The sequence below is a fragment of the Salmo salar genome, chromosome 16 (assembly GCF_965601325.2).
Source record: "Salmo salar chromosome 16, fSalSal1, whole genome shotgun sequence".
NCBI classification, from domain to species: domain Eukaryota; kingdom Metazoa; phylum Chordata; class Actinopteri; order Salmoniformes; family Salmonidae; genus Salmo; species Salmo salar.
Window position 1 is genome coordinate 39,780,133 of NC_138306.1, and position 72,089 is coordinate 39,852,221.

Sequence of the window (72,089 nt, forward strand, 5' to 3'; positions counted from 1 at the left end):
GGGGTATAGAGTTCTTGTTTTGCAATAGCATTGCTCAACAATATGTCATAATATGATGCCATACGCTGGTTAAACGTTTTGTCAGTCCCCCTTAACTGCACCAGGCTTATTGAACTTCTATTTCAGTCTATGCTGATAGATGGTGACTCATTTACTAATCTCGTTTAACCCACAACTAAAATCTTGCATAAATGGTACCGTAGCTATGACCAAATGATGTTTATATAGTAGATAAGTCATCTCATGAACAGACTACTTTCAGCCCTAAAGCCGCTCAAGTGTCTCCTGGGTATAAGGGCGCACTGGATACTTGTTTGTAAGACCTCTTTATTGGTATAAAAGCAATGTACATTTAACAAAAACATAAATGCAACAAGTGTTGGTCCCATATTTCATGAGCTGAAATAAAAGATCCCATAAATTGTCCATACACCCAAAGCTTATTTCTCTCATTTTGTGCACATTTGTTTACATCCCTCTTAGTGAGCATTTTCTCCTTTACCAAGATAATCCATCCACCTGACAGATTTGGCATATCAAGAATTGTGTTAAATGGAATTATCATTACACAGTTGCACCTTGTGCTGGGGACAAAAGGCCACTAAAATGTGCAGTTTTGTCACTACACAATGCCACAAATGTCATGAGGGAGCATGCAATTGGCATGCTCACTGTAGGAATGTCTACCAGAGCTGTTGCCAGAGAATTTAATATGCATTTCTCTACCATAAGCCACCAACATCGTTTTAGAGAATTTGGCAGTACGTCCACCGGCCTCACAACCGCAGACCGCGTGTGGTCGAGCGGTTTGCTTATGTCAACGTTGTGAACTGAATGCCCCATGGTGGCGATAGGGTTATGGTATGGGCAGGCATAAGCTACGGACAATGAACATAATTGCATTTAATCGATTGCAATTTGAATGCACAGCGATACCGTGACGAAGTCCTGAGGCCCATTGTGAGGTGCTTTTTTTTAAGGTATCTTAAACCAACAGATGCATATCTGTATTCCCAGTCACGTGAAATCCATAGATTAGGGCCTAATGAATCCTCTCTGACGTTGTGCAATACAAAATGGCTGAAAGGGTGTGTCTCTGTCTGGGTCTAGGCATGGTTGTGACTTGGCTGGGGTCGATGTGTAAAATATCCCCGGCTCTTCCTGGGGCTGCTGACAATGTTTTTGTTTCAGTGTTTCATTCCAATAGGAGGGGTGTCACATTCTAGAGGGATTTGGGGAGTGCCTGGGTGAGGCTATGGGCACAGGGGTCTAGAAGTGTGTTAACCCCCTCCACTTACTAACACTTGTGTGATTCACTGTGTAAGTGGGGGCAAGCGCTCATCGAGCAAGCAGCATGTCCTTTCATGCTCCCACTAAAATAGTAGGCCTATGTACATTTAGATTTAGTCAATAAATAGGTTGGTAGAAAATTACTTTGCAACAGCGGTAAAAATATAACGTTGCCCCAACGTTGTTAATTTGCCAAGCCATTCATGTCCATTTGGCCAGTGATGTCATCATGTTGGGAGGGAGAGGGGACTTTGCGATGAGCGAACACTTTCATGTTTTTCTATGTCCTAGTAACCTTTTTATCCTGTGATGTATTATCATTACTGATCACGCACAGTCAATTCTACATGTTATTCACAGCGTATTACTACCATTATACTGCATGGTGGCCTGGTCCATTGGGAGAGCCTCTTCTAGGGCGTCAGGTGGCCTAGCAGTTAGAGCATTGGGTCAGTAACCGAAAGGTTGCTGGCTCGAATACCTGAGCCGACAAGGTGAAAAAATGTCAATGTGCCCTTGAGCAAGGCACTAACCATAATTTTCTCCATGGCCCTCGTACTACTATGGCTGACCCTGTAAAACAACAAATTTCACTGCACCAATCCAGTGTATGTTACAATAAAACACAGAGAGAGTACCAGTCAAAGGTTTGGACACCTACTCATTTCATCCCCCTTGACGTTTTTCCTATTTTGTTGCATTACAGCCTGTAATTTAAATAGATTTTAATTTGGATTTCATGTAATGGACATACACAAAATATTCCAAATTGGTGAAGTGAAATGAAAAAAATGACTTGTTCCAAAAATTCTAAAAAACAAACAATAGAAAAGTGGTGCGTGCAACCCCCCCCAAAAAAAAACAATTTTAATTCCAGGTTGTAAGGCAACAAAATAGGAAAAATGCCAAGAAGGTGAATACTTTCGCAAGCCACTGTACTGTTTTCTACATTGTAGAATAATAGTTTTGATGTCTTCACTATGAAGTAACACATGAAATCATGTAGTAACCCAAAAAGTGTTAAACAAATCATCATTTATTTTAGATTCTTCAAAGTAGCCACCTTTTGCCTTGAGGACAGCTTTGCACACTCTTATCATTCTCTCAACCAGATTCACCTGGATTGCTTTTCCAACAGTCTTGAAGGAGTTCCCACATATGCTGAGCACTTGTTGGCTGCTTTTCCTTCACTCTTCAGTCCAACTCATCCCAAGCTATCTCAGTTGGGTTGAGGTTGGGTGATTGTGGAGGCCAGGTCATCTGATGCAGAACTCCGTCACTCTCCTTCTTGATCCAATAGCCCTTACACAGCCTGGAGGTGTGTTGGGTCATTGTCCTGTTGAAAAACAAATGTTAGTCGCACTAAGCGCAAACCAGATGGGATGGCGTATCACTGCAGATTGCTGTGGTAGCCATGCTGGTTCAGTGTGCCTGAGTTCACTAGCCGTTTGTCTTAGTCATATATTTTGGCTGTGTGGAGCTTTCCTGTCCAGTTATATCCCTCTCCTCCAACTCTCCATCAGTCACTCCCATATGAGCTGTCCATTTTCCTCTGTATCAAGGTTACAGTACTAAGCTGTTCTGGTTGCTCTCTCTCTTTCCATAACACAGAGCACCACAAAGGAATGCATTTGTGTTACACACACCCAAGCTTGCGTCACACAAATACACAGGCACACACACACAGACATCTAGGACTCTCAAGAGAGTCAAGTGATGGCTCAGACATGTCAGTGTACTTTTAATAGCCTGGTAGGTCCAGACAAGTATAATGTGGTTATATGATTGGAAGTAACTTTTATTGGGGGTTAGTGCCAAAGGGAACGGATACCAGGGGGAACACCTTTTTGGGTATATTGTTTCATTTTTCTGGCTCATGAGTTATTTGGAACCTTTTGACAAGCAGTGAAGTTCAGTGGACTTTAAAACAGAATTTGCCCACAATGTGTGGTCTGTCACTCACGTCACCTCCTCCCCCTGGCTAACTTGGTGACCCTCCTCTCCCTGTGTGACTGAGTGCTCAGTGGTTCCCTAATCACATGCCTCTCTGCTGAAGCACTTGGAAAATATGTCATCGAGCTAGTTTCCACCAAGGCAGGCATAACTCCTTTAACACGCTTACACCAGCTCTGACAGGGCCCAGATTCCAGCTCTGTCCTCCTCACGCCTGCATGCAACCTCCATCCAACAACTTCCAGTCCAGGGCACAGTGGTGCTGGCACCAATGTCAGCTCCGGCGGCCTGTCGTGTGGCTGTGGCCCGGCACAGAGGAATACATTTTTACATTTTAGTCATTTTAGCAGACGCTCTTATCCAGAGCGACTTACAGTAGTGAATGCATACATTTCATACATTTTTTTTTTCCTGGCCCCCCGTGGGAATCGAACCCACAACCCTTGGCGTTGCAAACACCATGCTCTACCAACTGAGCTACAAGGAAGGCTGTTAATACAGTTATCACAGTTATCACGTGCTGATTGGTATAGGCTTAGAGACCACCACCAGCTTGTCCTTCAGAATGTATCCCTGTCAAAAGGGGGAATGTTCCATAGAGGATTCCCAATGATATCCATCTTTCCTCCTGCGTCAACCTCCTATTCCCCCCCCCCCCCCGACGTCAGCCCATTTAGGATTTTCCACCCTCATGGTCTTGAAAACCACATTCACTGCTTATCTCTGCATATTATGGCCTGTGCCCTAGCGACCTAATACGTCAGACCAAACAGGGCTACAGGGACAAATATGGTTCAATTTGCCCCTTTCCATTGCAGCTATCTGTTTGTCAGAGGACATATTGTATTTCAGTGGTTATGATTGTGTTCAGCCCCGGCCAGGGCGGTCAGGCATCCCCAAAATGCCGTCATTGGTCAGTGCCCCACGTGCGTTAGGAAAGGACGGAGGTCATTCCAGAACTCCCTACAAATAGATTCTCAGGGGATTTTTCCAAAATGCTATAAAAGATGGAAATGTGTGTTTGAAGTGGTACTTGGTACTGATCGTTCATTGACAGTCAAAGTAAATAATGTAGTGTTGCATCTATGAGAACATACTGTCAGGCCAGGAGTATTACATTATCCATTATTAGGTGTCTGACTCCCTTGCCAAGTATTTTCTTAAATAATTAATTTGGCTAATATTAGCCCTGCATGATAAACACATCCTTAACAAGCAGTTAATGTCAGATGTCAACTGGACGGTAAAAATAGACACATCTGACTAATTAACTCTGAAGTTTTTCTTGGCTGACTGGCTGTATCAAGTAACGTCAACAGAAATAATACACCAACCTGACTAAACATAGCCAGATAGCTATCTCGCTGGACTTAGGCTGCAGTATTAACCTTGACTAGGGTCTTTATTCCCCAGACTATTCTAGACAGTGTGAGGATTTTGTGCAACATCTGTTAATATAAATTATTCAGAGAATAATGCAATCCTAGAAATAAAACATTGAGAAGTGTCTTTGGTGTGGAGAATTCTCCCCTCACAAGTTTTATAGCTACGGGATGCTTTTCTCTGGCAGTGGGTAGTTAAGAAGTCGAGCCACAAATTCCTTTTCGGCTGCTTATGAACTCAAGTCTGTCCTTTTGATCTCTCAAGTCTCCCCTACATTAGTCATATGATATAATAGTGTAGATATAGACGGTCAGTTTGAAGTTGCTGCTCTGACTCACTCCTGGTTTCTCTAATGTAATCTCTCAGGAGTAAATGCTGTTACTGCATATGGATAACATCTTCAGTACATGCCTTCTCAGAAATCATCTATTGAGAGCAGTAAGTCATCAGTTTGTGCGATGTATATGTAACTGGGGAAGTTACGGGTGAGGAAAGATGGCTACATTTGATTTGCATCTATTTGTACAGTAGTACAGTCCCTTTGTGGAATTTACTGGCATATCCTGCTAATGTTAGACTATTCTCAAAACACCTGACTTCCCAGTCTGCAGTCTAGAGTGCAATGAACCCTCAGCTGTAGATTTACAGCCCACACTAGGCTGTTATCAAATCAAGTCAAATTTTATTTGTCACATACACACATTTAGCAGATGTTATTGCGGGTGTAGCAAAATGCTTGTGTTCCTAGCTCCAACAGTGCAGTAATATCTAACAGTTCACAACAACACACACATGTAAAATAATGAAATTAAGAAATATATAAGTATTAGGACGAGCAATGTCGGCATTGTGGCATTGACTAAAATACAGTAGAATAAGGTATATACATATGAAATGAGTAAAGCAGTATGTAAACATTATTAAAGTGACCAGTGATTCCAAGTCTATGTATATAGGATGGTAGCCGACTAGTGATGGCTATTTAACAGTCTGATGGCCTTGAGATAGAAGCTGTTTTTCAGTCTCTCGGTCCCAGCTTTGATGCACCTGTATTGGCCTCGCCTTCTGGATGATAGCAGGGTGAACAGGCAATGGCTCGGGTGGATGTTGTCCTTGATGATCTTTTTGGCCTTCCTGTGACATCGGGTGCTGTAGGTGTCCTGGAGGGCAGGTAGTTTGCCCCCGGTGATGCGTTGGGCAGACCGCACCACCCTCTGGAGAGCCCTGCGGTTGCGGGCGGTGCAGTTGCCGTACCAGGCAGTGATACAGCCCGACAGGATGCTCTCGATTATGCATCTGTAAAAGTTTGAGTGTTTTTGGTGACAAGCCAAATTTCTTCAGCCTCCTGAGGATGAAGAGGCGCTGCTGCACCTTCTTCACCACATTGTCTGTGTGGGTGGACCATTTCAGATCGTCAGTGATGTGTACGCCGAGGAACTTGAAGCTTTCCACCCTTTATCAGAGAAGGGGGAGAGAGAAAGGACCTGGCAGAGGGAGAGAGGAAAGTCAGGGAGGATGAGGGAGGCGGGGAGAAAGAGAGCCTGGGACCGAACCAGAAGGAGACAGGAATGAATGACGTCTCTCTCCAGTGACGATGGTGTGCTATTTGAAGCGTGTGATAGGGAGAAGGCCGCAGCCAGCGCGCTCTACTCCCCTGACGTCACAGATGAAATCAGGCTGCTCTGCTAGCCTTGGCTGGCTGGGCAGGCGGGGCCCTGTGACTGATAATGACCTTCTGTATCAATGATTAGATTACTGCAGCCAGGAGAGAGGAGAGGATACAGGGGAATTGTCAGTGTGCTGCAGGTCTGCAGCCAGTCGCTGCAGAGCAGAGCCCCTGCTCTGAGAGAGAACCATGAGAGGGGGAGATGCAGGGAAAGAGAGAGATTGCGAGGAGAAATGGAGTAAATAAAGACTGCATGAAGAGAGCGAGAGAAAAAAGGGGGAGGAGTGCCCGTCCAGTGCTGATTAAATTAGCCTAGCTAGTCCAACGCTAAGCCCAGGATAATCAAGGATTAGTGGCCAGGGGATTCTGCAGAGTCCAGGCATGTAGGTGTGGATGTGTTCATGCATGTGTGTGGGAGGAGGGTGAGTGGGTGGTTTCTCAACTTGTTTGGACCGAGATAGGAAATGGGTGTATCTTGTACTGATCATTGTGTACTGTACACAGTATATCTGTGCACAGTATCTGCATCAGCCCTGATACTGCCTAATTCAGCCCTGAACCTTAGTCACTGTTACTAGCCGGCTACCACCCAGTACTCTACCCTGCATCTTAGAGACTGCTGCCCTATGTACATAGTCATTGAACACTTTTCACTTTAATGTTTACATACTGTTTTACCCACTTTATATGTATATACTGTATTCTAGTCAAGGCTCATCCTGTATAACTACTGCTGTACACACCTTTTCTATTCATATACTGTCCATACTGTCTATATTCAGGACTCTGACATTGCTCGTTCTGATATTTCTTAATTTCTTTCTTTTAACTTTTTGGATTATGTATGTATTGTTTTGTATTGCTCGGCATTACTGCATTGTTCAAGCTAGAAATATAAGCATTTTGCTGCACCTGCAAATGTGTGTACCTGTACACTTCGATTTGACCTATTATATGTACTTTGCTCCTTTAGAAAACACAGGAACAGCAACATGGCAGTGTCTATTATGTCAATGACCGCTGGCTGGAAAGGTGTGGTAAAACTAATGGGATTTATATTCATAAGGCCAGTCTCAAAGAAGTCACTAAGACTTAACAGAAGAAATGAGTGATGTACCAGAAGTTCATTCCTCAGTGCCAAGGTGTCCCATGTTCTACTCTGCCGGGCACTTCCCATTCCATGAACTGACGTTTAACCTTTTTCCAGTCCACACTATGTCCCTATGACACACTGCATCTGGCTGCCAAACAAGCATATAAACAAATTGAGTTAACACCCTCCCGGCGTGACCAATTTCACCGCTATAAAGGTTCTTATCGAGCTCGGGTGGGCGGGGAGTCTTTTTGTGGTGCCTTTCAATGTGACAACACCACTGCCATAAAAGGCAGCAATTATCAGGTCCACTTTGTGGGGGTGTTAAGTTTACGACGTTTGGATCTGGCTGTGCTCTGTAAGAGTGGCTGCTGGGATGGAGGGGTGATGTCCGGCTGAGGAGCCAGTCAGGGTGTCCAACTGTCTGCCTTCCGAACTGGGATGTGCTGTGAAATAAGATAAATTATTATGGCTCAGGACATGATCTGAAAACAACACCACCAGCTTTGAGTCATTTCTTGGTGTTTGTCCAATGATGTAGCAGCAGTACACTACATACTGAACCAAATAGTTAGAATTCAAGTCAGAATTCTTAGTCATGGATGGTGAGGTAATTGATGTTTTGATAGCCATCATTGACAGTGCTGCCTGGAGGGCCAAGCTCATAGCTCCACACTTCTCTTCCTGATTGACACAGACCTGCCTATAGACACTGGTCCAGGTGTAAGAGCTAGTCATGTTACTCAACAGTTGAATTACCTATTATTGACAAATGGTTTCTTTGATTACACAGTAGACAATGTACATTTATCCTGTTATAACTGACACTTAGGAATGTGTTGACCAAGACTGTGATCGTGTGATGACACCTCAAATGTTGTTCAGTGGCAGTTGAAAGACAGAAGAACAGTGTGCCAAGATACACCATAACTGCCATATGTTGTATGGAGTAAATGTCAGCCTGATGGTGAAATGCTTGGACTATATCCATCAAGAGGCTACCAGGTTTCTGGTTCAAAGTTAAACTCACTAGTGCGAGAGTATATATGAATTGTTTTGTTGTTGTATGGATTTTTAGTGTACAGTACACATACATTTTTAAAACATGACAAATGGGGTTGATTACTTATTCTGGAAACTGTGTTTGACTTACTAGTCTAACCATTTATAATGTGAACATTGAATAACCTAGTTGGCACGTTTGACAATTTTTCAATCGCATGTTCTGCGCTGTCGTCTGGAAAACCACTGATGTGTCATCAATCGTCTGTGACTGAGCTGTGAACCACTTCAGTTGAAAGGAGTTCCTCCTGGTGCAGGTATGGGATCATAGCCCTGACTGTACCCCAGCCCAGCCCTCCAGCCCTACTACTGTACTTCCCAGGCTCTCTCTTCAAACAGGCCTGGGGGTCAGATAACTGGTTCTAGTGGTGAGTGGGAGCTTTCCTGTAGGTAAATTCCATGTATTCTAAGAGGTTTGATGATCTGCCATGGGCTATATGATCTGAATACCAATATTCTGCCCTCCAGTATACAGGTGCACCTATGACATACTTGAATAACTCAAGTTCAGACTCATCTCTAAACTCTCAGGTTGGTTAACTTCCCACATCGTAAATCTATAAGGCTCACTCATCTGTGTCTGTGTATCCACTTACTGTCTTTATATACAGTGTCATTAGGCTGTGGCAGGTGTGTCCCACTGCCTTGCCGTGTGATTCAGGAGGATATCATCGCTTGAGATTAACAAGCCGTGAACCGCTTAAATCCGGCTTGTGTCTTTCACCGAAGCCGAGGGCGGTCCACTGGTGACTTTGATGGACTGGAATGCCGTTCACCCACACACATATGCCCACACAGGCCCCCCCCCCCCCACACACACACAGACACACACAGACACACGTTCACAGTGTCACACTCCCACAAACATACTCACTGTCACAAACATCTGATATCAAATGTGAAATGTTTACAACCCACCCACACCACTCTCATGCTCCCTTGTCAATAAACTCTTTCCTGTCCAGAAGTATGTGAGAAGTTGCTGTGTATACTGTATATGGTAACTCTGTTAGTATGCTCTACGACCCCCACAAGTGTCACGGGACTCATTTAAAGGTAACCCATACAAATGAATGGAAGTGTGAAGGTAGTTTTGTGCCAACAACAAAAAATATCACTTCACATATCTTTGGAAGATACCTAAAGGGGTCCTAAAATTCTAGCTAAATGATGTATGGTATGACCTTCTTTAAACAATTCCATATGCCAGCTTAGAACCACCCTCACCCAACGGATTAAACTTTTAAGAAATAAGCAAAGGGCGATGGTAGAATGTGTCACTCCCTCTAAAACAAATGCCCGCTTCTCAGCCAAGAATGTTTTTTGCCCCCTGAGGAGAACAGGCTGTTATGAAACCCTTTTTTTGTCCTGTAAACACTGGACAACCAACATATGTATCAGTGCCAGGAAGCTGAGTCATGTGTGTGTGTGCACGGGTGGGTGTGTGCAATCATGAGGTAGCCTATAGCCTCAGCTTCAATAGGAGCAGTGTTTAACCATATTGTGTGTGTGGTGCTCAGTGCCATAAATGTATTCTCTTACACTACATATATAAAAGTATGTGGACACCCCTTCAAATTAGTGGATTTGGCTATTTCAGCCACACCTGTTGCTGACAGTTGTTTAAAATCGAGGACACAGCCATACAATCTCCATAGACAAACATTGGCAGTAGAATGGCCTTGCTGAAGAGCTCAGTGACTTTCGTGGCACCGTCATAGGATGCCACCTTTCCAACAAGTCAGTTTGTCAACTTTCTGCCCTGCTAGAGCTTCCCCTGTCAACTGTAAGTGCTGTTATTGTGAAGTGGAAACATCTAGGAGCAACAACGGCTCATCTGCGAAGTGGTAGGCCACACAAGCTCACAGAACGGGACAGCCGAGTGCTGAAGTGCGTAGCGCGTAAACATTGTCTGTCCTCAGTTGCTATATTGACTACCGAGTTCCAAACTGCCTCTGGAAGCAACGTCAGAACAATAACTGTTCGCCGGGAGCTACATGAAATGGGTTTCCATGGCCAAGCAGCCGCACACAAGCCTAAGATCACCATGCCCAATGCCAAGCGTCGGCTGGAGTGGTGTAAAGCTCACCGCCATTGTACTTCAGAGCAGTGGCAACGCTTTCTCTGCAGTGAGCTCTACGGACGAATCTGGTTTTGGCGAATGCAGACGAACGCTACCTACCCAAATGCATAGTGCCAACTGTAAAGTTTGATGGAGGAGGACTAATGGTATGGGGCTGTTTTTCATGGTTCGGGCTAGGCCCCTTAATTCCAGTGAAGGTAAATCTTAATGCTACAGCATACAATGGCATTCTAGATTATCCTGTGCTTCCAACTTTGTGGCAACAGTTTGGGGAAGGCCCTTTCCTGTTTCAGCATGACAATGCCCCCTTGCACAAAACGAGGTCCATATAGAAGTGTCTTGCGATATCGATGGGGGAGAACTTGACTGGCCTGCACAGTGCCCTGAACTCAACCCCATCGAACACCTTTGGGATGTATTTAAACACAGACTGACTGCGAACCAGGCCTAATCGCCCAACATCAGTGCCCGACCTCACTAATGCTCTTGTGGCTGAATGGAAGCAAGTCCCCGCAGTAATGTTCCAACTTCTAGTGGAAAGCCTTCCCAGAAGAGTGGAAGCTGTTATAGCAGCAAAGGGCAGACCAACTCCATATTAATACCCATGATTTTGGAATGAGATGTTCAATGAGCAGGTGTCCACATACTTTTGGTCATGTAGTGCATCTCTCAGACTCCTCCAGCAGTGTGGTGCTGGTCTCTCATCCCCCCTCTCTCATCGCTTCTCTCTTTTTCTCTCACCCCCCAACTCCCTCTCTCTGGTCCTGGGAGAAGCTGACTCATCATGCTGTGATGTTTGGGACTGTGACTCGTTTAGAGGCGTCTCTGCAACGTCTCTGCCTGTGGGTATGGGTTCATCATTGAAACACTTCAACCTCACTTGCATCAACAAGACTGTGTCCCCTGTCTTCAAGGAAATAAGGGGCATCGGGTTTATCAAATCATTGTGTTTCAAACTATATTGGCATCTTTGTAAAGTGTGCGACCGTGCTGACACACGACACAAATGAATATAACTACTTATGATGTAACATTACAATCTACATAGCAATTTACTGTATCACATCTACTTGTGGACTTCAGGTAAGGGTTTACTGATAGGTTTGCACACAAACTGACATGTACAATACTTGGTCTTAGCCTATCACATGAACAATGAATCACTTGTATTAATGTGTAATAACTGTCAAGGTATGATTCCTGGCATAGGATTGCCATTGTTTGAGGAGCAACCTGGAAGTCATCAACTGCAGAACTGGTCTCTTGCCAAATAAACCTTTATTTATATTCAGGTAGGCTGTATCCATGCATTGTGTTGTCCTGCACTGGTTGCCAAGTGATGTTTTTTCTGTTTTTTTTCTGTTGTCAGTGGAAGGTTACACCCCTCCTGAAATCGCTCCTTTTGTTAAGGTCGTAACTCAGTTGAATATGATTTATGTTTTTGTTCTTCGGGATAAAAGTCCTTACCCTTGTTTAGACTACAATAGATGCGCAATCACAGACACTAAAAATCCCGTGCATGATTTAAAGCTTTGCCCAAGCACATTTCCAAAGGTGGAGAACGAATTAGGCAGCAGATCTTGGAAACGAACTCTCATGTGAGGAAGAATTCCGTGGCTACCTTAAATGGCATCCTGACGCAGCAAGAACCGTAGTCTACTCTCCACCCATAACTGAGAGGGCTCGTTTAAAAGGTGTCTCGCCTCCCGAATTGCACTTGTAATACGAAAGACACTGGTGGGTAAACGTCATACAGGCATTTTAGGACAATTGGAACTCAAGCAGTGAGCAAGAGGAGTACAGAGCTGTCATTACTACTACAGTCGAGACGCACACATTTGTCTGCGAATTTACTGTCACAGTGGATAGGATAGTCTACTGACCTATGTGGATATAGCCTACTTCAGTCTTTCTCATAGTTTGGGAAGATTTACATGCCAAAGCTGGGGAAACGTGTTGGAAAAACCCAAGCTTTATCGCAAAGCTTTAAAGTTCTCGCCACAATAATTGGTAAGTTACATTCAAACGTTGGACTCATGTCAAACCTAAGAGTAGTCTTAGTGAATATTTGATAACTATGTACATTGATGATTCTAAAGTTTTAATAGCCTACCTTTGAATAAAGGTTAGAAATTTGCGTGGGTTAGATTTGGACATGTAACTCTTATCTTTGTTATGTTTCTAAAAGGCCACCTGGGGCACCTATTTGATAGCGGACATTGATACATTGTCTCACCGTTTGTTTTGGTTACATGCATTGCATTCAAATGGAGTTCTGCCAACTTCTAAGAGTTTCTAAATTATGCATCTACATGTAGCCAATTGACTTAATAATGAAATTGATATTGGCAATGGAATTGGTGTTATCTGCAGACAGTGAATGTGGTGGTTTGTATTGACCTATAGGACAGCTGATGACAGCTCGCATCCATATGTTATGCAATTATAAGCCGACCACACAGCCTAGCCCACCGCCTAGCCTACCTCCTATATAGATGCGAAGTGCAGAGTCTGTGATATTATATCATTATCCAGACTGACCTTACAGTCAGCTGCAGCTGTACTCAGAGGGAAATTGCCGGTAGACTAGCCTACTATTCATTCGAAATGTGTTATAAACACCTTCAACAACAAATAGACAAGTTAAGGCTCCCCAAGTGCCTCCATTGACCACTGGATGGCGAGCGAGTATCTTGTTTTTATCAAGCTCCTAGAGTAAACTCTGTTAACATTTGCTCTACATAGAATACATATTTCGCACTTTACTATGTAGGCTACGATTTTTACAGTAGTTAAAGCGGCCCGTTTTAAACTTTTCTCTTAAAGCTATGTAGTAGCCCATGACTCGGTCAAAGTTAGCTTTTTCAGGATCGGCTTTAAACTGGGGTTGGAGAATACTCTTATCTTAAGTAACCTGATGTCTGTGATATTTAGGAGTTGACAAGTAGGGTATGTGAGTTTATGTTGCAGAAGAAATAGTATGTGCATTCAGAGAAGTCAGTGGATAAACATGGGGATAGTTTCACAGCAGTTGGCAATGCGCAATTACGCACAGAATGTGCTGTCGAAGTGAGTAGTCAATATTGCCTCTTTTTCTTGTAAAGCTGATTTGATTGTAGGAATTGCATGATGTAGGAACCGAACCCTGTATATCTCCAGTGTACATTCTATCCCGAGAACATCTCAAAGAGCTGATGAAGAACCGCACTTCCTGAAGGGAATACCCCATCTAATGCGTAATTTGCATACTGTGCGCGATTACTTTAATGGTTTTGGATGCAGCCAGATGAAGGAAGGAGATGACGTCAGCACTGTACTATTAGTAATGACGACGATACCCAACGTGTGTAACCTGAAGTTGCGCAACAATGTATAGTACATTTCGTGACATACTTATAGGAAATGGACAATGTGGCAATTTAAGTGCATTGTGCAACCTACGTGCATTGTTGCCATTGTAGCCTGCATAACCTAGAATAAAACATAGTCCTAAATTGAAAGGCCTACCCACATACATTATCTATGTAAGAATATGAGGTAGGATGTTTTCATTACAGCAGTCTTCGGTATTGGATTTGAAATTCCACCACATATAGAGCTATCTTCTGTGACTAATATATTATGAATGGCTAAAGTTGCCTGAGTGCTGGAACGATCCTATTGCTTGACGCGCCAAGGCCTGGCCCCCTTCAAGCCGATTGGTTATTTGTGACAAAATGGTGTGGGAGAGAAAATGGGAGGCCTCTGTTCGCCACGTGGGTGTAAATCTACTTTTGCCATTGGCTTAGATCAACAGCGTCTTCGAGAACTTCTCTTGTGATTGGGTAGAATGTCTGCGGACTGTGAGAGTATTTTTTTTATCGTTGTGGAAGTGAGCTACTTTGAGACAATGTTCATTGTCGATTTTTCATTCGAGCTGCTGTGGTCATGGGTGCACAGTGGATAGCTATACAGTATTAATCTAACGAGGCTTTTGCATTCTGTAGGTCTTGTATTTGGCTTCAAGGCAGCTTTCAGTCCCATGCATTTAAAACAATAATAAGGACAGAAAGCTATAGCCTGTGTTGCGCATTTTCTCTCAGAAAGGCAATAGTTATTTTCGTAGTTGATTGTCCGTGGCATATTCCCTGTGAAACAAATACTTGTATTGCTGCTTGGCATTCATTCACTTCTGAAGCGTTTAAAAACCTGGGACATTTGGAGTAGTCGTTGGAACCTCTCTTGAGCAAGTTGCATACACAAGAAAAGCGCTATAAAGCCTTTCTCTATATGAGAAAGGGAATATTCTCATGGTCGTATCAGAAGAGCGAGGACTCGGGTTTATTCAACCTCTCGGCATACAGAGAAAGAAAGGCACCAAGAGAGAGAGAGAGCCTCTTTCTCTCTTTTGAATGCAAGCAGTTTCTCTCTCTGACAACAAGGGACAGTGCGTAAAGGGTCGGCTCTTTCTCTCCAACCCCGTTCAACTTGCATTGTCTCCCCCCTGACAACAGGCTATCGAATGGACCAACATCCTAGCGCCCGGAGCTGCACCAGCCGCGGGGCTCCGTCCTGCGAGGCCGTACCGAGTGAACCCTCCATGAATTTGTATATCCATTCCACAACCGGCACACGCTTCGAGCTCGCTCTTCCCCTGGAGGAGACGGTGGAAGGACTGAAGAGAAGACTTTCTCAGAGACTCAAAGTACCAAAAGAAAGACTCGCCCTTCTACATAAAGAAACGTGAGTAGACTACATCTATAAACGTCAGTATATCTGCATACATATGTATGTATGTATGTATGTATGTATGTATACATGATATAGTATTTGCTATGTTCAAATCTCTGATGTATACAGGAATATTTTGCATTTATTTAAACGGTAGAACATTGTGGAGATCAAGAATTGCATAGGTTGGGTATCAGCACTATATTCAAGGGAAGACGATATTGGCCAGTGCTACCAGTATTGGAATTAGGCATGGAAACGCAAACGGGTCAGTCACGGTTTGGACTAGTAGCCTATTGATGAGGAACTTGTGGGGCATACTTGTATTGATTCCTTCAGCGTTCATTATAAATACCATTACTGATTAAATATATTTGACAAGTTATTAATAGCTAAGATTTATGCATTTGCTGAATGAAATGCATACGAGCAATGGTGCATGTTTACTTAATTTATATAGCTACCGTCTGACCGTTGTATTTGATATTAAATAAATACACAATTATGCTGAGGCTTTGGGTTTAGAATCTAATTGACGCTATCGATACGCAAGTGGGGTGCGCCATTGTATTCCATGGTTAGTGTTATGTGAAGGTTAGGTGAAGACGAACGCAAGGCATCCATTTAATTTCTCAATTTTCATGATATATTGTTACTCACAACTTTCTACAATCACCTTGCATACCAGCGAACGTATATTCACTGTTTTCTGCTCACGTTTTATTACGAGGAAACCCCCTGGAGACAATCCCAAATGAATGGAGAGAACATAATTGCCATTTTGAAAAGGGGAGCTCTTGAGTATATGACGATAGTTTAACAACGCTTTACAATCGTGTGTTGCACATTTTTTTTATTTAAAGAGAACTGAAACTGTTTTAGTCGGTTTTCAATTGAGTCAGATTTTCGTGCGTTAAATGACAATGTAAGAGCTGTGGTATGATAAAGGAGGTCTTTGTCATTTGATGCAAATCGCCCTGTCGCAGTGTTTTTCTTTTAAATAACAACCATCCCACATCCCCCTAGAATAATCGCCTCCAAATCAAATCATCCCCTAAAACCGAGTACCTTTTTTAATCATCTCTCCAAATAGCTGAATTTCGGCGCTGCTGACTCCCTTTGTTCAGCTGGAGGTGACATTTAGTTCACACTGTACAGTACAGTAGGATAGGCTTTTCACAAAGCAACGCTTCCACTAGCCTACTGTCACGGTTAAGAAGAGTGACATTAAAGTGACAATGCTAGTGGTCTGTGTGGTTACATTATCATTCATCAACCTGAACATGACATTCACTTTTTTCCACTTCTTTTTTTTGTTGACTTGATGAGGTCCTGAAAAGGACCACTCAGAATGACAAATGAAATGTCTATCCAGTAAATAGGCGGAAGTGTTCCTAAATGTAGGAGTTAGTCAGTTAAAATATCAGTTTGGCTGTAAACTAATATGGTGTTTTTTCTCCCCCTCAGGCGTCTGAGTTCAGGAAAACTCCAGGACCTAGGGATATCTGATGGGAGCAAGTTAACACTTGTACCTACAGTTGAAGCAGGCTTAATGGTAAGGATAATCAGACACCTTAACAGTGTGTGTTGTACTATAAACCCAGGTGGGTTTTTGGCCTCAAGATAATAAAAGTGTTATTAATATCAGACAGGTTAATGTAGGTAATTAAGTCTGTGTTGATCTCATCTCCTTCCTATCTTTGAATGCACAAGTCTGTCTCCTTTGTCTACTAGGCTTACAAGTAAATCATGTTTTTCTCCTTGTCCTTTCTTTGAAGTCTCAAGCATCAAGACCAGAACAGTCAGTGATGCAAGCTTTGGAGAGTTTAACAGAAACTCAGGTAAGAACTCTTTCAACTCATTTTATTTAAGTGGCCTTCATTAATAGATCATTTAGTATACCTGCTTTAGAGATCATACAATGATTAAATCATTGATTTGAAATACACCTGGTTTAATGTGAAACTTAAACAGGTTGCCCCTGGAAAAACATGGAGAATGATGTTTTAAAGTGAATGAGATCTGTTTGCATGTCAAGCTGGAGCAGTCAAAAATAGTTTAGAGAAGAGCTAAGATAAGAGTGAGGTTGCTGATGAACACAAGGCTCGTTCTATGTTTAATGTTAGCCTCTTAAACAAGCAAACTGGGCACTGTGGATATTATAACCAACACCCTCTGGTCTCCTGGCAACTTCGGTGTGTGTGTGTGTGTGTGTGTGTGTGTGTGTGTGTGTGTGTGTGTGTGTGTGTGTGTGTGTGTGTGTGTGTGTGTGTGTGTGTGTGTGTGTGTGTGTGTGTGTGTGTGTGTGTGTGTGTGTGTGTGTGTGTGTGTGGAGGCAAGCCCAGGCAAATCCAACCCAACATGGGCCTGATTGAGAGTTCAGTCAAACCCCCATTCGTGCAGAGCCCTGGCTGGCTCTCCCCTCACCATAGAGAGCTGCCTCCACGAAGCCAACACAGATAGACTCAACTCATAAACAGAGATTAAACTGACAGATGTGCGTTTCGATCAACAGTGTCCTATAGTTCCTGGAAGCATAGAATGCATGCATGAGTACATAGTGCCCGTGAACTTGATGTACCTTTGTGGAACTGTTGAAATACAGTAAGAATATGAGTCAGTGGTTTGGTGTGAGTCACTGACATGATAAAAAGTGAAAGTAAAGGGATCAGGTCTGATCTGACCTCCTCAACCTCAGAGCGGATGAGAGAGTCCATGGCACTGACAACAGCGATGACGTACTGTCTCAGCAGCTGACTGACTCCAGGTGTGTTAAGTCTGTGATGCACATAGTTGCAGTAAAAATATGTTACTAATGTTAGTTAAGACCTTGTCATAAAATGGACCAGTAGCACACCTATATTTGGGGGTTGTGTGAATGTGTTATTGAAGTAGCAAGTTTTACTTCCCTACTAACGTCAAGATAATGAAGTTTGAGGACAGAAAACACATACTGGTAAAACGCATAGTAGCAAGTCAAAACCTCAGTGTGGCTTCTCTCCCGCTGATATTTTTCACTGGAAATCCTGGCGTTAGTGTTTGTGTGAGCTCAGCGCCTAGCCTGCCTGCGCACAGCACAGCGGTGACGACAGATGAGTGAGTGTGTTTGTGTGTGTGCGTGGGTGGGTGGGAGTTGGGTGTGCTGGAAGCACGCCTTTCTCATCATGCGGTACGCCTTCGCTGGGCGGCCCACACTGACTGCTGTTTGTACTAGTCAAGGCTTTCCCATAATTCAACAGTGCCAACCTCAAACAGTCTCTACTCTGACTGGCCTCAGCTCTGTATTCAAGGCCTATTGACCTCGCCTCTCCTCCTCTCGAGGGGGGCAGGCAGGCAACAGGAAAGGGCATATACAGCAGTTAAGACCTATAGTCATTTTGAGTCACTTTGGTATGACTTCCTTCTTCATCAAGCGCGCCTCTTGTCTCCAAGACTTTACTGTAAGAATGTGAGCTGGTGGAACTATTGCCTGGTGAGTCATTCAATGGGCTCATATGCACAGACAAGAATGAAAACCCAGTAAAATAAGAATGCCAGTATAAAACTGATTTAATGTGTTTCTATCAGGGAGAATTGATTCCTGCTTTATAATTCATGAGGCGGAATGGGACGATATAGATTGGGGAGAGATTACAGATACCGGGTAAGATAAAAAAAAAAATAGCAACACAAGCTTTCCCATTCGCTTCCTCCTCCAACTTGGGGGCTATCAAAAATCAATCAATGCTCTGAGCTCTTAGAGTGTCTGATAGGTTAACAGATACCCCCCGTATTCCAAAATAGCCAGGTCAGTGGCTGGCTGGTAACATTCGGAAAATTGGTAGCTTAAGCTTCTCCATCCCTCACCCTCCTCCCTCCCCCCAAATATGTGTGGTCTAGTCGGGGTTGGAGATCAGGTAATGTGCCAGGAAGTCCAGTGTGTTCATAGAAGCCCAGCTTATAACGGTTCTAGTCTGCTTCTGGAGGAGTACTCAGCACCCTGCCCAGTCGGGTGGCTTCCCGGGAGAGATCTATTTCAGACTTCCGTGGAGCAGGATAGAAAGTGTTTTATGGAAAGGGAGGCCAATTATCGGAACTCATCCATGGCCCTATCATTTGATTGTGCTGTGGTTTGCAAGTCTTGTTCTCTGCCCAGTGCCTGCCTGCCACCTGCAGTCGACTACTGTATGTCCTGCTGTATTTTGACTGTGGTAGAATAGGCTGGACTCTGTCAAGGGCACTGGCTCCCTTAATTCCTCTGCTTGACTTCCCAGGCAAATTTTCTCCTGACATCTAAGCTGCATTAAGCCACCACCTCCTGACAGTCCATCAAGACTGGGCTGGTTTTCACCCTCTGTCTGCCCGAGATAGGCTTAGGTTGAGCTGAGCCTGGGATTGTGTCTGTCTGTGGAGCAAACTGTATTTAAGAGGCTTTCTTCTGTTGGTGGAAGAATGAGAAAATGCCCCTCGAGCTTGGACAGACAGAGTATAGTGATGTAATGTCTGTGTATGAGAAATATGCTAGGTCGATGAAGAGTAATATTTACCATGGCTGCTTATAGTCAGCTTCATTAGCTGCTATTCCTTGATGTTTTAGTTTGGAAAATAAGGATTGTCCAGTCCTTTGTATGTTATAGTGAGTGTTTGCTCATTGATGCTTGTATGAAACCAAGCCCCCTAACCTAACCATCCCCCACACACTGCCCTTCCCCCACCTCACCCTTTTGTTCCACTTTTAAAGCAGAAATCCCAGTCAAATCCACAAAACCTGCCTATCTGACTGACCGTCCAGTACAAAACAATGACCCAGAGTCAAGCTTTAGGTTTAGGTCTCCCCGATGACTGTTTTCCACATTGAGTGAAACAGTGCTACGAGGCCATTTCAAAATCAATGTATAGCCCAGCTGGAAGGATAGGAGGGAGGAGAAGATTGTCATGTTGTCCTGGAGGAAGTACATATATTGTCTTTTGGGAGGCGGTGTCTTGGCCATGTCCCTGAGGAGTACATTCTTACATTTCTGTTCTACGTTTTCTCACCTCCTCCTCCCAACACCCTCCTCCACCAGCCAACGCTGGTCTCTGAATAAGACCCAGCATTGTTATTGTGTCTGAAAACGGACAGATGCAAATAGTGGGATCTGACAATATATGAGTCACCTCTGGGTCACCCCTCTTGTCATTTCCAGTCACTGCACTCCCCCAGGGAGCATGGCGGGCCGGGCCAGGCAGGGGGAATGCAGGGCTGGAGGGAGGTATAGATGGCCTTGCTGAGTCACGCCATTCGTTTTAAGGTGTTGCGGCGTGTTGTGTACAGGTTGTTCTGAGCCACAGAGGGAGGATGTTTGGAAGGACAGGCGTGACTCAAAGATAAGGAGATGGGCAGAAGGAGGGTGGGTGAGGAGGAGGGGAAAGGTCACCAGGAGGTAGAGGAGTGTTCTGTGTGGTGGAGCGTTGCTATCGCAGGTTGCTCTGTCTGATAAGGCCTTGTCTTGTCACAGCTCTATTAACTATATGGTCCATTCATGTTAGTCATATTTTACTGTTCTTTTCTAGATAAGGTATTAGAAGTACAACATAAAATGTGTGTGAGGTGCTCGTGCGTGTATGCGTGCACACGTGTATGTGTCTGTTTGTGCCTGTGTGTGTGTGTGTGTACGATACTGCTCAATGCAATTGGTCAATATGTTTATTTTTCCAGACCCCTGCCCAATACTCACCTCATCAAGATGGTAGTTCATCAGTCAGACACTACTGGAAATCATTGTTCTTTAATTGTATTGAGGATTCGGGAGTGGATGGAATTAAAAAATGACTGAGTCACCATGTCAATATGAGAGCATCAGCCCATCTATAAAACCTGCCTGCTGTCTTCCTACTTCAAATCAACGTTTTTTAAATGCAGGCAGGAATCCTGCTTTTAAAATTGTAATTTCTCCTCGTAAATGAAGGCTATTCATTCGGAGCTGAATGTATAAATCTAATTGTATATTGACTGATTGAAAGACAATATTGAAAAGAGGGACTATTTGTTTTTGTTCCCTATAAATCCTAGCCTGAGAACGCATTAATAAGCTGGTGGAGTGTTTCTGCACCTGTGTAATCTCTTTGTGATTCAGACAGGCACATAGAGGAGGGGTGTCAAGGTGTGTTTGAGAAATGGGGGAGATGGATTTGCTGATATTTTCTTTGTCCTATTGTGTGTGTGTGTGTGTGTGTGCATTTTGTTTGTTTGTTTGTGTGTGTGTTCCTGTATGTGGGAGACAGTAAGAGCGAAAGAGCTCTTGAGCGTGTATCCAGTGAAAATATACTGTAGTGTGTGTATTATGTCGTGACGATCATTGTTTTTCATCGGCTGGCCACCTTTGTGCTTCAAGTGCTCCTGCAGCATGGTGATCGTGACTGACTGGGCTAGTGTCTGGGAGGCGGTGGAGGCCATGAATATCTTGTTAGATAAAACCGATAGCCCAGATAGCCCATCTCCCTGTGTGCAAAGAATACACACAAACCGTACCGGCTACCACATCTCAGTGCTGTGGAAAAATAACAAATGGGCTTTCAATCTACTCCAAATGTTGTTTTATTCATCTACACTCCTTTCATTTCTCTGTCCTGTTGTAGCCAGCATGTGGTTAAGCCTGGCCCTCGTTCTCTCTCTCTCTCCCCCTCTTATCACAGAGACTCGGTCGGAATGTATTCATCAGTTGGAATCATAGGCCTTGTGCATTGGTGTTGCACCATCTTTGATCGCCCAGAGAGTGGAGAGAGTGTGTATTAGAGAGGGACACATTCGCAATAGCAGCAGGTGCTGTGATACAGCAAGGCGAGCGAATAGACTCAGTTTTTAAGTGGATTGCTTTGCGTCTGTTGCCTTAGAACCTTCAAAGCCATTGTGGTTGACTGGAATCAGAGGTAATGTAAAGGGCTGGGGGGATGGAGGGATGGAGTGGGGGTGGAGGGCTGGAACCAGGAACCTGGTCATTATGCCATTCTGTCGCTTTTTTTTCACCCAGTTCATCAAATTCACTGATGGCCAGCTGGCTTTCTGTTTCTCATTCGCCCTCTTTGCTTTCTCTTTCCTATCAGGCACTATTACAGACGGCTATCTCTCCAATGATGGGGTCTTTTGAAGATGGGGCCTGCTTTTAGGATTTGGGGCATGGTGCAGGCGCCATAGATTTTTTTTCTTATCTTTTGAGAATCATGTTATTGCTTCTTAACCCAGCGCCAGTCTGCACAAACAGTGTATCAATTGTTTCCCAGTTTGATCAACACATCTAGGTCAATAGGTGAGTTAATAAGCTGCTTTCTGAATTTCACCTCTCCCCTTCCCTCCTTCACCTTGCTGTTTGATAGGTTGACCAGGAGCTTCTCAGCTGTAATGCAGCTGAAGGAGAAGGGTGATTCCTTCGCTTGAACCCTCCCACAGATCCCTGTCCTCTCTGGTCTCTGATGCAAACTCTGCTCAGTTGTTCATGAATGTCAGCTCAGTCCTGTTTCCAACTCCCTCCCTCCCTCCCCTCCCTCCCTCCCTCCCTCCCTCCCTCCCTCCCTCCCTCCCTCCCTCCCTCCCTCCCTCCCCACTTCTCTCTGCCTGTCTCTCAGTACACTTAGTGTGCAAAGGAAAAACGCCTGCAAATGAGTTCCTTGAACCACAGGGACCCCAATAACTAAACCGGTCAGCCCCAGAGGTGGAGGAAGAAAAGAGAAAAGCATCCAGAAGCACACTCTCTGAATATTTCATCATCACCTCTCTGACACCCCACCCCCCTTCTATATCCTCTCCTTCATCCCCCCCATCCATCCCTCCTCCCCGGTCTCTGCTTATCATATTCTCCCTTCTTTGCATAGCAACCAAAGCCTGCTGCTACAGCTACACAAAATGCCACCCGGTCGCAACTCTCCCAACAACAAAACAAAATGGCAGATAGAGCAAGATGGTGGGAGGTCAGGTTGAACTGAACAGAGAACTGGGTGTTGTTCATATAGTGCTATTGTTCCTTCTCAAACACCCAATTAGCTGATAGGCTATCATTGACTTATCACAGCATTGTCTATGAAATGTACCGATCAGAGTACACTTTTTGTCAGACAAATGGACAACTGGTTTGTCTTCGCTCCGCATACCATTCTCGCTGCGTCAGGACAATAGGAACAATGAGGAGGCCATTCCTTTCTGTCTAAACATAACAAAACTGGGGCCCTAGCTCACTGTCATTCTCCTCTACTTGAGTTGTCCTGACTGACAGGAGCGACTGTCTTCCTAGGGCTTAGGAATTTGTAAAGACACCAAAGAGGAAGGAGGTTAAAGGCTCAAAGATTCTGAGAGAGGCTCTTTGTCTGCTTTGTTCTAGAAGTCCTATATTTTTTTGTTCCTGACATCAATGTAATACTGACTTGTCTCGGGAGAGCAGAAGTCGTGTACGGACAGGTTTTCTTGGTAGTGATACGCTATCTAAGACATGGATGTTTTAACATGATGGTTTGAACAGCCTCTCCTGCAACATGTACCCACTGGCAGTTAACTGTTAGTGTTACCTCCCATCTCTCCGAAGACTGACCTATTTCAGGTGTTCCAGTCCACAGCCTCTGGCTCCACCCCCGGGCTCAGAGCTGCAACCTGTCCCATTTCCCGTCCTGTCTTCCCCTTTCAATCTGAGGTGAGGTTGCGGAAAGACTGATCAGGCCCAGGCTGGAATTCCGAGCCCAGGGTCTTATTTGGGTTCCTCATTTATTTCTGGTGGGAAAATAAGGCATGGACCACAAAGACCTGACAGTGAGCGTTTTTAAAGGGCAGGCTGAGAGTTCTGGAGCCATTGCTTAAGTGGCTAAATGCTTTTGTTTATGTGGGCTTGTGGCCTTTTCAGTTATTACCTAATGGGAACATTGTGGGTGTGTGTGTGTGTGTGTGTGACACACATACTCATTCTTGGGGTTTGGGTGAAAACTTCAGAATCAGACTTGGCTTTATGAGTCAACGACTGAGATGCCAGGGCCAGGAGTGACAAATGTACCAAGGGAGTGAGATGTAAAGAGAGAGAAAACAAGAGGCGGAGCTTGCATATATGACGGTCTAAGTTGAGGTCTGCCATGTGGGGTTGGGAGCTCAGTATGAACGCATCATGAATCTCAGCTTGGTGTTTGTTGAATAATCCACACTAGTCTTTAAAGGGAGATGGAATGCCTCGCTCTTCCTCTCTCTCGCTCGTTCTCTCTCCTCTCTCTCAGCAAAGCCACACTGATGTGTCATCCCCCTCTCTCTTCTCCACCCAGATCAAACACAGCGCTCTGACTCCCTCAAGGGCTGTGTGTGTGTGTGTGTGTGTGTGTGTGTGTGTGTGTGTGTGTGTGTGTGTGTGTGTGTGTGTGTGTGTGTGTGTGTGTGTGTGTGTGTGTGTGTGTGTGTGTGTGTGTGTGTGTGTGTGTGTGTGTGTGTGTGTGTGTGTGTGTGTGTGTGTGTGTGTGTGTGTGTGTGTGTTTCTCGTTGTCTTTTGTGTGTGTGATGGGGTTTTGCAAACTGCCTACTCATTCTCCTGACAGCTGTCAGTCAGGGATACAATCAACTACCCCCTCCTTCTGTTCCATCCCCCTCGCCTCCCTCCCTCTCTTTTCTCCCTGCCCCCCCTTGGTTGACTCACAGGTGACCTTTGTGTGAGGAGTTTACTAGAGCCATCTCACCTCGTGCTTGTCCTCTGCTTTCCCATGCCTGCCCTTACTAAGAACAGCACCATTATGCTTTATTAGTCATCGTCACCATCATAGTCGGTCCCTGGGTGTAGTACGTGAAATGGAGCACAGAGGGAACTTCTCAAATGCGTACTCCGTTTGTACATATTTTGAAGCATGCATTGATGCAACATTTCTTGTTATCGATGTCGGCCATTATTTGAGCTGAAGTGAGAGAAAATACACTCCAACTTCGGAATCAAATGTTGCCTATTTACGTCTCATATGTTGCCTGACTACATAATTTATATCGATACATGAATAAATACATGCTGTGTTAATTTTGGCATGTTTACCTGCTTACAATACCCACTGTAGTGTGCATAGATCACAAGCCCAATGTAAGTCAATAGGGCTAACTGGCTAGCTTCTACTGTTAGCTAGCCAGATAGCCACAAAGAGTTGTTAGCTAGCCTACTACCCACAAAGAATTGGCATCTGCCTTGCATAACGTTAGTTTAACAGGCAAAAATTACCTAAAACTATCTGGTTAGCTACATTATTACGATTCACATATAGCTAGTTATGAAGTAAAAGGTTTGCTTTGTGTATATCTTGATTTGTCGCTATTTTTGCAATTGTCCTGGCTGGAAGAAGGTTCAGTGAATGGGGAGATGCAGTGTGAGGTAATATGTTAGGGCAGTGTGAGGTAATATGTTAGGGTGAGTGCAAGTGCTTCTCAAATGTAATGTTTTATGCGTTCTCCACACTCCTCCTCGCAAGAATGTACTCAAGAGAATGTCCTCGGAGAATATACTCGGAGCATGAGAGTTTGGAGCACGGTAGTATGCATATTGAGAAACACCCACTATATTAACATGACATGTGATTAGGACTAGTGAACAATCATGCATGTATATTCCTACGTGTTGGCTCATTGTGAGATGCTGGGAGATAGAGGTGTTGTGTTGGGTGACGTCCCTCCTCCTCCCTCCCCCTCCTTTGCTCCTCTCCTCCGCTGTGTGTCAATACCAATGTGCAAAGGTCACCGTGGCTGCAGATAGCCGGCGGTCGATAGAAAAATAAATAAGCTGAAGAAAGAGGAAAATGATGGAGGGCAGAGCCTGGTGATTCAGAGGGTTAACAACAGGTCAACACACACAAGCACCCTCCAAAGGCATATGGGTCTGGAGGGAGCGCTCTTTCTGTTCTCTGTGCTTTTTCTCTCCTCTCTCTCTCTCGCTTTCTTTTTCTCAACTTTGTCGTCTTTCTCTCCCCTCTCTCTTTCTTGTCTTTCTCTCTCGTCTTTCTCTCGCTCTCTCCCCCCTCTCTGTCTTTCTCTCTCTCTCGCACTCTCCTCCCTCCCTCTTGAGTTGAAGTCTTACAGAAAATAAGCGTTACATTGTGTTAGTGCTGAGAGCCTCTTGTACTCCCGTTCCTATTTGGGGAGAGCCTGAGACGTCATTACCTCAGTGTCCTGGGGGAGATGAACTCTCTGACCCGTCAATGCTCTCCCTTCACCAGAGCAGTAACAAGGTCCCTGGAAGGGTGAGACAACAGGGAGATTGTAGGAGCAGTGTGGCACTAATGTGTCCTACGGCCAAGTCGTGACAACGCTCTCTGTGGTGTGGCCTGGAGTGAGTGGGTCAGGGCCTCCATTCTTGGCTCCGGGGCCCATTCTCGTGCTCCTAAAATGGGCAGCCCTTCAAGATCTGCCGCAGACCACCGAACAATCGGGTATTATGAGTGTGTGAGGCTGTGGGGCGAGTGGGTCTACGCTGCATCCTGTATCGAAGTTCTGATTTTTCAGGCCGGGGGCCAAACAGAAGGGTGGCCTTTGTATGTCTGGGAACGAGGTTCAGACTCTGGACTATAGGGGCATTGGAAACAGGAGTGGGTGGGCATGGTGTATATGTGTGCACCAGTGTGCGTGCTTGATTATGTGTGTTTAGATGCGTGCGTGTGTGTGTGTGTGTGTGTGTTCTGTGAGTTTTCCAATAGCTCCTTTCATCCCCCCCCAGCAAATGTTAATAGCCCAGTGTTTGTGTCCAGGGCAGTGATTGATTACAGGATGGGATAGTCTGGCGTACCAGCCTCTCAGCTGGGGCAATTCAATGCAGCTCAATGCACTGTTCTGTCTTTCTGCTTTCACATCCATACATGTGCTTTTGTTAAACTCATTAACAAAGCCCCAAGCCTGGAAAACAATGATGTAGAGCTAACAGACCTTCTCTTGGTGTGTATAGACCTACCTATTTCTGGTATATTAAACATGTAGTTAGTATGCATTTAATGTATGTTGCATAAGCATTCAATATATAATGAGTTTTTGTAGTCTATAGTCCATGAACTAGGTGACTCAACTCCTCCTCTTCCTGTCTCCAGGTCAGTGACTTCCTGTCTGGCCGCTCTCCTCTGACCCTGGCGCTGCGAGTAGGTGATCACATGATGTTTGTCCAGCTGCAGTTGGCTGCCCAGCAGTCTGGAGGGCAGCACTTACAGCACAGGCAGCTCATCGCCCGCGGGGGAACAGAGGGCACCATGGGACAGGCCACAGGCGCGTCTGGAGGGTTCAGCAGCGGGCATCACCCCCGCGCCCCCACCCCCCACCACCACCACTCTCACCCCCACTCCCGCCCCCATCCTAACCAGTCCCAGGCCCACCCAGTGCCCTTCCCCTCTACCAGCACAGCGGCCTTTCCCCCTGCCCCTTCACACCAGCCCTCTCCTCCCATGTACCCCTCTTCCTCTTCCGCCCCCTCAAGTCACTGCAGCACCCCTCCTCCTCCTGCTCCTCGTCCCTCCCAGCTGCCCGGCAGTCTGTTTAGTCGCTCCCACCAGGCCTCCCCGGGTCGGCCCAGCCCCGCTTCCGACCCCCAGAGCACCCCCACTGCAGCCCCCTGTCCTGAGGTAAGACCCCCACCAACCAACCAATCAACCTACCTACTGCTTTATAGCACTGTATTACTCAGTGCATACCACGCTTACACAAAGGCGGGCCAGGACATAGCACACACTATTATTACCTCGCCAGAGACCAGGAGAGACGAAAGGATGAAAGAAAGAGAGGGAAGAAAGAGGGAGAGGAGTTAATGAGTTAGTCTTTGTAGGTTGTTGTCTTGTTGATCATTAGCCGTCTCGCTGGTCAGCAGGCCTCTCTCACTGCAGCCTGGAGCTAGGAGCTATCTGTCACTCTAATGACAGCTGATTTCCACCAACTTGGTTGTTATTTTCTTCTCTCTCTCTCTTCGCCTGAAGTCAACTCTATGAGTTTTCAGAAACAAAACCAGATATGGGTTGGTGTAGTTTAGAGGCCACATAGATCAATGAAAAAAGAAAGTTCTTCACTCTGAAATGTCCCCCTACTCCCCTTTTCGCTCCCCCTGTTCCTCCTGTAGGTTTTGAGTTCACAGAGCCGAGCAGGGCAGGTAACAGATAGGTCTGTTGTCAGGGACAGTAAAAGGAGCTCCCAGGACTCAGTTTCTTCTGAGTCTTATGCTTCCCTATACGAGGAACGACATGGTTTACATTAGGGTTACTTACAACATCACTCGCTGTTACAACATGGCTGTTATAAACTGGGTGGTTTGAGGCCTGAATTCTGATTGGCTGAAAGGCATGGTATATCAGACCATTTACCACGGGTATGACAAAATGTTTAGTTGTACTGCTCTAATTACGTTGGTAACCAGTTTATAATAGCAATAAGGCACCTCGGGGGTTTGTGACGTTGCGTCGTGCATAAGAACAGCCCTTAGCTCTGGTATATTGCCCCCCCCCCCCCCCCCCCAAAAAAAAAAATATATATATACTGCACCTTCTCGGGCATTATTGCTTAATTATAACATGAATGTTACAACACCGGGTTCAAGTCACTGCCACCTCATCTCTTGTGATAAACAGTTCTATTTCAGTAGCATGTTCCATGTGTGTCTTACATGACCACGTATTGCATACATGCATCTCATGGTCATAATGCAACTACTAAAAACTACTGTCGAGTGGCTGTATATTTCTTATCACTCACTGCAGGGAGAGTGTTGGTTTGTTGAAGGTTTATCTCTAACGTTAGACCGACGTCTCCTCTCCTCTACAGGCTAACTGTGCTAAGAGCCCCAGCAACGACACTAGTGCTTCAGTGCACTCCTCCTCTTCCTCCTCCTCCTCCTCCTCCTCCCGTAAACCAGGTGCCATCATCGAAAGCTTCGTCAACCACGCTCCTGGGGTCTTCTCAGGGACTTTTTCAGGTGAGTGAGGGCAAATAGCATTACCGTAAATTCCGAACTATAAGCCGCAACGTTTTTCCCACGCTTTGAACCTCGCGGCTTAAAACAATGGACGCGGCTAATATATGGATTTTTCCCGCTTTCAATTTTTTTTTCAAAAAAAATAAACACATTCTGTGACATGCTCAGTTTTTTGGCGGCATGAAGCTTTCATTAGACCAATTTCATTGCCAAACGGGTTAAGGTCAAACAACTTTTTTGTTTACTGTTTAGATTAAATCGAGCGCTCTCAAACTTCCCATCATTCTGATTACGGTAGTCATTTTGTCACCCTCATCATGGCAAAGACACGGAGAAATGCATATGATGCAGCTTTCAAGTTGAAGGCGATTGATCTGGCTGTTGGAAAAGGAAACAGAGCTGCTGCACGGGAGCTTGGTCTTAATGAGTCGATGATAAGACGTTGGAAACAGCAGCGTGAGGAATTGACTCAGTGCAAAAAGACAACTAAAGCTTACTGCAAATTTTTTGTTGTTACAAGCTGTGTTTCGTTAAAGCCTGTGTAAAGTTCATTTGTTTCAATGTACCGGTAGGCACCTGCGGCTTATAGACATCTGCGGCTTATTTATGTTCAAAATAATATATATTTTTTTTAATTCAGTGGGTGCGGCTTATATTCAGGTGCGCCCAATAGTCCGGAAATTACGGTACACTAAGGCTTTAACTCTAACACTATGGCATAGCACTCTGTCAGCGGCTCAGATTACTGCTGTGTCCTACTGGGTCTGGGTGGGGGGGTTTATCTGTGGTTAGATTGGAGCTGAGGGGAGTTGTAGTGGTTTGTAACACTTTCTCCATCTCTCTTTTCTCTCTCTCTTTTTCTCTCTGTCTCCTTTTCTCCCTCAGGCACTTTGCATCCTAACTGTCAGGACAGCACTGGGCGGCCCAGGCGAGACATCGGCACCATCCTGCAGATCCTCAACGACCTCCTGAGTGCCACGCGCCACTACCAGGGCGTGCCCCCCTCCCTCACCCAGCTCCGCTACCAGACCCAGTGTGGCTCGCCCTCCCCCGCCTCCACGCCGCCCTCACCCCCTCCTTCGCCCCCAGCCACCACCGCTGGCATCGCCGGCATCTCTGCCAAAGCTACCTCGGTGCCCGCCAGAAACCCCATCTCATCCCCCCTCCACCCGCTGGTGCAGTGCCAGAGCCAGATCCGCATGTGCAAGCCCCCTGGTGAGCATTGATAACATCACACACACACACACACACACACACACACACACACACACACACACACACACACACACACACACACACACAAAAGGCCCTTCACTGTCTTTGAGCCCCCTTGCAGCAGAGCAACAGATGTTGTTGTTGTGGATGAGAGTGATTGAAAGGACTCTAGTCAAGAGCTTGTTAAGGAATTTAGATGAGCCGCTGGTCTGTTGTAGAGCCCATAAGAGGATTCGTCAACGGCTTTGTTTCTGCTGTTGTGTTTCTGTTCAAATGCTGTTCAACTTATTATACCCACATGTTTTTCTGGACTCGATAAGACAATTGGATCAGATGCCAGTTCTGATAAACACAATTATGATAAACAAGCTTTTTCTTTCAACTCTCAGAATGACTTTTCAGAACCTTGCTCAAAAGGAAAGAGAAATAAAGGGAATGCAGAGGTTGGAAGAGCGGAGTAGAGGAGGAGTACGGGGGAAGGAGAAGCTCCTCTTGGGCTGTTCCATCAGGCTCAGTTGTCAGGCAGACCCAGCCGCAGCAAAAGACTTCTCTTTGTCTCTGGGCTGAGGGGATAGGCCGGACTGGGGATTACCGCCCTCCACACAGAGGCTAGGACAGATCCTCACCACTGATAACATTCACAGGCATGTGTCAGGTAGTCTTAGTGCTGAAGCGCATTGTCCACGCTCTGCTTGTTTAAACCTTACCAGAGGAAATTGAACTGTTCTTCCATGAGTCTGCTCTTGTTGCATGTTGAGTAGAGATGAATAGTGGAGGAGGATCTTTGAATGGCTCTGATTAAAGTTTTATGTGGTCTCTTTGTTTGAAAGAAACCATGAGTTCCATGGTAGACAAGGACTGACATCAGCACTTGTATTGTAACTGGGCATTGCGATAGAATGGAGCACTTAATCGAAGCACGGACCGAAAGTTCACCGAACATCCAGGGAACTCTGCAGTACCCATTGAGCCCCTTAAAAAAGTTCTGCACAGTTGAATAATACATGCTTATTTTCTTAACCCAGGAAGCCCCCTTCCCTCACCACTACCCCTCTTCCACTCCTCCACTCAGCCGTCATCCCATGCTTTTTCTCTCTTCCTTTGTCCCACTCTCCCCCCCGTCTCTCCCGTGAATGGGCCGTTCCACTGCTTCCTCAGTCGCTGTCCAAAACTAGCCTCATCTGTAAAATACATCTCTCTCTGGTCTCGTCCAGCCCAGGACACCATCAATGGCGGCTTGTGTTCACTCTTGACTTTAAATAGATAGATTTATGAAAAAAAAAATTGAAAGAATGCACATTGTGTTTGTAGGGCAGTGGGAGGAAGAAAAAACAACACACATTAAACGTCCTTTCATAAGATTGTTGTTTATATCCGGCCTCTGCTAACTGCCCACAGATTCATTTGTACTTTCACAGAAAAAAACAAAGGGCTAAATAAATGCCTTTGGAGTCAGACTGCGACCGGCTGAATCCACTCGCTTATCAATTAATGAGCTGAGGCTTTTCTGTATGGACGGAAGCTGTCTGTCCGTTTAGCTTCGTGACTTCGGAATGCTTGGTGAGGAACATTTTAGAAGGCAGATGACTAATTGTTCCGGTAAAACCCTGAGACGACGGTCTTATCAGCCAACACCTGGTGAAAGACTTCACAGCTTAACTCTTCGTAGAAGCCCGCTTCCATTGGACTACAGGAATAACCTATGCTTACTGCTTAGTACCTTCCCAGACCTTTAATGTCTGTGTTATGTTACCTCAGGTTGAGACAGCCTCTTGAAAATGTCACATAGCTCTGCTATCTCCAGAGAGCCTTTACCCTTTCCACTGCAAGTTAATGTGCAGAGACGGGAGGATAGAAGAGGGCTTTGAATAAGATCCATCGATCTGGAGATAGATGGAAAAGCTAGCCTAGCTAACTAGCTAGAAAAGTCTGGTTTTGGTTGTGGGGTGGCAGCATGGCTGATTTTGGTGGTGGTGACTGCTGCGTACAGGTCTTTGTTAGGCCCAGGGCCAGAAGCAGGGCCTGTGGCTAGGTTCTGAGGGGAGGGCTTTAGAAGGGGGTGTTAGGCTAATTGTTAGCTGAATTCCTGTGCTCAGTGGGACCCCTAGCCTGCTGCCCGGCCCAGTCCTTTGTCTGTCTGCTGTGACCCAGGCTCCATGCAGGGAACCAGGCTCAGCCATTGTAGGGCAGAGAAGAAGGGAGAGAGAAGGAAAGAGAAAAATAGGGAGGAAAAGATGGAGTGAGGGAGCCCTCCATGCCTCAGGATTAGACCTGGTTTTAAGACCCACCCCTCTGCAGCTGCTTGGTTCAACTGATAGGGAAAAAGGGAACAAAATGAGTTGTGAAAAAAAGGAAGGTAGGGGGTAACTCTTCTCTCCTCCCCCTCCTGTTTCTTCCTCCCTCCCTCCCATCTCCTCACTATCTGTCAGGTCAGGTTAGTCTAGCTCTGGCTGAGGAAGGCAGGGTGGAGCTTTGTGTGCATGGAGAGAAAGAGAGAGCGAAAGAGAGAGCGAAAGAGAGAGAGCGAGAAAGAGAGCTAGAGATAGAGGGATTGGGTGGGAATGGATAAATTCCTCTCCCAGCTTGTTTAATCCAGCCCAGAGCGAATGGCCTTTGCAGTTGGTGCATTCTACTGGAAGACAAATCTGTGTTGAAATGTTAACGCTCTGCAGTCTGCCACTGCCTCGCGTTAGCATTGTCAACATGGCTAATTCTGAACCGCTAGCTCTGTTCTACTGTGGAAGCTCTTTGCCAGGTCCTCCCCTATTATTTAACCTCTGTCTCAGTCCTCTCTTCATCTCTGGACTATGTTTGTCTCCTCTCCTTGTTTCTGACGTGTGTGTGGGTATCAGTGTTGACCTGACCAGGTGCTCTGATCCGTCACCCTGCTCACTCTGTCTGTCGTGCTTCTGCATGGTTGACCCACCAAGCTAGGGCACCAGGGCACTATGCATAATTCATTGACCAGCATCGCCAGGCTGTCAGCGAGCATGTAAGCAGCCATCCGGCCAGTGAAACACACACACGTTGATGAGCAACAGTAACCGAGCCATCTAACCCCATCCCTGACCTATCAGCCTCGACCTATAACAGTGCCAGCTAACCAACCGCGTCAGGTGCCCTTTCATTGTCTAACGACGAGAGAGGGAGAAAAAAGAAGAGAATGTTAATTGCCTCTAAAAGTCATTTAAGAGCTCGTGCCCCTGCAGGGCTGTCGATGCCCTTTCAACGCCTGTCAAAACGGGGACGTTCGCTCCTTTTGACTGGTCTGACTCCCTCAGTTTGGCCCTTTTCCTCTGGGTTTCCTCTACCTCTTCCTCTCTCTGTCTTCTTCTTTGGGCTCCGGATGGCTAGGATGGATGGCAGGGCTATGTGTTCTCCAGGCCTGTGTTTACCCTCTGGGCTGTGCTCAGGGCCCAAGCCAACCAGGAATGACATGTGTCTGTGTTGGAGGATGGGCCTGTAGCTGCAGTGATGTATGGATAGCTAGGAGAGGAGAGGAGCACAGGGGGAAAGGCAAAGCCACAGAGGGTTGGCTCTGTGTCATGTTTTGGAAAATGACTTTGGCTTTCCTCAGAGTAGTAGGCCTAAGAGTGTCAGGTTATTATTGGGGAATTGTGTGAATGTAGTACATTTTCAGTTTTAGTGACTCTAGAATAGGTGGGGCTCCACCACTGTATACAAATGGAGGATGCAAGGATCAGGTCCCATTCAGCTCCTGTAGATCTTGGTGGGATTTACTACAAGACTCTAAAAAGCAAGGTTCTTCCTGTATTTAAACCCAGGCTATTTTTGCTGCAGTTTGAGCCTTCACACGCTCTACCTGAACCCCCGGGGGCCAGTTTTTAAAAAAAGATCTTTTCGGATTTCAGCTATCAGAAATAAAATGAATAGAACAGGAGTCCCCATTCAAGTCAATGATTTTTCCATTCTATTAATTATATTTCTATGCATGTAATCCTATTGGATAGGTGAAATCCAGATAGATAGCTTTTGAAAAACTGGGCCCTGATGCTCGGCAAACAACACTCTCCTTCCGTGAGATCACAAGAATTATGAAGGCAAACAAACAATCAACAACACTTGGACAACTGTTAATGAAGCGGAATCTATAAGGGAACAATACGAGGAAAAGCTCCTTTAATCTCCTCTGTATTTGTCCTGCTGTAGCCCTCCTACTTGGCCCAGGCTCTAGGAGGCTGACTGACAAATTGATTGTTCATAGATCAGTCTCTCTCTTTCTCTTTCTCTCTCTTTGAATTTTAGGGCTTTATTGGCATGGGAAACATATTTTAACATTGCCAAAGAAAGTGAAGTAGATACTAAACAAACAATAAAATAAACAATGCAAGTGTACAGTAAACATTACACTCACATAAGTTCCAAAAGAATTAAGACATTTCAAATGTCATATTATGTCTATATACAGTGTTGTAACGATGTTCAAATAGTTAAAGTACAAAAGGGAAAATAAATATGGGTTGTATTTACAGTGGTGTTTGTTCTTCACTGGTTGCCCTTTTCTTGTGGCAACAGGTCACAAATCTTGTTGCTGTAATGGCACACTGGTATTTCACGCAATAGATGTCTCTAATATTATAGATGTCTCTATAATGTCTCTAATATGGTCATACATTTGGCAGGAGGTTAGGAAGTGCAGCTCAGTTTCCACCTCCATTTTGTGGGCGCACATAGCCTGTCTTTTCTTCTCTCTCTCTGTCTCGGTCTCTCTCTGTCTCGGTCTCTCTCTGTCTCGGTCTCTCTCTGTCTCGGTCTCTCTCTCTCGGTCTCGGTCTCTCTCTCTCGGTCTCGGTCTCTCTCTCTCGGTCTCGGTCTCTCTCTGTCTCGGTCTCTCTCTGTCTCTGTCTCGGTCTCTCTCTGTCTCGGTCTCTCTCTCTCGGTCTCGGTCTCTCTCTCTCGGTCTCTCTCTGTCTCGGTCTCGGTCTCTCTCTGTCTCGGTCTCGGTCTCTCTCTGTCTCTCTCTGTCTCGGTCTCTGTCTGTCTCGGTCTCTCTCTGCCTTGCAACATGGTGGTCAGTTGCTACTACCACAGCCCAGCTGAGATACCCCTCCCCCAACCTGCATGCAGTACTTTCTGTAAAGTAGCCTGTGTGTTTATGGAGTGTATGCAGTCATTCTCGGAAACAGTAGAGGGTGCGGAGTGTTTTTTTGGCTGGGTGGAGTTCTGGGATTCCACAGGGGCTTTTGGGTTAGTCTCTACCTCCTCCCCCCTCCATACTACCCCTACTACCACCCACACCCCTCCCATGTGGTTTGTTCTGCTGTGCTCCTCTGTCCCTGCACCATGTTGTACGTGGTCCTCTGTGGCCTGCCCTGAGCAGCTGGACAGCAGGGGGAAGCTGGAGAGGGTTTTGTCCTCATAGCTCAGTCAGCTACAGCTCTGTGACTAGAGCACTCCTGTCAATGCCTTTAGTCACTGTAGGCTTTTACTGGGCCTGTGAAAGTGTGTACTGAGGACACACACGCACACACAGCTCCGCTCCAAGGGGGGACGGATAGAGACGATACAGTGCTGATGGAGGAGCAGCACAGGGTGCAGGAAGGTTGCATAACCAGACAGAAAGAGAGGGAAGGAGGAAGAAAGAGAGGGAGCGAATGCCCTCTGTTGTATGTTCCTTGTTCTCTCTGCTCCTGACCGGTCCCTTGCCTAATATTTGCCTGTGGTGGCTTCCAAGAAAATATGTGTTATTACTTCCTCCTCTGTGCTGAGTGCGTCAGAGAGCTGTGTTTGTCAGACAATGGAGAAACCAACAATAAGGAAGATGTGGAGGGTTTCACCCTGCTAGTGTTTGCGCTATGCCTTTGTGTTCTTTCTCCCTGCCCCCATCCACCTCTATCATTCTCTCTCTCCCTCCCTCCTGTGTGTGTGTTCTATAAGGAGTCCGCGCCCCAGGCGCCAGTCACTCCTCATTAAGCAGGGCTTGAGCTATGTGACCCACGCCTGACCAGCTTTGAGGTGCAGGAGACAACCCCACGTTTGTCTGTGGCTTTAGACTAGAGAGTGAGGGAGGGAGAGAGATAAATAAAGGGCAGCTGGAGAGGAGAGAAATCCCTTTTCTCTCTGAGAGAGAGTGCAAAAGAGAGAAAGTAGAGGGCATGTGGTGGGGTTTCTTTTCTGTGTAATTGAAGGGAGCTCTGTAATGACTTAGCCGAGGAGAGGGAAGGAGAGGATGGGGAGAGGAGGAGGGGGGGGCGCAGGGGGAACAAAGCCCCTGGCAGAATGTATAGACTTCACATGCAGGCAGCTGAACAATGCCCCTAACACACAATAACCCACTAGTTACCCCCTATAATATATACCAGGCAGGAAATATAGTCCTGTGGCATAGGACCTCATGTAGACACACAGTGTTATCTAGTGAGGAAAACGTAGAATAACTTGTGCAAAATAGACCTTGTACTATTTAATTCAGTGCTCCTCCATTCAGCTCTATTCTTTCTGAGGCTCCAGCAGGGCTGAGAGTTAGTTAGCATTCATTGCCAGAAGTAGTGAATATTTCTAGCCAGAGAATCGCTCTGCTCAATCTGATAAGCAAATGAAGGGAAGAGGTAAATTAAGCCCACACACAGTCAGGAATTCATTCCGATGGGGGAAGAGGAGGAGGAGGAGGAGAGAGGGCACAATTGATTGTGAAAAACTGCCAGCTACATCTGATCCCTTCCCCTCGCCTCCCCCATTCCCCATCACCCGTGGGGCGTAATTCCACTGCCCGCGCCCCTCCCCTCCACCCTTCCGCCCCACCTAGCCCTCTCTGGGGAGACTGGCCCATGAAGGGGGGTGGTGGGCTGGGGGTAGAGGGGTAAGGGGAGGCAGTGGGAGGGTGATGGATCAATGAGCTGGGAGTAGGATGCTGCAGCCATAAAGAAGAAGCCAAGCTCTCTTCGCTTACAATTTCCATTCGCTTGCATTTTCTATTGAAAGCCAATAGCAGTGTCCTCAGCTGGAGATGGATGGCTGCACTAGAGCTAAGGTTTAATCAATAGGTCTTTTTCATTTGCCATCGATCCATGTTAAAAGCTACTGCTGCTGCGGCTGCTGTGTGTGTGTTTGTGTGTTAGTGTGTACACACTTGTGTGTGCATGAGTGTGCCCGTGCATATGTGTGTGTGTGTGTGTGCATGTGCTTTGTGTGTTTCTCCGTGTTTGTGTGTTTTCGAGAGAGGGGGCTTCAGGTTATTGACATTCTAGGCCATTCTTTCATTCCGAGACAGATACTAATGGACCTAGCTAATAGATTGTGCTTGTCTTCCTCTCCAGCTCCTGAATATATTTCTAAATGAAATGAAGGTTGAGTTGTGTGGTGTGGGCAGCCATTCACAATGGAACCAAAGGCCTCTCCCTGGAGATCAGCCTCTCATATAAGCACATCAACAGCTATAAATGGACTTAGTCACACAGCTCTGACAATGGCACTCATTTGGATTGCCAGTCGTAGTTATGTGTCTGCATATGATAGGCAGAAATTAGAGGGTGTGTGTGTGTGTGTGTGTGTGTGTGTGTGTGTGTGTGTGTGTGTGTGTGTGTGTGTGTGTGTGTGTGTGTGTAAGAATGAGTGAGTGTGTTCTCGCTGTGATTGTGAGATTTCAAGGAGACTTCTGTCCCAGTCATTTTCTCCCAAACAGTGTTAAGGGGGTTGTGAAGGAGGACACAGGGCTAATAGAACACAGTGGGGCGTTTCACTACACATTCCAGACACTAACCACGGTGTGTGATTAGTTGTACGTGTGTGTGTGTGTGTTTCAGGCGCTTAAGAATGACCACAGCAGCATGTCTTTTTGTCTCTCTCTGTCTGAGTCGCAGCATAGCCATCACGCCAGTCTGAGTATATTTCTCCTCTGCCTGGCCTTAGATAACACTGGATGCACACTGAACAGAGCTCTCTGTTCCCTCTCCCCTCCATCACATATACAACCTCTCCTACCAATGCTTTATTTATTTACTGTACTTTATACATCTTGCAAAGCAGGGTGTATCAAAAGGTACTGGAAAAGTATGACTGTTTGAAAAAAGTTGGTTTGGTCTGTTCATTGACCTTCTGCTTTCCTTTCCTCCCTCCTCCAGGTGACCGTGTGCGTCAGACAGAGAACCGTGCGACTCGCTGCAAGGTGGAGCGTCTGCAGCTCCTGATGCAGCAGAAGCGCCTGCGCAGGAAGGCGAGGCGGGACTCCAGAGCGCCCTACCACTGGCTGCCCAACCGCAAGGCAGGACGCAGCAACAGCCACAGCAGTGTGTCCAGCGAGGGATCCATGGACCTCGACTTCGACGACTCTGTGTGGAAGCCCGACGTCAAGGCCGACATGAAGTCCGAGTTCGTCATGGCTTAATGATAAAGACGAGGATGCCGATTGGCTGGATAATGGAGAGCCAGACTCTGGGATTAAGCGAGAGGAAGTTGGGGATGGTTTCGGAGGTGTGGAAAACAGGCTGGAGCCGAGTGTGGAGCATGAAAAAAAAAAAAAGAGAGAGAGGGAAGAAAGCTGGTCATGGTCTTCTCTCGGTGGGACAACCAACTGTCACACCAAAAGGCTCCCTGCTGACTTTCATCTTGTCATGTCCCCCACAGCCTCCTACCATTAGAAATAAACAACAGAAACAGATTTTTGACATTTAGACTGGGAACGGATATGTCTGGATTTACGAGACTACAGTTATGCATATAGACTGCAAATACGTACTGCCTATGAGAAGAAAAAAAACAGAACTGAGCATAGCAGACTTGGATGGTGGTGATGGTGGTGTTTTGGTGTGTTTTTGTTTTGTTTTTTTCATAGATTTTTTTCAAGCAGAACTCTGGAGAGAGATCCACACTGGACTTGTGAGCAGGAGTGATGGTGGCTGGGGCCGTGGTGTAACTACACAGGACAGACAGAACCCCTGGCCCCAGCCATCCCTGGCCTACTCTAATGGGCATTCTAGGTCTCCACTTCACCGACCAGAGTCAACTTTTTACTTATAGGGTTATCTTTTTATTTTCATTTGAAATGTATTGTTATTTTATTTTTTTCTAAAGAACTATGTAGCATTGTTCACAAAGCATTCAGGTTTTCATCGACAGTTTCAAAAGTAGTCGTTGATTTGCCAATTTTTCATGATTTTGGAACAGCAGGTCAGAGTGTGCAGGAAGTAGGATATGAGGAGCAATGACTCATGGGAAATGGGCATTTGACTAAAGTTCAGACTATTACATGAACAGCAACCTCAGTGACATACAGTAGGATATTAATAGGAATTCATAAATTAATAAACAAAGATAATATTAATGGAGTGCTTTAGAGGATTTTAAAATCATGATTTAAAAATGTATTTGGAAAGAAATCTGTTTAACTTTTCATCTGCTGTTTTAAAAAAACATTAGTCCAGTTTGGCTTGGGTCAAGCCATTCATTAAATTGATAACTAACAAACGTATTCATCCAATCATTCATCAGCTCATTCACTCATTAGGGTCATATAGCCACAAACAAATAATGGAGAAAAAATCCCATTGAATCCAACTTGTGTCTTACAAACCTATTTCACTTATAGGTGGGGATCACAAATGTGTGTGTGTGTGTGTGTGAGACATTTGTGTATATTCATTGCGAGGGCTGATTCATCCCTTTTGTCACTCAAACCATGGAGGTTCGGTACAGATGATTCTCTCCATTCCTTACCATGGAGATGATGTAGACACATGTCCCATATTCCTTTTTGAACCTACATCACACTTTAACCAAGGCCCTTGTTCTACTATTGGAAAGGAGAGGTGGAAGAAAGCTAAGAAATCCCAAGCAGGGAACCTGTCTCCACTTTCATCAACTAGTGCCTCCACCAGTGGATTCCCTCACATATCAGATTAGGCCTTTGACAGACTTTCTAAGAGATTTGCTGCTACATGGGACTTTGATAGACGGGGAAAAGAGTAACTTTTCTTTGCATGCAAAAAGTGTGAATTATCCAGATTTGTTGTTGTTGGAAGAAAACAAATGGAGGAGAAATGGGTGCTTTGAAGAGGAGGTAAAACATGCATGAATAATGATCAGCTGCTTTTGTTGGTTAGGTTTTTCTGTTCTGAAAAACAACAGCAGTGTCCTGCTCCAAGTATTCTCAAAGCAAACCAAAACAGAAGACTGGACTCATATCTTACCCTGAACTGAACATTCCCTGGACTGTGATGATCATGAGCAAAGAGCAACTGACTTTCCTCCCTGAATGCTAGTTCAACCAACACTGATCTCCTCAACACAGAGACAAGTACCCAGGCAGCATCCAACTATAACCCCACGCAGCCTACTTAATAACATAGTGTTCAACAAGGTGCATGTTTGGAACTAACTAACAGGGAAACCCTTCGGACCAGCATACACATCCCCGAACCCAAACTTGTATGGAGAAACATACGTCTGAGCACCCTACCATGATTGCACTCAGAGTTTGCAGTGAGAGATTACCTTGTTTGGTGAACCTCTTCTTTTTTTAAGTGGCCTTATCTTTCACTAAACAAGACAGGTGTGGACTGGGGGACACGGTTTCTTTCTTTACCTGTATTTTGTCACAACGCTATTGTCACTGAGGATTCGGGCATCTCTTGTTTGTGCTTTTAAAGGGTAGAGTCTTATGTCAAGGCTTCTGTGCCTTAAACGTTGCCCTTGCAGAGTGTGTCAGATATAAGATGAACAAATTATTTCCTTTGATTCATGAATTAATTCATATAAGAGTCTGTAACCACACGAGAGCTGTAGTTTTTAGGGGTAAGCACGTTGAGTGAATTAATATTGATGTGTTTGTTCCTCAATCGGTTTTCCCATTTTCTCTCCATTGTGTTGCCATGTTTGTTGGTCTACTTTGTCCAAATCCTCCACTCTGTCCTGCCCACCAACAAGCTGAAAATCAACACATTAACAAAACAAAGTACCTGAGGTGGAAGTTTTGACTGCAATGTGCAACTATGGCAACAAAGTGGCCTGACTGACTTGGCAGGTGTCCTCTGAGGACGTGAGATGACATAACATGCACTTCCTGTCTCCTTGGATAAGACATTTCAAAGGACAAATTACTCCCCCCTAAATTTAATAGAATTTTGTATACATGTATGAAATATACTCTGTGTGTGCCTCACTTATGTGTGAAATTTAAACAAAAAAAACGAAATATTAAAAGATGACATGGGATGAGATGGGACAAAAGAGGGGATGGGGAGGGCATTTAAAAAACAGTTTGTTGGTGGAGTTCTGATCACGTCATTTAAGTTGCCTGTTATTTCTTGTAGCCAACCATTGAAAATAATGACAAGAGTCAAGAATACAATTTACAATGTTCTAGCTATAGACCGGTGTAGCACATGTGTGACTGTATTAATTTATGAAACCAAAACGGTAACTGTGAATGATGTATTTCTTTGTGCATTTGTATAAGTGGGACAAGGTGGTTGGGACATAGCAATGACTAATTCCTATGTCCTATTTGATGGAATATAACGGAAATCATGTTTCCCAAAAAAAACTAAAAAATATATCAATATATTTTTTTCTTAAGCAATACATTTCAGTGTGACTTGTGATAGAACATTTTTCTTTTTTAGGTAATAAATAAAAATACAAAATGAGTAGACCCAATCGTCCGTGTCGGTGTTCAAATCCTTATTGAAGAATATTGAGTTTTGAGTATTGAATGAAATGTACCAAATAAGAGTTGTATTTCGTACGAGAGTCTGTTTCTTAAGGTAATCAGATAACAGTTACATTATGAAAAAGCAGAAGAGCTAGGAAGTACATTTAATAAAGTATCAATTTACCCATCATATAGAATGGCAATATGTTAGCTTGTATATCTGCTGGCTCATTTTCCCACTAGGGAAAATGATAGAAGAGAGAGAGAAGCTCCCAGGGCTGAAAGAACAGACAGATGAGATCTCCCTATCTGTCAGTCAGGCTGAGGATGAGAGGAAGTAGAGAAGAGAAAAGGAGTGACAGATTGGAGAGAGATAAGAGCAGTAAGCAAGTGGAACATGTGCAGCGAGCTCTCTGACGCCTGCAGTTATATCGCCAGGTTCTAAAGCACACACTCTCAGATTGGGGAAGGAAGGCTGCTCAGAACAGAACGGCATGACTTGGTGATGCGGAAATGCCTGAAAGACTTGCACTTGAAAGGACAAAGCTACTGTATGTCAAGGCATTGCTGCTCAGAATATGTCAGGCTAATGCTGCAACACAGTCCCTGGATGGATGTTATTTACAGGGCAGAAGCATCAAAGCTGGGGACATTTTGGAAATGGCTGTTTTGGAATTGGTAATGTGTGTTGCTATAGTGATCTTGTAATGAGGTCTGCAAAATTATGGACGCTCATTTTTTTGAGCTAATACCTGTGGGTGGGGGTACAGTAGAGTAACACTTAAGAGGAAGAAGCAATTTGTTTAATTTTATCATTAAGTGCTAAAGTGCTGTGTAGTACTATGAAGTTCGGAGTCCTTTAGCAATTACTAATAATCTACTTTGACCAAATATCTGGTCCTTCTTTTATCTCTGACGTGTTATCAGAGCGGGATGCTTTTGCTCTCTGATTAGAATGCAATAAATAGCAACTGTGCCAACCTCCAGCCAGCAGATGTATAGCCTTGGTTGCACCTCCATGTTGATGGTGAAGATAATAGCAAAGGACTGTAGAGATCTATCCCTCACCCCTTTCTTTCTCCATGATGATAGATGCAGATAATCAAACCCTCCCACTTGCTGCCCTTCTCTACCCAGCAGGTACACGGCGTACAGCAGTGAATAAATCCTCGACATACCACTTTAATAAGGAAGCCCATAATGCAGAATATTGCCGAAAGATTAGACATTGATCAGCGTCCTCCCATTTGATTCGGGTTCAGTTCTCAGTACTAAACTCTCAATTGACCCTTTTAGCTGAGAATAGGACTAGAACTCAGAAGATATAAGGGAAACCTCTATCATAATAAGAGAAGTAACTATTCCGATGATATACAGTATGTGAGTCCATGTGGGGGAGAAATGTAAAGAGACCCAGTGATTGAACCCTGGGGTACCCCAGAGCTATTGATTTGGTCACCCCTCAGAAAACAATAGAATGTATGGATGATAATGTAATCGGGTAGAGTAGAATTGGTGGCATCAAACGTCTAGCAGGCAGACATTCCTTGGTGCAGGTGTTACCATAACATAACTGTGATAACTGTCTGTCTGCTCTGGCTTTTGATCAGTTAGGAGAAACCCATAGCGTAAACAAACAAAAACACATCTGACAAAAAAAGATGCTGACATACATTTGCTGAAAATATCACACACCCAATTGCACCCCCTGTACATTTGATGTCTTTACAGTTTGTGTATTTGTCACGAAGTTGAAAGGTGAAAGGTCTGGGATTGAGCAGGCATCAGGAAGCAGAGGCAGAACACAGAAGACAGTTTAACGTTTATTTTAAGGCATGTTCCATTTCAACACATTTCAGTTTCTCCATTCCATTCCTTTGCTTTGTTTCCAAAGTTTTCATGAATAGAATTTATCTTCCTCTTTATTTTTAAAACCATGCTAGTTAAAATACAGACATACAAACCAAACCCAAAAAACTGAAAGGGTCACAGGAAGCAATGCAGCCCAGGAGGCAGGCGTCCATTTTATTAAAGATCTCACTTCAGCTCAAACAAAATCCATTAGCGATGTGCTTTTACCAAAACAAGACATCCCATGCTCTGGCAAAACCTAGGCTCCAGCATGCCTCCAGATTCCATTCACATCTTATGGGCAGCACCAAGAAACACACAACAGGGGAATTAAATACATGCAGCTCAAGTCACATGACCAGGCAATTAACCAATAGAAAATCTTGTTCGGTTAAACATGCAAATGAGTCACACCTGTGACATATTCACCTGCCACTGTAGACGTATATTACCCTCATGTGTGTTGTACTAAATGAACAAAGAGAGAGCGAGAGCAGAGATAGAGAACTCTGACATTCACACATACTGGATGTTTACAGTAATGTTACAACCATGGGTTGATGAATTTCCCAGAAGAGGCCCTCTGTTTTTACGCTGACTTGGTGAACTTCTCTGCCTCCACATTTTGAGTCTGCTGACGGCAGGCCTGATGTTACTGTGTGTGTGTGTGTGTGTGTGTGTGTGTGTGTGTGTGTGTGTGTGTGTGTGTGTGTGTGTGTGTGTGTGTGTGTGTGTGTGTGTGTGTGTGTGTGTGTGTGTGTGTGTGTGTGTGTGTGTTTGAGTCGAGAGTGAAACTGAGCAGGAGGGAAAGACAGAGACCGTGTGTGTTCACTGAGACCACAGCTGCCACCACAAACTGAAATTCCTGTGGCTCTGGGATACAGGAATCTCTGGATGCAGTTCAGTACTGTTGGTCGGTTTTCAAACTTTTAACTGTGGTCAGACCAGTCAGCCTCAGTTGTATACCTCACGTGTGACGCACAAATGGGAAAAACCTTGGCATCTCACTAAACAACAAAATTGATGAAAGGGCATTATGTTACATCCTTTATATTGTGTTGTGTTTCTGTTTACAACTCTAGGATTACTTTGTTCGAGGTGATTGGATACATTTTGAAGACAACAAAAATAATTGATTCAACTCAACTGTTTATGAAGTCTTCCTTTGTGTCTGATGGTTACTCATCTCTGTGAATACCGTGTTGCATAAGAATTATGTCTACAATGAGAACAACCTCTTGTGATGAAATCCTGGCCGAAACCTGCGTCTGGGTAATGAAGCACAAACAAACATTAGAACGGAACTAAAATCCTCTCAGGTTCTCGTGTACGGATATAGTTCTCATGGCTTCTACTGTTGGGATTCCATTGCCTTTTGTCCCGTTCTTGTTTGTCTCTGCCCACTCAAAAGAGAAGAATGGTGATCTGTTTGAAATAATACCTGGTGGATATTTATGCAGCTGTGAGCTGAGGGGACCTTTGATATCTGTTCAGGCTCTCTTCCTCCGTAATGAGCTGCACTGAACAGCACATGGAGGGTCAGCTGAACAGTGGGGGCAGCTGTTCATTCACATCAATGAGCCCTGACCTCTCAGAGCTGACCTTAAAGCATGCCCACGCATGACAAAGGGGTCAAGGTTAAAATAGACCTAGCATAAACAGGATGTGGACCAACACAACCATGTGGCGGCCACTATTCAACTGTCAACTGTCAGTGGTGATAGGTGTGGGAGAATAACATTTTACAGATATATCACTATGTGTCATTTCTAGGGATAGAAAGATGAAGGAAAGTTCAAATGTTTCTGAGAAGGATCCACATCAGATTTTGTCGTGTTCACTTTTAAAATGGGTATAGGAGCAGTATTTATTTATTTATTTCACCTTTATTTAACCAGGTAGGCCAGTTGAGAACAAGTTCTCATTTACAACTGCAAAGGATAAACAAACGTACAGTCAATAACACAATACAAAGTCTATATACAGTGTGTGCAAATGTAGAAGATTAGGGAGGTAAAGCAATAAAAAGGCCATAGAGGTGAAATAATTACAATTTACCATTAACACTAGAGTGATAGATGTGCAGATGATGATGTGCAAGTAGAGATACTGGGGTGCAAAAGAGCAAAAAGATAGATAACAATATGGGGATGAGGTAGTTGTGTGTGCTATTTACAGATTGGCTATGTACAGGTACAGTGATCGGTAAGCTGCTCTGACTGCTGATGCTTAAAGTTAGAGAGGGAGATATAAGTCTCCAGCTTCAGTGATTTTTGCAATTTGTTCCAGTCATTGGCAGCAGAGAACTGGAAGGAAAGGCGGCCAAAGAAAGTGTTGGCTTTGGGGATGACCAGTGAAATATACCTGCTGGAGCGCGTGCTACGGGTGAGTGTTGCTATGGTGACCAGTGAGATGAGATAAGGTGGGGCTTTACCTTGCAAAGACTTAGAGATGACCTGGAGCCAGTGGGTTTGGCGACGGATATGTAGTGAGGACCAGCCAACGAGAGCATACAGGTCGCAGTGGTGGGTAGTATGTGGGGCTTTGGTGACAAAACGGATGGCACTGTGATAGACTACATCCAGTTTTCTGAGTATAGTGTTGGAGGCTATTTTGTAAATGACATCGCCGAAGTCAAGGATCGGCAGGATAGTCAGAGTATACTGTAGGATAGTATACTGTGGAGCCTACTGTTCCTTTATGCAAAGTTCAAAAGTACCACAAAGTGAAGGTGAGCTTCTCATGGTAATTTGGGTTAACATTCAGGCTTGACATTCTAGTTTGTGTGAGGTCCTCCACGTCCCCACCTGCTAAAGGTGTTGTGGTCGCTCACAGTAGAATTAGCTGGTGGCCTCTTCTGCGACTGTGCTGAACACTTTTTATTTGGAGGCGTTTCTTTCTAGTAAAGAGCAGGGCTTGGCTTGGCATGTAGTTGCTCCGGTGACCTTTAGCAGCTGTGGTGAGAAAGATGGTGAGCTGAGCTTATTTCACCTCGACAGGCCCTGCTCCCATCCGCCCTCCTCTACACTCTGCCCGCCTAACTGCTACCACCTCTCGCCTACAAAGCCACAGCCAGTCACAGGGTGCCTTTACAAATTAATGATCAGTGGCTGGTTGACAGGCTGCTCGCCTGTTGCTCATCCTCCCATTTACTGGCTGTGACACGGGCCCTAACCTGACCTACACACCAGCCCTTAACACTCCCACCACATCGTGTTCAGTGTAGGCTGAACCTCTGTTAGACACTCTGGCTCCTTGCCTAATTAGGAAGCTGTCTAACTTAATTGTAATGTGTACTGCTGCTCCGAGCTGACCAGGCCTGCTGTACAAATCATGTGTTTTATATAGTGGACTGCTCTTCTGAAAGGGCAGGGCGAGGCAGGTGGTGTTTTGGTTGCCTTCCAACAGGTGCTATTCAGCAGCCTGAGTACAGTACCGTATGCCGAATTCATTTGCATTTTTCTTGCCCAGAATAGTGCCACATTTACCACCCTCATCAGTAAATGTGGCACTATGAGTCATTTAATGGCATTACAGTGGGGAGAAACAGCTGAGGTCATTGATACATAGCACAGCACAGGGCTGGATATAAAGGAGCTGGCCTGACTCCAGCTCCACACTGCAGCCGAGGCCCAGGCAGAGGAAGGAAGGTTCTCCTGTCTGCCCCTCCCTCTCTGACAGCAGGGCAGGGATTCTGCAAACAACCCAAAATATGTGAGATAGCATAATAAAAGAGCATACAGCTGCAAGAATAGAATGTCACCGCTGCAGCATTCTTAGATGCAGCATTGACTCTTTACCAGGGTGTCTACCTCGAAGTAGTCTCGCTACGAGCTCTTTGCTGTGTATGCACTGCTTTCACATTCTCTAGGCTGGCCTCAGTGGAAAATATGATAAACCCACTCATGGCCAAACCGCTGCACCCTGCTCAAAGGTCTCTGTCTAGGCGTTGAAGTACGAGAGAGAGCAAGAGAGAGAGAGAGAGAGAGAGAGAAAGAGAGAACGGCCTGTCTTAATGACATAATGGTTGTCTGCTCAGCAGTTTTATATTATCAGAGGAAGAGGAGGTGGCTGGGAGGACAGATGGCCCTAAGTACCTATGACACAGATCTCTGGTGAACATCACAGACAGGCACAGAGAATCTCACACCCTTGAAAACACACCTAAAACATGGTTTATCATTTGCGACCAGTGTTTATATATGTAATGGCAATGCCAAAGAGCACTTTCAATCACATGAAAGAGCAGATTTTGACCAAGATAGACCACTTTCTGGTTTTGTAGCTACAATTTCACAGTCTCTTGAAATAACATGTCAAGCTGTCTAAACATTTGCCTGTTTTAAGTAGGGATAATTCGTTGCTTTGCAAATGGGTGGAGATTGGAATGTCGGAAAAGAGTTTTGGAAAGGGACAGAAGCGTGTGTGCATGCGTGTGTGCATGTATGTGTATGTGTGTGTACACTCACACGCGTTTGTATATTCTCACGTGTATGAAAGGAATTCACTTAGCTCGTCATCAGGACGACAGACATGCTTATGATAATCACAGCCATGTCCTTAACCATGTTTATTTTATTTAGGGAAAGCCCTGAGCTCGTTGTTCATTAAACCCCTTATATGGTATTGTAAACACCTCTTAGTAACTCCTCTGGAGCACACGCACAAAAAATGAATGAACACAGGAAGCCCTACTCTGGCAGGAAGTGGAGAGTGCTTCCATGGTAACAAACTGAAACCATAAGCAGCGAGGAAGGCTCACCTTTATCGCTATCTTGACGTCATTTCTAGTACAGAGAGACAAAGAGGGAGCAGCTGCGGGAGACATAAAACAAACAGTCTCGGATGAATTTTCAAATGCTTATAGAAAATGATGAGAGCACTGCCAAATGTTTTGACAGCATTGTCCTTTTAAGAAAATGTCTCTCTTGGCAAAGGCCATATGTTCACTATGTACTGTATGCAATCAAGGACAGTGTTTAAGTACTGCAGTCTAAATAATGACAGCCATTGCTCAAGTGTGACAAATACTACAAACATGTTCTTGTGTAACAGCACGATAGGAAAGCAATAATAACAATGCATTGTGATTTTCTGATGTCATTGTTTAAATGTATTGTTCAAGTAACCTTATGACCTTGTCACCCAAAGTTTTGGTGTTGTGATCTGTATTGAAAACACATATCCAGCTAGCCATTATCAAAATGATGCATCACAATCTGAGAAGTTCACTGGCTTGGTGTCAGTGTTGCTGGATATCAGTTAATAACCATGTTTCCATCCACAGTTTAATGCGAGTAAAGTCATACTGTATTACAAAAAAAATCACAACAGCTGGGATGGAAACAGGAAGTTTTGGTCCAATTTTTTAAATGCCGACAGATAATTTTTTTGTTTGACAAATGTATAATGCGAGAAATGGAGGTGGAAATGCCTTTATGTGCAAGTATTGATATAATAAGCATCATATTGAAGTTAACTTGAAGTCACACGATGATATGCCCCCCCCCCCCCCTTGTCCGGGGGTATCATCGGATGGGGCCACAGTGTCTCCTGACCCCTCCTGTCTCAGCCTCCAGTATTTATGCTGCAGTAGTTTATGTGTCGGGGGGCTAGGGTTAGTCTGTTATATCTGGAGTATTTCTCCTGTCTTATCCGGTCTTCTGTGTGAATTTAAGTATGCTTTCTCTAATTCTCTCTTTCTCTCTTTCTTTCTTTCTCTCTCTTGGAGGAGGACCTGAACCCTAGGACCATGCCTCAGGACTACCTGGCATGATGACTCCTTGCTGTCCCCAGTGTACCTGGCCATGCTGCTGCTCCAGTTTCAACTGTTCTGCCTGCGGCTATGGAACCCGACCTGTTCACCGGACGTGCTACCTGTCCCAGACCTGCTGTTTTCAACTCTCTAGAGAAAGCAGGAGCGGTAGAGATACTTTCAATGATCGGCTATGAAAAGTCAACTGACATTTACTCCTGAGATGCTGGCCTGTTGCACCCTCGACAACTACTGTGATTATTATTATTTGACCATGCTGGTCATTTATGAACATTTGAACATCTTGGCCATGTTCTGTTACAATCTCCACCCGGCACAGCCAGAAGAGGACTGGCCACCCCTCATAGCCTGGTTCCTCTCTAGGTTTCTTCCTAGGTTTTTGCCTATCTAGGGAGTTTTTCCTAGCCACCGTGCTTCTACACCTGCATTGCTTGCTGTTTGGGGTTTTAGGCTGGGTTTCTGTACAGCACTTTGAGATATCAGCTGATGTAAGAAGGGCTATATAAATACATTTGATTTGATACGGAGCGTGATCCTCACACTACGACTCGGGAAACCACGTACTGTAGATTACTGCAGTCTTTATTAGGCTACAGATGAAATAAATGATGGTGAACTTCGCAGGGTGTTGAAAGTGCACAGTGATCTTGATGCTCCTTTCCAATAAATATTGAGGGTCTGATTCTGGTGACGTGATGATCGATGCTTGACTGCCATTTGACAAATAAAAACATTCTTGCTCTTATCCATAATAATCTCATCATGTACAGTTGAAGTCGGAAGTTTACATACACTTAGGTTGGAGTCATTTAAACTCATTTTTCAACCACTCCACAAATTTCTTGTTAACAAACTATAGTTTTGGCAAGTCAGTTAGGACATCTACTTTGTGCATGACACAAGTAATTTTTCCAACAATTGTTTACAGACAGATCATTTCACTTATAATTCACTATCACAATTCCAGTGGGTCAGAAGTTTTATACACTAAATTGACTGTGCCTTTAAGCAGCTTGGAAAATTCCAGAAAATTATGTAATGGCTTTAGAAGCTTCTGATAGGCTAATTGACATAGTTTAAGTAAATTGGAGGTGTACATGTGGATGTATTTCAAGGCCTACCTTCAAACTCAGTGCCTCTTTGCTTGACACCATGGGAAAATCAAAAGAAATCAGCCAAGACCTCAGAGAAAAAATTGTAGACCTCCACAAGTCTGGTTCATCCTTGGGAGCAATTTCCAAATGCCTGAAGGTACCATGTTCATCTGTACAAACAATAGTACGTAAGTATAAACACCATGGGACCACACATCCGTCATACCGCTCAGGAAGAAGACGCCTTCTGTCTCCTAGAGATGAACCTACTTTGGTGCGAAAAGTGCAAATCAATCCCAGAACAACAGCAAAGGACCTTGTGAAGATGCTGGAGGAAACAGGTACAAAAGTAGGTCAAAAAAATAACTGAAAAAGTGTGTGCGAGCAAGGAGGCCTACAAACCTGACTCAGTTACACCAGCTCTGTAAGGAGGAATGGGCCAAAATTCACCCAACTTATTGTGGGAAGCTTGTGGAAGGCTACCTGAAACGTTTGACCCAAGTTAAACAATTTAAAGGCAATGCTACCAAATACTAATTGAGTGTATGTAAACTTCTGACCCACTGAGAATGTGATGAAAGAAATAAAAGCTAAAATAAATCATTATTTTTACTATTATTCTGACATTTCACATTCTTAAAATAAAGTGGTGACCCTAACTGACCTAAGACAGGGGATTTTTTACTATGATTAAATGTCAGGGATTGTGAAAAACTGAGTTTTTATGTATTTGGCTAAGGTGTATGTAAACTTCCAACTTCAACTGTAGATTAGCCTACCTGCGCAGTCGCCCGCACTGTATCTGTGAGCTGTTGGCTAGAGTGCACATGACATGACCAGAGTGACACATTTGCTATTTAACGCAACAGTTTTTGTGACCAAACTAAGGGTAGAGTTGGAAATGTGATGGAAACACACTGAACTTTAGATTTTTATTCAGTACATGAAATCTTAAGTGGAAAACTACATTTTGTGTGCACTACCTCATCATACACTGATTTTTATCCACAACAAGTCAGTTTGTTGGAAACACCACTGGTGGGAAAATGAACATATTTTCTTTATACAGATTTTAGAATATTCACTTGAAAATCTGTCACCAGTTGGATGGAAACGTAGCTAGTGAGACTGTTCCCCTGGCCTACTTCTTATCTCATAGTATATAGCAAATACAACTCTGCTGTTTCCATTGGCTTCATACAGTAGGTACTGACTAAGCAGAAGAAGTAATTTAGCCGTCTTAGAGATCAGGTCCCCCCGGCTATGTAATCTTATTCATTATGATCTAAAAGGCTAAACTGATTCTATTTCAGCATTCCTATCCTGACTCTATGTGAATACATGTCCAGACCTGCCTGGGTAGAATGTACTTGGCATGGATGCATATTGTTTTGGTTCCTCTAAGTCAGTGTTTCCCAAACTTTATAGTCCCGTACCCCTTCAAACATTCAACCTCCAGCTGCGTACCCCCTCTAGCACCAGGGTCAGCGCACTCTCAAATTTTATTTTTTTTGCCATCATTATAAGCCTGCCACACACACAGTATACAATACATTTATTAAACATAACAATGAGTGTGAGTTTTTGTCACAACCCGGCTCGTGGGAAGTGACAAAGAGCTCTTATAGAACCAGGGCACAAATAATAATATAATAACAATCAATAATTTTGCTCTTTATTTAACCATCTTACATATAAAACCTTATTTGTTCATCAAAAATTGTGACTAACTCACCGCAGGTTAATGAGAAGGGTGTGCTTGAAAGGATGCACATAACTCTGCAATGTTGGGTTGTATTGGAGACAGTCTCTGTCTTAAATCGTTTTCCACACACAGTCTGTGCCTGTGTTTCGTTTTCATGCTAGTGAGGGCCATGAATCCACTCTCACATAGGTACGTGGTTGCAAAGGGCATCAGTGTCTTAACAGCATGATTTGCCGAGGCAGGATACTCTGAGCGCAGCCCAATCCAGAAATCTGGCAGTGGCTTCTGATTAAATTACATTTTCACAGAACCGCTTGTTGCAATTTCGATGAGGCTCTCTTGTTCAGATATCACTAAGTGAACTGGTGGCAGGGCATGAAAAGGATAACGAATCCAGTTGTTTGTGTCATCCGTTTCGGGAAAGTACCTGCGTAATTGCGCAACCATTTGACATTTGATATTGAATGTAAGCTTGAGTTCATTTGCACACAGAAAAATCATACAATCATGAAAAGACCTGTGTGTTGTCCTTGTTAATGCAGACAGAGAAGAGCTCCAACTTCTTAATCATAGCCTCAATTTTGTCCCGCACATGAAATATAGTTGTGGAGAGACCATGTAATCCTAGATTCAGATCATTCAGGTGAGAAAAAACATCAGTCAGATAGGCCAGTCATGTGAGAAACTCGTCATCATGCAAGCAGTCAGTGAACATTATGGTCAGTAAAGAAAACTTTAAGCTCGTCTTTCAATTTAAAAGAAACGGGTCAATACTTTGCCCCTTGATAACCAGCGCACTTCTGTATTTTGTAAAAGTGTTGCATGGTCGCCGCCCATATTATTGCATAGTGCAGAAAATACATGCGAGTTCAGAGGCCTTGCTTTAACCATTTTCACTGTAGTGACCAAAACTGATTTCAAGCTGTCAGGCATTCCCTTGGCAGCAAGAGCCTCTTCGTGGAACCTGCAGTGTAATCAAGTGGCATCGGAAGCAACTGCTTGCACGTGCGTTACCTCTCCACTATGTCTCCAAGTTTTTTAATTTATTTTATTTCACCTTTATTTAACCAGGTAGGCCAGTTGAGAACAAGTTCTCATTTACAACTGCAACCTGGCCAAGATAAAGCAAAGCAGTGCGACACAAACAACACAGAGTTACACATGGGATAAACAAATGTACAGTCAATAACACAATAGAAAAATCTATATACAGTGTGTGCAAATGTAGTAAGATTAGGGAGGTAAGGCAATAAATAGGCCATAATGGGAAAATGTTTACAATTCAGCAATTAAACACTGGAGTGATAGATGTGCAGAAGATGTACGTGCAAGTAGAGACACTGGGGTGCAAAGGAGCAAAAAAATAAATAACAATATGGGGATGAGATAGTTGGGTGGGCTATTTATAGATGGGTGTGTACAGGTGCAATGATCGGTAAGCTGCTCTGACAGCTGATACTAAAAGTTAGCGAGGGAGATATAAGTCTCCAGCTTCAGTGATTTTTGCAATTTGTTCCAGTCATTGGCAGCAGAGAACTGGAAGGAAAGGCGACCAAAGGAAGTGTTGGCTTTGGGGATGACCAGTGAAATATACCTGCTGGAGCGCGTGCTACGGGTGGGTGCTGCTATGGTGACCAGTGAGCTGAGATAAGGTGCAGGCTTTACCTAGCAAAGACTTATAGATGACCTGGAGCAACGAATATGAAGCGAGGACCAGCCAACGATAGCATACCGGTTGCAGTGGTGGGTAGTATATGGGGCTTTGGAGACAAAACAGATGGCACTGTGATAGACAACATCCAATTTTCTGAGTAGAGTGTTGGAGGCTATTTTGTAAATGACATCGCCGAAGCCAAGGATCGGTAGGATGGTCAGTTGTACGAGGGTATGTTTGGCAGCATGAGTGAAGGATGCTTTGCAACGAAATAGGAAGAACATTCTAGATTTAATTTTGGCTTGGAGATGCTTAATGTGAGTCTGGAAGGAGAGTTTACAGTCTAACCAGACACCTAGGTATTTGTAGTTGTCGGCCCAAGAATTGAACCCTGTGGCACCCCCATAGAGATTGCCAGAGGTCCAGACAACAGGCCCTCTGATTTGACACACTGAACTCTATCTGACAAGTAGTTGGTGAACCAGGCGAGGCAGTCATTTGAGAAACCAAGGCTGTTGAGTCTGCCGATAAGAATGCGGTGATTGAGTCGAAAGCCTTGGCCAAGTCGATGAAGACGGCTGCACAGTATTGTCTTTTATCAATGGTGGTTATGATATCGTTTAGGACCTTGAGCCTGGCTGAGGTGCACCCGTGACCAGCTCAGAAACCAGATTGCATAGTGGAGAAGGTACGGTGGGATTCGAAATGGTCGGTGATCTGTTTGTTAACTTGGCTTTTGAAGACTTTAGAAAGGCAGGGTAGGTTAGATATAGGTCTGTAACAGTTTGGGTCTAGAGTGTGTCCCCCTTTGAAGAGGGGGATGACCGCAGTAGCTTTCCAATCTTTAGGGATCTCAGACGATATGAAAGAGAGTTTGAACAGGCTAGTAATAGGGGTTGCAACTTTTTCGGCAGATAATTTTAGAAAGAGAGGGTCCAGATTGTCTAGCCCAGCTGATTTGTAGTGGTCCAGATTTTGCATCTCTTTCAGAACATCAGCTATCTGGATTTGGGTGAATGAGAACTGGGGGAGGCTTGGGTAAGTTGCTGTAGGGGGTGCAGGGCTTTTGGCCGGGGTAGGGGTAGCCAGGTGGAAAGCATGGCCAGTCGTTGAAAAATGTTTATTGAAATGATCGATTATCGTAGATTTATCGGTGGTGACAGTATTTCCTAGCCTCAGTGCAGTGGGCAGCTGGGAGGAGGTGCTCTTATTCTCCATGGACTTTACAGTGTCCCTTTTGGAGTTTGTGCTACAGGATGCAAATTTCTGTTTGAAAAAGCTAGCCTTTGCTTTCCTAACTGCCTGTGTATATTGGTTCCTAACTTCCCTGAAAAGTTGCATATTGCGGGGGCTATTTGATGCTAATGCAGTACGCCACAGGATTCTTTTGTGCTGGTCAAGGGCAGTCAAGCCTGGAGTGAACCAAGGGCTATATCTGTTCTTAGTTCTACATTTTTTGAATGGGGCATGCTTATTTAAGATGCTGAGGAAAGCACTTTTAAAGAATAACCAGGCATCCTCTACTGATGGAATGAGGTCAATATCCTTCCAGGATACCTGGGCCAGGTCGATTAGAAAGGCCTGCTCGCTGAAGTGTTTTAGGGAGTGTTTGACAGTGATGAGGAGTGGTCGTTTGACTGCGGACCCATAACGGACGCAGGCAATGAGGCAGTGATCACTGAGATCCTGGTTGAAGACAGCAGAGGTGTATTTAGAAGGCAGGTTGGGAAAGATGATATCTATGAGGGTGCCCATGTTTACGGATTTAGGGTTGTACCTGGTAGGTTCCTTGATAATTTGTGTGAGATTGAGGACATCTAGTTTGGATTGTAGGACGGCCGGGGTGTTAACCTCTATGGGCTAGGTGGGACGCAAGCGTCCCACCCGTGGTGCACTCCATCAACAGCAGGTGCATTTCAAGAGCGGCAAATTTGAATCCAAATAAATGTCAAAATTCAAATTTTTCAAACATACAACTATTTTACACCCTTTGAAAGATAAACATCTCCTTAATCTAACCACGTTTTACGATTTCAAAAAGGTTTTACGGCGAAAGCATAAATTTAGAGTATGTTAGGACAGTACATTTACAAGAGTTGTGTGTAATGTTTTGTCAATTCAAAGACAGGGTCACCAAAACCATAAAACCAGCTAAAATGATGCACTAACCTTTTACAATCTCCATTAGATGACACTCCTAGGACATTATGTTAGACAATGCATGCATTTTTAGTTCTATCAAGTTCATATTTATATCCAAAAACAGCGTTTTACTATGGCATTGATGTTGAGGAAATCGTTTCCCTCCAATAACCGGCAGTCAAGTCAGCGCCACAAATTAAATAATTAAAATTAGAAAACATTGGTAAAATATTATATTGTCATTTAAAGAATTATAGATTTACATCTCTTGAATGCAATCAACTTGCCAGATTTAAAAATAACCTTACTGGGAAATCACACTTTGCAATAATCTGAGCACTGCGCCCAGAAAAATACGCGTTGCGATACAGACTAGACGTCATGTTGGGGAGATCTAAAATCGAAAATACTATGTAAATAATCCATTACCTTTGATTCTCTTCATCAGATGTCACTTCCAGGTATCACAGGTCCATAACGAATGTAGTTTTGTTCAAAAAAGCTCATCATTTATGTCCAAAAATCTCCGTCTTGTTAGCACATGATCTAAGCCCGCCGGACTTCACTTCATGTACGAGGGGAAAAAATATATTTACGTTCGTTCAAACATGTCAAACGTTGTATAGCATAAATCATTAGGGCCTTTTTAACCAGAACATGAATAATATTCAAGGTGGACGAATGCATTCTCTTTTATAACGTATTGGAACAAGGGTACCCAACATGAACTCGCGCGCCAGGTGTCTAATGGGCCATCATCGTTCCATGGCTCTTGTTCGGTCAGATCTCCCTCCAGAAGACTCAAAACACTTTGTAAAGGCTGGTGACATCTAGTGGAAGCAATAGGAAGTGCCAAAATATTCCTCAGCCCCTGTGTTTTTCAATGGCATAGGTTTAAAGGTAATACAACACATCAGGTATCCACTTCCTGTCAGAAAATGTCTCAGGGTTTTGCCTGCCAAATGAGTTCTGTTATACTCACAGACACCATTCAAACAGTTTTAGAAACTTTAGAGTATTTTCTATCCATATATAATAAGTATATGCATATTCTAGTTACTGGGTAGGATTAGTAACCAGATTAAATCGGGTACATTTTTTTATCCAGCCGTGCAAATACTGCCCCCTAGCCCCAACAGGTTATTAAGCATGTCCCAATTTAGGTCACCTAACAGTACAAAATCTGAAAATAAATGGGGGGCAATTAATTCACATATGGTGTCCAGGGCACAGCTGGGGGCTGAGGGGGGTCTATAACAAGTGGCAACATTGAGAGACTTATTGCTGGAAAGGTGGATTTTTAAAAGTAGAAGCTCGAACTGTTTGGGCACAGACCTGAATAGCATGACAGAACTCTGCAGGCTATCTCTGCAGTAGATTGCAACTCCACCCCCTTTGGCAGTTCTATCTTGGCGGAAAATGTTGTAGTTGGGATGGAAATTTCAGAATTTTTGGTGGTCTTCCTAAGCCAGGATTCAGACACAACTAGGACATCAGGGTTGGCAGAGTGTGCTAAAGCAGTGAATAAAACAAACTAAGGGAGGAGGCTTCTGATGTTAACCTCTTTTGGGCAAGGGGGCAGTATTTTCACGTTCGGATGAAAAGCGTGCCCAGAGGAAACTGCCTGCTACTCAGGCCCAGGAGCTAGGATATGCATATTATTAGTAGACGTGGATAGAAAACACTCTGAATTTTCTAGAACTGTTTGAATGATGTCTGTGAGTATAACAGAACTCATATTGCAGGTGAAAACCTGAGAACAATCCAACCAGGAAGTGGGAAATCTGAGGTTTGTAGTATTTCAAGTGATTGCCTTTCCAATATACAGAGTAAATGGGGTCAGATTGCACTTCCTAAGGCTTCCACTAGATGTCAACAGTCTTTAGAACGTTGTTTCAGGCGTCTACTGTGAAAGGGGAGCGAATAAGACCCCTCTAAGCAGATGGCCCAGGTGAAAGCCTTTAGTTATTGATCGTGCACGGCTGTGAGCGCGAGATCCGTTCCCTTTCCTTTCTAAAGACAACGGAATTGTCCGGTTGGAATATTATTGAAGATTTAGGATAAAAACATCCTAAAGATTGATTACATACATCGTTTGACATGTCTCTACGAACTGTAATGGAACTTTTTTGACTTTTTGTCTGGACTTTGTGCCCGCGCCTTGTGCATTTCGATTAGTAAACTAAATGCGCGAACAAAGAGGAGGTATTTGGACATAAAGATTAACTTTATCGAACAAAACGAACGATTCCTGGGAGTGCATTCCGATGAAGATCATGCTTTTTCTGACTTTTGTTGACTCCACAACATGGAGGCTATCTGTATGGCTTGTTTTGGTGGCTGAGCGCTGTACTCAGATTATGGCATGGTGTGCTTTCGTCGTGAAGCTTTTTTGAAATCTGACACAGCGGTTATATTAAGGAGAAGTTTATCTTTAACATGCATGAAACCAAGAGTTTTACGATTACAGAAGTCAACAAATGATAGCGCCTGGGGAATAGGAGTGGAACTGGGGGCTACAGGGCCTGGGTTAACCTCTACATCACCAGAGGAACAGAGGAGGAGTATGATAAGGGTACGGCTAAAGGCTACAAGAACTGGTCGTCTAGTGCGTTGGGGACAGAGAATAAAAGGAGCAGAGTTTTCGTCTCTGGAGGCACCAGTTAAACCAGGTGAAGTCTCTGCATGTGTGTGGGGTGGGACAAAAGAGCTATCTAAGGCATTTTGAGCGGGACTGAGGGCTCTACAGTGAAATAAAACAGTAAGAACTAGCCAAGACAGCAGTAGACAAGGCATATTGACATTAGAGAGAGGCATAAAGCAATCACAGTTGTTGATCAGGAGAGCTAAGACAACAACGGGTAAATGGCGATGAATGGGCAGAGCGGGTCACTTAGATACATACAGGACCTGAGTTTGAGCCTGGGGCCGACAGGTAAACAAAATGAGGTACCATGTTATTGAAATAGTCCAGGGGGCATCAGCTGTGTAGCCGAGTGATCATAGGGTCAATAGAGCAGCAATAGGTGAGTCAGGGTGCCGTTCGGTAGTCACTAATACGCTAGGCGAGCAGGGGACACAGCGTTCAGAATAGCTAGCGGGCCGGGAATAGTAGATGGTTCTTCGGAAACATCGTAACAGAATAGCCTGTTGAGACCACATCTGTCGATCACGTTGGCAGTCCAGTTGTGATGGATCGGCAGGACTCTGTGTCGACAATAAAGGGTCTAGGCCAATTGGCAAAGGAGGTATTATAGCCCTAGAATTAGCTGGTATATGGGCCTAGCTCGAGGCTAGCTCAAGGCTAGCTGGTGCTTGCTTCGAGACGGAGGTGTTAGTTAACAGTAGCCACTCATTTGCAGCTAGCTAGCTGCGATGATCCGGAGTAATGATCGAGAGAGGCAGGAATCCTTTGATGTGGTAGAGAGAAGCAATCCGATATTCTCTGGGTTAAAATCGCGCTGTGCTGTCTGGTGTTGTCTGAGCTAAGGCTGGCTGGTGACTGAGAAAAAGGTGAAGACTGCTAGCCGTGGCTAACAAAGACTAGTAGCTAGTTAGCTGGCTAGCTCCTGATGGAAGTTCCAGTTATATGGAATAAAAATAGCAGATCCATACCACATTGGGTGAGGCGGGTTGCAGGAAATTATATTTAGTTCGTAGATGGAAAGTGAAATTAAGATATATATGAAAAAGACCGGCTATTTACATTGGATAAGACACGGTATAAGACAAAGAAAAACACACACGTCCGACTGCTACGCCATCTTGGAACTACAAGATGTCATGTAGAACTGTCATGGCTTTGGCGCCATCAGTACAGATACCAACACATCTTGACCACCAAAGTCCATTTGATGTCACAAAGCTTTCCAGTACTTTAAAAATATCCTCTAATGTTGTCCTGGTTTCCAGTGGTTTTCAGAAGAGGATGTCTTCCTTATTTGACCCCCATAAACGTAGCGGACATATACCAGTAGCTGTAACAGGCCTGCCAAGTCTGTTGACTCATCCATCTGTAACGCATAGAATTCACTGGCTTGTATGCGAAGCAGTAATTGTTTCAAAACATCTGCTGCCATGTCACTGATGCATCATGAAACAGTGTTGTTTGATGAAGGCATTGTTTGTGTAGTTCTTTTGGCCTTTTCCCCCACCATTGTCCCAGCTATATCCGCGGTAGCAGGAAGAATTTAGTCCTCCACAATAGCATGGCCTGTCCTAGCCACTCGGACGTTTCTTGCCCTTTTTATGAATGGTATCTGTTGCTTTTATACATGTCTTACTACTTGAAAGTCGTCTTAATTCTCGCTCAAAAAACTCCTGCGGTTTATTTTTCAAATTGGCATGTTTTGTTTCTAAATGTCTGCACAAGAGTGAAGGTTTCATCGAGTTGTGAGATAGTACTTTTGCAAACATAACACACTGTGGCTGAGGAAAGGCACTATTCCCAGTATACACTCCCGTTCAAAAGTTTGGGGTCACTTAGAAATGTCCTTGTTTTTGAAAGGAAAGCATTTTAAAAACACTTAAAATAAGGGCTGTGTTTCGTGTAGTCTTACCTTGCGTGACATTTTGATAAGCATGTAAATCTCTTGTGGACAAGGTGACTTTTATCAATATATAAACACTACCGTTCAAAAGTTTGTGGTCACTTAGAAATGTTCTTGTTTTTGAAAGAAAAGCACATTTTTTGTCCATTAAAATAACATCAAATTGATCAGAAATACAGTGTAGACATTGTTGATGTTGTAAATGACTATTGCAGCTGGAAACGGATGATTTTTAATGGAATATCTACATAGGTGTACAGAGGCCCATTATCAGCAACCGTCACTTCTGTGTTCCAATGGCACGTTGTGTTAGCTAATCCAAGTTTATCATTTTAAAAGGCTAATTGATCATTAGAAAACCCTTTGGCAATTATGTTAGCAGAGCTGAAAACGGTTGTTCTAATTAAAGAAGCAATAAAACTGGCCTTCTTTAGACTAGTTGAGTATCTGGAGCATCAGCATTTGTGGGTTCGATTACAGGCTCAAAATGGCCAGAAACAAAGAACTTTCTTCTGAAACCTGTCTGTCTATTCTTGTTCTGAGAAATTAATTCTATTCCATGCGAGAAATTGCCAAGAAACTGAAGATCTCGTCAACGCTGTATACTACTCCCTTCACAGAACAGAGCAAACTTGCTCTAACGAGAATAGAAAGAAGAGTGGGAGGCCTCGGTGCACAACTGAGCAAGAGGACAAGTACATTAGAGTGTCTAGTTTGAGAAACAGATGCCTCACATGTCCTCAACTGGCAGCTTCATTAAATACTACCCACAAAACACCAGTCTCAACGTCAACAGCGAAGAGGCGACTCCGGGATGCTGGCCTTCTTTCAAAAACAAGGACATTTCTAAGTGACCCCAAACTTTTGAACGGTAGTGCATATCTATATTTGTACCAAGAAATATATTACATTGATGGAAGCCACAATCTATCTGCAATATTAAAGCATATCTACCCCCCCCCCCCCCCCTTTAGAGCGGCTGTATGCTGTATGACCCTGAGTGGTTGAGCCTGCTCTGAGGCTGATGCTCCCTATTGTATCTGCTCTCCTCGCCTGACCTCTCTCCCCACTGGCTCATTAAACCAGCAGCATTCACACCAACGCTACAAAAATTCCTCACTAATTATGGCTTCACTGATGGTAATTATTCCCTAATGCTGATGAGGCTACTGGTCTATTAGCATGGAGGCTTGGAGATGGGGCTCAGACTTTGTTTGGCTCTCAAGGCTGAATCCATGAGAGAGACTCTACTTAGATTGTGTGTTAGGCAAAGGGCGGGGGGTATCGTTGGTAGGGGTAGAGTGGAGGAAATGATTGTGAATTGGGCATGCAGTGGAGGTGGTGGGGTGCAGAGGGGGGACTGGGGGGGTCTGGGGTGTGGAGGAGAAGGGGGGGGGGTGGGAGGGGGGTTTGACTTAACCCTGAGCCACCCACGCTGAGCCTCCTCTGAAATGCCACCGAAATCTCTCCAGGAACCCCCCACCTCGCAGAACACACAGACACATACACCCTGCCCCTCAACTACTCACCCCCTGCACGTCTGCTTGTTTGCCTCCTATAATCATCCAGACAGACAGTTCTCCTCCCCACCCAGACCCTCTTTCTCCTGAAACAGCCAGGGGTGTTCTGGGTGCTGGGGTGGCCTGGGTTTCACTCCTCTCAGAACATGTCTTCCACTCTCAAAACATCCTCACCATTGAAGAACCAGACACTCTGGGAGTCCACCAGGAAGGGATGTAAGTCAACAGTACCAGAGTGTTCAAATCAAATCAAATGTATTTATATAGCCCTTCTTACATCAGCTGATATCTCAAAGTGCTGTGCAGAAACCCAGCCTAAAACCCCAAACAGCAAGCAATGCAGGTGTAGAAGCACGGTGGCTAGGAAAAACTCCTTAGAAAGGCCAAAACCTAGGAAGAAACCTAGAGAGGAACCAGGCTATGAGGGGTGGCCAGTCCTCTTCTGGCTGTGCCGGGTGGAGATTATAAACGAACATGGCCAAGATGTTCAAATGTTCATAAATGACCAGCATGGTCAAATAATAATAATTACAGTAGTTGTCGAGGGTGCAACATGTCAGCACCTAAAGAGTAATTGTCAGTTGGCTTTTCATAGCCTATCATTGAGAGTATCTCTACCGCTCCTGCTGTCTCTAGAGAGTTGAAAACAGCAGGTCTGGGATAGGTAGCACGTCCGGTGAACAGGTCAGGGTTCCATAGCCGCAGGCAGAACAGTTGAAACTGGAGCAGCAGCACGGCCAGGTGGACTGGGGACAGCAAGGAGTCATCATGCCAGGTAGTCCTGAGGCATGGTCCTAGGGCTCAGGTCCTCCGAGAGAGAGAAAGAAAGAAAGAGAGAAAGAGAGAATTAGAGAGAGCATATTTAAATTCACACAGGACACCGGATAAGACAGGAGAAATACTCCAGATATAACAATAACAGACTGACCCTAGCCCCCCGACACATAAACTACTGCAGCATAAATACTGGAGGCTGAGACAGGAGGGGTCAGAAGACACTGTGGCCGCATCCGATGATACCCCCAGACAGGGCCAAACAGGCAGGATATAACCTCACCCACTTTGCCAAAGCACAACCCCCACACCACTAGAGGGATATCTTCAAGCACCAACTTACCATCCTGAGACAAGGCCGAGTATAGCCCACAAAGATCTCCGCCACGGCACAAGCCAAGGGGGGGCGCCAACCCAGACAGGAAGACCACGTCAGTGACTCAACCCACTCAAGTGACACACCCCTCCTAGGGACGGCATGGAAGAGCACCAGTAAGCCAGTGACTCAGCCCCTGTAATAGGGTTAGAGGCAGAGAATCCCAGTGGAGAGAGGGGAACCGGCCAGGCAGAGACAGCAAGGGCGGTTCGTTGCTCCAGAGCCTTTCCGTTCACCTTCACACTCCTGGGCCAGACTACACTCAATCATAGGACCTACTGAAGAGATGAGTCTTCAGTAAAGACTTAAAGGTTGAGACCGAGTCTGCGTCTCTCACATGGGTAGGCAGACCGTTCCATAAAAATGGAGCTCTATAGGAGAAAGCCCTGCCTCCAGCTGTTTGCTTAGAAATTCTAGGGACAATTAGGTGGCCTGAATCTTGTGACAAGTGTTACACTGACTCTCAGTTATGATCCAACCAAGAACATAAATCCACTCAGAAGACCAATCTTCAGAAAACATCTGTGTGTTCTGTTCAGCATGGTCTTATGCGTCAGAGCTGGAACTGCCAAATGGACTGTCATTAGAACTAGTCCACGTCATCAGGTTACACAGGCCCACTAATCATCAAAGGGCTAGCGGTTCTTATGACTTATCGTAGGGAATCCTGACAAGGTGATTTCATTCTATCATAGCTGACGTATACCCATGGAATTGGTCGACAATAGACAAGGCATTGCCACCAGTGACACATCCACTAATGCTGGTGAGCTGTTCCTCCAACAATATGGAGCCTCATGGAGGAGGGGTAGGTGCCCCTGCTGATCAATGGGGATTGTGTGGTGGGGCAGGTGCAGAATGTTGTGACTGGACCAATAGTTGTGACTGATGATGTGCCTGGCCTCGTACGCATGTTGGGGGGGACCCGGGACACTCAGGGGAATAGGTCTGTATTGGCGGGCTCTGCAGAGAAGCTTTCTGATTCATCGATCTGCAAACGTCAATTAGATGGACTCAAATAAATGTGCCCTTAACCTCCCCCTGTATATGCAGAAACTGTCCATCTAAACGACACCAACACAATAGCCTTCACAAGAGCTGTGTTGCCGGGTGGAATTGAATGAGAGCTTTTTCTACAGATTGTTTTTCACTTTGACCCTGTGAAGGCTGTCAGATACACAAATATATTCGCCTACTGCTTTAACAGACGCAGATTCTGTAAAAACACACGTAGTCATCTGTTGTTGGCCAAATTAGCAGTGTGTTTTTGTTCCTGGTAAAGAGACTCGGTTCATTCTCTTTATGATTACTGCTGACTTTTCTAGTAAACAACTTTCAGCAGAACTTTAAATAACCATGTGGCCCCCTGTCATAGCTGTAGTGGAAATAGGATGAGGTGAAATCTTGACATAAACGTTAACATTCACTGAGTTATTTTAACAACCTGACAGTTTGTGACCATTGTCTTACAAATGATCTGTTGAGGAATAGAGAACTAGCATCAATTATGATACATTTATGTTATGTTGCATCAGATATAAATTAAATTAGGAAGGGATAAAAAGCACCCAAACTGTTGTATATATTATCTCTACTGAACAAGATTGCTACATACAGCAAAGACAAACACATCTATATTATCTCTACTGAACAAGATTGTTACATACAGCAAAGACAAACACATCTATATTATCTCTACTGAACAAGATTGCTACATACAGCAAAGACAAACACATCTATATTATCTCTACTGAACAAGATTGTTACATACAGCAAAGACAAACACATCTATATTATCTCTACTGAACGGGATTGCTACATACAGGAAAGACAAACAAATCTATATTATCTCTACTGAATGAGATTATTACATACAGCAAAGACAAACACATCTATATTATCTCTACTGAACGAGATTATTACATACAGCAAGACAAACAAATCTTGCTAAGAAAAAACAGAAGTAAAGCTTTGTTCAAATACATATTTAAATCAAATCAAATCAAAATGTATTTGTCACATGCGCCGAATACAACAGGTATAGACCTGACAGTGAAATGCTTACTTACAAGCCCTTAACCAACAATGCAGTTTTAAGAAAATACAAAAAAAAGTAAGAGATAAGAAAAACAAATAATTAAGGAGCAGCAGTAAATAACAATAGCGGGGCTATATACAGGGGGTACCGGTTCAGAGTCAATGTGTCAATGTGTGGGGGCACCGGTGTCGAGGTAATTGAGGTAATTATGTACATGCAGGTAGGGTTATTAAAGTGGCTATGCATAGATAATAACAGAGAGTAGCAGCAGCATGGGGGGGTGGAAATAGTCTTGGTAGCCAATTGATTAGCTGTTCAGGAGGCTTATGGCTTGGGGATAGAAGCTGTTTAGAAGCCTCTTGGACCTAGACTTGGCGCTCCGGTACTGCTTGCTGTGCGGTAGCAGAGAGAACAGTCTATGACTAGGGTGGCTGGAGTCTTTGACAATTTGTAGGGCCTTTCTCTGACAACGCCTTGTATAGAGGTCCTGGATGGCAGGAAGCTTGGCCCCGGTGATGTACTGGGCCATACGCACTACCCTCTGTAGTGCCTTGTGGTAGGAGGCGAGCAGTTGCCATGCCAGGCAGTGATGTAACCCGTCAGGATGCTCTCGATGGTGCAGCTGTAAAACCTTTTGAAGATCTGAGGACCCATGCCAAATCTTTTCAGTCTCCTGAGGGGGAATAGGTCTTGTCGTGCCCTCTTCACGACTGTCTTGATGTGCTTGGACCATGTTAGTTTGTTGGTGATGTGCACGCCAAGGAACTTGAAGCTCTCAACCTGCGCCTTTACAGCCACGTAGATGAGAATTGGGGCGTGCTCGGTTCTCCTTTTCCTCTAGTCCACAATCATCTCCTTTGTCTTTACTTGGATAAAAACAACCAGCCTTTTCATTTTTATTCATTTATGTGGAATTACTGTTCTATTTACATACAAAAATGCCATACCATGGTCTGGGGGCCTGTTTGAAAAGCACAAGATAGAGAGATCCAGTAAAGATGGGGGTAAAAGTAATACAAACAGATACGTATCACATGTTGCCCTACCTTGTTTTTCCCCCAAATGGAGACCAGCCCTTTTTGTGTGTTAAATGATTATTTGGAATTTGTTGATCTTTATTTACCATATTATACGTGCCTACTTCTAATTAGCATGAATTTCTATGGTTTGCACTGCCTCTCCCTCCTTTTGTGCTTTCTAATTGATTTATTGTAGACTCCTCCCCCTTGGAGATGGGAGTTAGCTAAAATTAATATGAACTTATTTTCTTTGCATTATTCGAGGCCTGACAACACTGCATCTTTTTTGTTATTTTGACCAGTTGTCATTTTCTGAAAATAAATGCTCTAAATGACAATATTTTTATTTAGAATTTGGGAGAAATGTTGTCAGTAGTTTATAGAATAAAACAAAAATGTTAATTTTACCCAAACACATACCTATAAATAGTAAAACCAGAGAAACCTATAATTTTGCAGACGTCTCTTAATTTTTTCCAGAGCTGTATGTTAGTGAAACCCTCTGGAAGGTAATGGTAGGGAATCTGGCTGACCTCCAGGCTGGATGTGATGAACTGATACTACACCCCCAACCGCGCCTCACTCCCCCTCCCCATGCTGATCATTAGGATTTACTGTGCACTCGTCCACAGATCACAGCCAGCCGCACACGCCGTCTGGGTCGATCCAGGTCAAATTCAATTTGTACGATATTATGTATTGATCTGTGTGCATTGGCCCCCACACAGGAAGAATGATCCTTGACCTACCAGTGTGACTGGCCTGATCATCAGTGTCTCAGTCTCCATCTTAACTCTCGATCAGATCAGCTCAGTGATGTTCCTTCTGCTACACTATTATGGTACAGTTGTTGTTGATGACAGGTACATGGACAGAACGGATACTAAACAAGACCCAGCTGTCCGTTTGAATGTGGATTAATATTGTTGTTTGAACAGGCACGATCTGGAACATATAATGAGTGGTCTGGATTGGATCTCTTGCTTGTCAGCAGGGCCGACCCAAGCCTTTTGGGGGCCCTAAGCGAGATTTGACGCCAAGAAGTTAATTTCCTGCAATTCTACACATTTTGCCATTGGGCATAGAGAAATACTGCAGTTTTAAAGCACATTCTCTGCACTTCCTACACATTTTGCCATGGGGCAAACAGATAAATATGCAGTTTTAGAACTAATATCCTACAATTCTACCCATTTTGCCACAGAGTGGAGAGACATATTTGCAGTTTAAAATCACATTTCAAAATTGCACCAGGTGTATTCCTCTATTTTTACTCTCAATAGTTGTCGGGGGCCCCCTAGCAACCTGGCGCCCTAAGCGACCCTTTATGCCTGGGTCAGGCCCTGCTTGTCAGAAACTGTCAGGGGCGCGTACTGGCGGCAGAGAAGTCAGACGCAGGAGAGCAAAACTGTGTTTCCAACGGCTCAGTTTAATCATCAAAACCCACTGGATACAGAACAATGAAAATAAATAGGTACATAACGCGACGCACACCAGAACATAACATGCACAAGCACTGACAACAAACAATTACAGACAAGGACATGGGGGGAACAGAGGGTTAAATGCACAACATGTAATTGATGGAATTGGAACCAGGTGTGATGGAAGACAAGACAAAACCAATGGAAAATGAAAAGTGGATCGGCGATGGCTAGAAGGTCGGTGACGTCAACCGCCAAACGCCGCCCAAACAAGGTGAGGGACTGACTTCGGCGGAAGTCGTGACAGTACCCCCCCCCCCCCCCGACGCGCCACCGGCCTTGGGGATGACCCGTAGGGCGAGTCGCAGGGCGATCCGGACGAAGATGGTGGAACTCCTGCAGCATAAAAGGGTCCAACATGTCTTCGACCGGAACCCAGCACCTCTCCTCCGGACCGTACCCCTCCCACTCCACGAGATACAGAAGGCCCCTCGCCCAATGCCTCGAATCCAGTATGGAGTGAACGGAGCACGCCGGGGCCCCCCGATGTCCAGAGGGGGCAGAGGAACGTCCCGCACCTCAGACTCCTGGAGCGGACCAGCCACCACCGGCCTGAGGAGAGACACATGGAACGAGGGGTTAATACGGTAATCGGGTGGAAGCTGTAACCTATAACAAACCTTGTTCACTCTCCTCAGGACTTTAAATGGCCCCACAAACCGCGGGCCCAGCTTCCGGCAGGGCAGGCGGAGGGGCAGGTTTCGGGTCGAGAGCCAGACCCGGTCCGCCGGTGCGGACATAGGGGTTTCACAGCGGTGGCGATCTGCGTTCTTCTTTTGACGGGTCACGGCCTGCTGAAGGGAGACACGGATGGCTTCCCATGTCTCCTCTGCGCACCTGAACCAATTGTCCACCGCAGGAACCTCGGTCTGACCCTGATGCCAAGGTGCCAGAACCAGCTGGTACCCCAGTACGCACTGGAAGGGAGAGAGGTTAGTGGAGGAGTGAGTTCTGTGCCATCTCGGCCCAGGGCACGTACGCCGCCCACTCCCCCGGACGGTCCTGGCAATAGGACCGCAGAAACCTACCCACATCCTGGTTTACTCTCTCCACCTGCCCATTACTCTCAGGGTGAAAACCTGAAGTAAGGCTGATAGAGACCCCCAGACGCTCCATGAATGCCTTCCAGACCATAGACGTGAACTGGGGACCCCGATCAAACACTATATCCTCAGGCACACCGTAGTGCCGGAAGACGCGTGCAAACAGGGCTTCCGCAGTCTGTAGGGCTGTAGGGAGACCGGGCAGAGGAAGGAGATGACAGGACTTAGAGAAACGATCCACAACGACCAGGATCGCGGTGCACCCCCACACCTCCTCCTCCATTCTTCACGGTGGGAACCACACATGCGGAGATCATCCATTCACCTACTCTGCGTCTCACAAAGACACAGCGGTTGGAACCAAAAATCTAAAATTTGGACTCAACAGACCAAAGGACAGATTTACACTGATCTAATGTACATTGCTTGTGGTTCTTGGCACAAGCAAGTCTCTTCTTATTATTGGTGTCCTTTAGTAGGGATTTCTTTGCAGCAATTCGACCATGAAGGCCTGATTCATGCAGTATCCTCTGAACAGTTGATGTTGAGATGTGTCTGTTACTTGAACTCTGTGATTCATTTATTTGGGCTGCAATTTCTAAGGCTGGTAACTCTAATGAACTTATCCTCTGCAGCAGAGGTAACTCTGGGTCTTCCATTCCTGTTGTGGTCCTCATGAGAGCCAGTTTAATCATAGCGCTTGATGGTTTTTGCGACTGCACTTGGAGAAACTTTCAAAGTTCTTGACATTTTCCAAATTGACTGACCCTCATGTCATAAAGTAATTATGGACTGTCATTTCTCTTTGCTTATTTGAGCTGTTCTTGCCATAATATGGACTTGGCCTTTTACCAAATAGTGCTATCTTCTGTATACCACCCCTATCTTGTCACAACACAACTGATTGGCTCAAAGGCATTAAGAAGGAAATAAATTCCTCAAATTAACTTTTAACAAGGCACACCTGATAAATTAAATGTATTCCAGGTGACTACCTCATGAAGCTGGTTATGGGAATGCCAAGAGTGTGAAAAGCTGTCATCAAGGCATAGGGTGGCTACTTTGAAGAATCTTAAATATTACTCTTTTTTTTGTTTAATGCTTTTTTGGTTACTACATGATTCCATATGTTTTTTTCATAGCTTTGATGTCTTCACTATTATTCTACAATGAAGAAAATAGTAAAAAATAAAGAAAAACCCTTGAATGAGTATGTCTCCAAACTTTTGACTGGTAATGTAAGTATATTTTTGCAATAACATGTACTTTTGATACTTAAGTATACATGAAACCAAATACTTTTAGACTTTTACTCAAGTAGTATTTTACTGGGTGACTTTCACCTGATTGGCTGAATGCGATACGCAACATCCAGGACTAACATTAGCTACTCTAGCATTGTGGTGGAAAATAGTATTTCATTTAGAAAGAATGCATATTTTTTTTACCTGTATTCTCACCATTAAATCCAATGAAGGAGGAAATTGTCACCTTTGCAGCCTTAATAGAGAATGTATAAACTGGTCCACGGGAGATACGAGTGTATAGCTGCATGCATTCCCTTTGGATGGTAGGATTAAACGACTCAATAGCGTCAACTGCTGGTATTGGGCTTCCATTTATCCAGGCAGCAGGTTCTAAATCTGTGGAATCAATATTTCTCCCTGAGGCACTCCATCATACTCGCAAGTAAATTCAAATGAGATAGTTAAGCCCTATTGGAATGTAAAAAGTGAAAAAAATGTAATTGTGAGTTCGACATGCTATTTACGGTCCAACCATTCATCCTTTAGCCCTCCAGGAACTGGAGGAAAGGTTCCGTAAATTCACAGGTTAAATCAATATTTGTTTGACAGGATAAATTGAGATTTGAAAATCTTTTATGACTTTCCTATAAAATTTACATCAAATATTCAGGAGCAGCATATCACGTCACCATTAAGCAGATCTGCGGTTTTACAACGTTGTCAATACAAATGATGCTACCGTCGTACAGGATGGCAGTTCAGAGCAATATTTATCCTCGGGAAATAATTGTGAATTATAAATGTGTGAACCCAAGGTCTCACATGGAAGGCAAAGACAAGAAAACATAAGGTCACCATCTAAGGGAAGCCAGTGCTTTGTGCGGAGGTGAGCAATGACTATGACATTTCCCAAACTAGGCTAATTCCCCAGAACATTCCATGGTTACACACCATTGCATCATAATGATATGTTCACATACTTTCTCTTAGTCTTGTATCTGTCATCGTTCTGCACAATGTCCATTTTTTACGAACCACACCAAAGGGCCCGCAAATAATAACCCTGAACCTGCAGAGTTAGAATGAAACATATCTCTTCGCTGTGTTTTCTTTGTTGTGATTGAAAGTTTCATATGATGGCATCAGGAAAAACTTGGGGCTTAATTCAATCAAACTTGCATTGCAACATTAACGCCATAGCTCTTTACCCTCTTTAGGTTTACAATTAGTCTGGAAACAAATACACAGCATATACATATGGTTTGATTGAATTTCAACATCTGAATACAAAATAAGTTTTAAATCCTCCTCTCTGTCTCATTGGCTGAGCTGGCCGGACAGACAGACACACAAACTTCCTTTGTCATTACGAGAGGCCAGGGGACGGGATCCCTCAGTGGAAGCTATTGTGAAATCTCCGCGCTGGTGTGAAGTGGCGGCAGGGATGGGATTCCCTCTATTTACCCTCCACTTCCTGTCTCTGCATGCAACCATGAGGCACCTCCTCGCCCTACAACAGGAAACACCGCAATGACTTCTGACTGACTGCCGCCCAAAACTCAACCCTCAGCTCAAACCCAATATATACAGAAGTAGGTCTGTGAGTAGGTGTGTGAATGTGAGATGTATCTGATTTGTAGCCTGGAGATTTGGCTTACTGGATTTTTCTGTCCTTAGTTTTTAGGTCCTTATTTCATAAGTTAACAGTTTAACCTGGAGTTTATTTTTGTTGACTCCCCATTTCTGAACCATTTCCTCTTTTACAGTAGGTGGCCTGTGAAAGCAGAACGAACCCCTTGAACTCTTCACTAGTGCGTGCCAGCTGCTGGTCGGCCAGTTGGCTGATTGGACTCTGAGTTGTACT

At 44.5% G+C, this 72,089-nt stretch overlaps 1 protein-coding gene across 1 annotated transcript; it reads left to right on the forward strand.

The window, feature by feature from the left end:
• The first annotated feature begins 12,243 nt into the window (after nt 1-12,243).
• On the forward strand, nt 12,244-41,957 carry LOC106573601 (midnolin). The gene is made up of 8 exons (XM_014148791.3): nt 12,244-12,540; nt 15,024-15,252; nt 16,708-16,795; nt 17,019-17,081; nt 27,268-27,792; nt 28,979-29,129; nt 30,015-30,344; nt 38,426-41,957. Exons 1-8 carry the CDS (start codon nt 12,465-12,467, stop codon nt 38,686-38,688), a joined length of 1,725 nt encoding a protein of 574 aa, XP_014004266.2. The 5' UTR covers nt 12,244-12,464; the 3' UTR covers nt 38,689-41,957.
• The last annotated feature ends 30,132 nt before the right edge of the window (nt 41,958-72,089 follow it).

Coding starts and splice junctions, on each gene's coding strand:
- LOC106573601 (XM_014148791.3), top strand. CDS start 12,465: ATGCCAAAGCTGGGGAAACGTGTTGGAAAAACCCAAGCTTTATCGCAA. Junction 16,796..17,018: donor CAGTTGAAGCAGGCTTAATG/GTAAGGATAATC, acceptor CTTTCTTTGAAG/TCTCAAGCATCAAGACCAGA. Junction 30,345..38,425: donor CCGCATGTGCAAGCCCCCTG/GTGAGCATTGAT, acceptor TCCCTCCTCCAG/GTGACCGTGTGCGTCAGACA.